Here is a 72,089-nt window from a genome sequence, read left to right as displayed (position 1 = left end):
AACAACAGGCTGCAATGCTTGATAAGAAATGTACTCATTATCTTGCCCATGTAATTGTAACCCCTCTGTACAGTATGTTCACAAAAAATTAAAATTAAAATTAAAAAAAAGAACAACAACAAAGTGGACATATCATACATAAAACCTAAATCAGTATCAATAGGGATATAAATCCGTATCCGGAGGAGAGAGGTCAAACAACTTTATTTTACCTGCAGTATTCAATACTTGTCTAGACCTCTAAACATTTAAACCCAACTGACAAAAACACCTCAATTATTTTGGCAGAATTGGTAAATTAATAGGGAGAGTAACAAAGGAGTTATGATCATCAGCCTGAATATCATCTGGTGGTCATTTCAAGAAAAAATGAATGACTGATGTTTAACAAGCTTGAAAATAAATGCATAAGCCTTTAGGGCTTCAGTTGGGAATATACATGCATAAGGTAAACTGTTCTAAATTTGAAGTACTTTTTTCTTTTATAGGGATCTGAAACATTCATATGTGACTATGAAGACAAGACAGCAACCATTGTAGAATTTCTGACCAGATGGATTATCTTTTGTCAAGGCATCATCTCAACACTTACTTGATCATTTTGTGCCTCCCATTTAAAGTGTCCTATTTATTTAAATATTTAAAATTTATATTTATTTTGAATATATGGTTTACTACCTTTTGCAACTATTTTTCTTAGTCTTAAGTGATAAATATGGATCTTTTAAGATTCTTTTTGTAAGCCCTACGGGCTCTCAAATGGCTTATTTTAAATTATTTATCTGAAGTTATTTATTACATTGAATTGTTAATTATATCTATGTAAATTACTAAAAGTATTTAATAAAATTGGTGAATATACACGAGTTTTTTTTTTTTAAGAACAGCAGAGAGAGCAGCAAAACTTTCTGAATTACTCATGTGAACTCTGAGATGGCTCTTATGCTTACAAAAATCTTTCTACCCTCTGGAAAAGTAGCTAGAATTAAGACATGGGCTTGTCAGAACTACTGAATTCTCCTTTTTGGATCCTTAGTCTGGTCTTAGAAAAATCTAACTGGGATATATTCTTTCTCCTTAAGTTTAACCAGAATGACAAACACATTCTTGAAACTCTTCTCTTAGTTTGCACTGCTATAACAAAATATGTGTTCTGAGTAGTTTATACATATAAGTTCATTTAACTCACAGTTACTGATGTTCAAGTTCATGCTGTTATGTGTTAGGCTCTGTGATGGCCTTGTAGTAGTGTCACAATGGTGTGTGCAGTGGGTGCAGAAGAGGGATTCGGTGGAGGTGCCAGGCTCAGTGACAATTCTTATGAGACACTAAATCCAGTCCCACAATATCTGACCCACTTATCCACTTTTTCTTTAAAGTCAGGTTCTTACTATATGCCTCAAGCTGGTTTAAACTCATGTTACACAGTGTGTCTTTAAACTCATGACCCTCCCTCCTTTCTTAGTCTTCCATGTGTTGGGTAACAGATGGTCACCACCACATCAAGCTTTTCTGATTCATTCTTTTGATACAGCTCATAAGGATGAGCCTCCATAACCTAACAAATATTTCACCTTGTAATAACTACTACTGGGGATGAAACTTCTAGTACATGAACCTTTGGATGGCAAACACTTTTCATAGATCCACCTTTGGATGGCAACACTTTTCATAGATCGAGTGTTCCTCCTTTCCACTCTCAAACATCTTAATACTATGGCTTCTCTCTGAGGCCCACTTGTATGGCCAAGATCAAAAGCCTCCTCTGTCTTTGGGCTTTCCATTGGATCTTACCCATGGGACATCTATGGGACAGAATAGGTTCCCTGACTCTCTCCCTATGGAGTAGCCTGTCTCTTGACCAAACAGCACACTCTGGGTTTTTTTTTTTTCAAGTAAGGGTAGGTTTATTCATTGTTCTGGCTGGCACCAGGTCACGTTGGCCCTCATGTGACTGGGAAAGGCCTGGGAAAGACCTGGGAAAGAGCTGGAAAAGAGAGCATCTAGACCTGGGCTAGACCTTATCTAGGGTACAGGTGGAGGAAGGTGTGGCCACATCAAATTCAGATGTGACCTCAGCAGGTGTAGATGTGACCTCTTCCAGGTGTGCAAGTTGCCTAGGTAACACAGGTACTGGGTGGAGACTTTGCTGCGAGGAGGGTAGAGTCTGCTCATAATCCAGGAGTGGACCTTACATTCCAGCCTTTCAATAATCATGAAATAAAGGGGTGTTGGATCTTGTCAAATGCTTTTTCTGCATCTATTGAGATAACCATGTTGTTCTTATCCTTGCTCCTGTTGATGAATTGATTTGCATATATTGAACTAGCTTTGCATCCCTGAAATGAATCCTGTTTGATCGTGGTGTATGATTTTTTGGATGAATTGTTGAAGTCGATTGGCCAAAATTTTGTTGAGAACTTTTGCATCAATGTTCACCAAAGAAATGGGTCTATAGTTCTCTTTCTTTTATGAGTCCCTGCCTGGTTTTGGGATGAGGGTTATGATGGCTTCATAGAATGTGTTCGGTAGTGAGCTTTCTCTTTCAATTTCATTGAAGAGTTAGAGGAGTATTGGTGGGAGCTCTGCTTGGAAGGCCTTGTAGAATTCCACTGTAAAACCATCTGGCCCTGGGCTTTTCTTGGATGGGAAGTCTCTTATTGCTGTTTCTATTTCAATGCTTGATATGGGCTTGTTAAGATGGTTTAACTCATGTTGGTTAGTTTTGGCATGTCAATATTTGCTAGGAAAAGGTCCATTTCTGCCAAGTTCTAAAACTTATTAGCAAAAAGTTTTGAGAAGTATTCCCTTATAATGTTCTGAATCTTGGTTGTTTCTGTGGTGATGTTTCCATTCTCATCTCTGAGTTTATTTATTTGGGTGTGTTCTCTTCTTTTTCTGATAAGATTTGCTAAGGGTCTGTCAATTTTGTTAATTTTTTTGAAGAACCAACTTCAAAAAAAAACTGCCCAATAAATAAGTGGGCTAAAGACTTAGAGAAACTTCTCTGAAGAGGAAAGGAGGATGGCCAATAGACACATGAAGAAATGCTCAACCTCTCTAGCCATAAAAGAAATGCAAAACAAAACAACATTGAGATACCACCTCACCCCAGTTAGAATGGACATAATCAAGAACAACAGATGCTGGAGGGGATGTGGACAGAAGGGAACCTTACTTCATTGTTGGTGGGAGTGTAAACTTGTTCAACCACTTTGGAAAGTAGTATGGAGGTTCCTCAAAAGACTCCACATAGAGCTCCCCTATGCCCCAACAATCCCACTTTTGGGCATTTACCAAATGTTTACAAACAAGACCACACTAAAGCTACCAGTATGACTATGTTTATTTCAGCTCTATGTCTATAGCTAAGATATGGAACCAACCCAGATGCCCCTCAGTAGATGAATGGATCAAGAAAATGTGGTATATATACACAATGGAATTCTATGCCTCCATCAGAAAGAATGACATTGCCCCATTTGTTAGGAAATGGAAAGACTTGGAAAAAATTATATTAAGTGAAGTAAGCCAGGCCCAAAGAAACATAGGTCCCATGGTTTCCCTTATTTGCAATAACTAGTATATGTCTGAGTCAAGCAGAAAAGGTTCAGATAAGTTGATGTTAGGGAAATGAACCCTATGATATGTATTCAAATGTTTTTTTCTTTCATGCGATTGATTCTAACACATTTATAAGATTATTTCTTTGTTGCTTTGTATGTCCTTCTTCCACGGTATAACCCCTGCTTTCACTGTATTTGATGTTGATATAATTTGTGGAGGGGAAGGGAAAAAACAAATCCTTTTAATTGGGATACAGGTGGATCCATTGCAACAATGAGACGTACAAGTCGTTATGTCTAAAATGAACTTTACAACTTTGGTGGGGTGAGGAGGAGGATTGGGTGGGGGAGCGGGGGGAGGATGGGATGGGAAGGGGAAAGAAACAAAGGAGGAGGCTACAATGCTTGGTAAGAAATGAACTCATTGGGGCTGGGAAGGTGGCTCAGAGGTGGAGTGCTTGCCTTGCATGCTCAAGGCCCTGGGTTCGATACCTCAGCACCACATAAGCAAAAAGAAAAAAGCCGGAAGTGGCGCTGTGGCTCAAGTGGTAGAGCACTAGCCTTGAGCTGAAGAGCTGAGGGACAGTGCCCAGGCCCAGAGTTCAGGCCCCATGACCGGACCCTCCCCCCCCCCCCCAAAAAAAGAAATGAATTCATTATCTTGCCCATGTTATTGTAACCCCTCTGTACAATTTTCACACACACACAATAATCATGAAATAGGGCCTGGATTCTCTCTGGCTACTTCGTGCTGACAAGGGGCATCGACAATAGGGGTAAAAGGCTGGAATTTGGTCCCCTCCCAGAGAAGGCAGTGAGCAGCAGCTGTCCCTTGGTGGCGTGAGTCCTTAGATGAAGTCTGGAGAAAGTCTCATGAGGAACTGAGGGGCTGGAAAAAAATACTAGAGAGCAAATAAATGGCAAGAGGAAGGACTTGGGGCTGAAAAATGTTGGTAGAAATGTCCCTATCTGTTGACAAGGTAGAGGAGAAGTCAGCTAACTAAGGCAAGAATGTAAATTCCTGTCCAGTTAAAGGTAGACAGGTATGGACATTAGATGGGAGGCTTCTTACTTCTATCGTCCTCCCGGCTCTGGTTAATTTTGAAAGAGTAGACACAAAGTGGCTGATGTGACATCATATCTTACTCCTCTCCATGGTCCCTTGTTCCCCAGACTGGCTGAGTCTAGGTGGTCATTGCTGGGATGGCTTGTCCCAGTTGGTATTCATGGAGGTTTTAATTCAAGGCCTGAGCACTATCCCTGAGTACTTCTGCTCAAGGCTAGCACTGAACCACTTTGAGTTATAGTACCACTTGCAGTGTTTGCTGGTTAGAGTCATGAGCCATGCTTCCAGCCTGGCTCTTTGCAGGTGAGTTGGGAGATGGAGTCTTAGGAAATTTTCAGCCCTGGCTGGCTTTGAACTACAATCTTTGCCATGAAAACCCTTTATTATTTCCAATTAATAAAGCAACAAGGAGATCAAATAGAATAGAGCTTACCTGGTCCTTATCAAGAATTGACCAAGAAATATTCTGCAATGACAAAACTCGTTAGATGTGAGAATCTTAGCACAGATATGCCCAGTATTTTAGAATCGTATTTTAGAGTCAGTACAAGAATACACAATACAAAACAAAAAAGGCAAAACTCAAAACCTAAAATTTTTGACAAGAATGTGTAGACATCTTTGCTAACAAAGCACATCAGTTGGTTGGGCATCAGTTACCCAGGCCTGTGAAAATAGCAACTTGTTAGCAAGGCACCTTAGAACAGATGGATAGAGTAGTAAGCTTAGCGGAAGGTTAAGAGTCAGATGAGACCCAATCCTTAACCCACCATGTGGCGCCAAGATGGCGAACTCAAGATGGCGAATTTCTGAAAAAATGCAAAGAAAACCTAAACAAATGGCAACTCTGACAATTTTCAAACCTAGAATGGCTAGCCTTTGAGAGGGAACCTAGAGGGAGGTCGCATCACACTCTTCAGTGCATAATCCAAAATGTTGTAGAAAAGAGAAAGGGAGAGATAGGGAAAGTTGGACATGATTGGAAGAGAGAGCACAAAGAGAGCCTGAAAGTAAACAGACTTCTGACCAGTTACCATTGCAATAGCAAAAACTGTCTACATCTGAGAATGGCATAAAAATAAGGCGCTCTGGCTTTCCAGGGAGTGCAGGAGGCATTTCAAAGGGGTTTCACCACTCCGGCGAGATTCACAGCACCCCATTAAATGTGTAGGAGAGTCAGTCTGGTGAGTGAAGGAGAGCTGACCATGCAGAAGTGGCGTCCCGGGGCTGGGAAGTTGGCTCAGTGGTAGAGCGCTTGCCTTGCATGCATGAGGCCCTGGGTTTGATTCCTCAGTACCACATAAGCAAAAAGAAAAAAGCCAGAAGTGGCGCTGTGGCTCAAGTGGTAGAGTGCTAGCCTTGAGCTGAAGAGCTGAGGGACAGCGCCCAGGCCCAGAGTTCAGGCCCCACAACCAGATCCCAAAACAAAACAAAAAGCTCAGGGACAGACCCTGAGTTCAAACCCCAGGACCAACAAAACAAAACTCCCAAAAGCAAATTAAAAAAAAAAAATGGTGTTCCCACTTCCCACAGAGCCCTCTAGAGAGAAATGGCCAAGCCCCCAAAACCAAGCATCATCGGCTTCAGAGGTGACCGGCCTTTCAGCTAAAGGCCGTAGGAGCTCTCTGGCATGGTGCCACGACTGGACAGAGACTGAGCAACAGAGAACCGTAGAGAGTAGTTTCACTCACCAGAGTAGAGAAGTGCTGTGGATTTGGATGTGAAGGGCACCAATGATATTGGTGAAAAGTCTCACGTGGTGTCTTCAAGGCAGTTCGGTTCACAGAAAAGGGGTGGTTAGGAAATTCTAACATTTCCAACTCAAAAAACCCCATCTGAGTCATGGCACTATTTATGTTAGGTTTTTAAAAAGTGATAGCCAAGTAAGAGCCACACCACACACATGGTATTCAGGTAAGGGTTAGGTTTATTCATCGTTCTGGCTGGCACCAGGCCATGTTGGCCCTCCATGTGACTGGGAAAGGCCTGGGAAAGAGACCTGGGAAAGAGCTGGGAAGGAAAGAGCTGGGAAAAAGCACACTCTGGGTTTTCATAAATCTGTTTAATCTTGTCCTTTCAAGCTTAGTGCAAGCTCATGCTTGCATGGATACCAGTTCTGTGAGATAATTTTTATGCCATCATTTGCAGATTTCTTGTACCAGAGCCAAAGTTTTGTAAATGTTCTCCTTTATTAAATCTTCCTTCTACCTCAGCATGTTTTCTGCTGATACTAAGATTCATTATTTGTGCTAGAAATAACCCCAGTAAATAGATACTTAAAACAGAATTCTAGATCTGGGCTTTTCAGATATTGAAAAGAATACAGTGATATAGAACATGAAAAATGGATGGGAACTCTATGTAGAGTAGCATCCTAAGTGAGTACCAATGGTAGCAATGTATGAAATGCAGCTGGAAGGAAAAGTATTAAGGTCAAATGGATTGTAATATTGAACTGTAACAACAGTTACAAGAATTGTGATTATCATCTAGATTCTTCTGAGACTCCAGATAGAGAACAAAGGGAAAAAATTAAGTTTTAAGCATAACAATTAAAAAACATACCTTGAAACAAAGGATTCTGGCACTTTAATTTCAGAGTCACAGAGCAGATATGGCAGAGAAAAAAGCTGAAACCTGATGACACTCTATAAAAGTTTAGTATGGAGTAAATATTTGTGCCTTTCAGATCTCTTATTCTGGGAAAGAATAGATTTCTGAGATATGATATATATATAGTACTAATATGCATATTAAATATACATTTAAAACATCTAGAATGGGTAAGTAGGAATGCACAAGGATGTAAAGGCACATGTGGGTATTATATATGCTCATAATTTTGTGCTAACAATTTCATGGGTGTGCATATATAAGCTAACACAAAGGAATACTTTCAGCCTATGCAATGTGTTGTACAGCAACTGTATCTCAATATATCTATTAAAACAATGATTCCATTTGCAAAGATTTCAGAGGTATTTGGATTCTCAGATGAAAGCAAGGATTTATGGAAAGGGAGTATTTAGAGAAAATTTTGAGGAAACAAGACTAAATTTCACAAAAGTTCCCTGGAAAGATGGGAGGTGACACGCTGAAAGGAGTGGGTCACCACCAGTGTACACAGAGCAAAATGGGACAAGAGTCTGCCTGGAGATGATGCAAAAAGCCTTGGACTTGCAACAGAAACTAAGATAACAAGGTTATTTTATGGTGAACTGACCAAACCTGATGGGCTCGGATTGTCACTTGTCTGCTTCTCTGGGTCAAATATCCCAGAATAGCCTGTCCATCTGCTTCTTGGAGATGCAGGATGATGAGAGGGGTTGCCAGGATGCTTTCCAGAGGATTCCAGCTGGTAAGCCACATCTGGCTTACTACTTCCCAGCTCTTCCTGGGCTTTGTGGATGCTTAGGGGAATCAGGATAAAAAAGATCTCCTGACTCTTGTCCTGGTGTCTCTGTAGATAAACACACTTTAGAGAGGGCTGCCATGGAAGCTGAGCAGGGTTCGTTTGCAGGACTGGGTTAAAAGGGAAAGGTGGCACTGCCAGGCTGCTCCACAGGGCCCCATGTGGAGAGTATCAAGGAGGTCTTGTGTAACCCATGTCAGCTGTTTCTTTCTCTAGGGCTCAAGGCCTATGGGGAACTGCAAGTTCTTCTACCAGCAACCAGCACCAGCAAATGTTTCAGGTTGTTCAAAATGTGCGAGGAGATACTAGAGGTTGCTTATTATCTATTTTTGCCAAGCAAGTCCCATCTTGGTTCAGGCTTACTCTGGAGACAGAATAGTGAATACTGTGCTTAATTCTGTTGTTTATATAGCTACTGTGTTTCTCTGTGCTTTGCCACATCTCTGCCACGTTGCATACTAGTGGTCTTGCCTCAAATGCTCCAGTCTTTGTTTTGGTCTTTGGCTGTGGACATGCCATGCACCTCTAGTTATCCATCTTGCTGATGTCATTTCTAGATATTATTTTATTTTTGGAATCTGGAGACCCCCACAATAAAAAATGAAAATTCATGAAGTATCAGCAATATAATAGTTGTCTCTTGCTATATTGTGGTTTATCTATTGCTACTGCAATGATTTTCACCAAGTGTGGGGTCTCTGGAGCATAACTCCCATGATAGGTGAAGGATCACTATGTTTTGTTTTTCTTAAAAAAAAAACCCTGTGATACAGTGAAGCTACAATAAAATTAACCATGATATAGCAAGGGACAATTATATAATCAAACAGTTTTTTAAGTTGCCTTAAAATAACTTTAAAATGGAACTAGGAAATGTGAGGGGATGTTGGGGTTTGGAGAGATGGAAATATCAGAAGTAACTATAAAGAAAATACTGAAGACTGTTCACAAAAGGCTCCAATTAACCAAGGACAGGTCAATTGAGTACTAACTGTAATGGACTGAAACACAAGTACATTTAAATTCATAATAACTAGAGTCCATAATAACCAGATGACAGAAAACCAACTATTTCAAAAAGGCAAGGCAAGGCAAACAATCCAGCTTTTTCCCTACCAACTATACTCTAGGTAATCAAATAGTAAGGACACATTTCTTTACATTTCAGCAGATGAGAATCTGAGTATCATCTGCAGTCCCTAATGATATAATGAAGCAAAGGTAATCAATGATTGTAAATGTCACAAAATGACAATCCACAGTGTCTTCTCTTGAAAGTATAATAATACTGTACATGACATATTCTTGCTAAAACTTTAATACTGATTTTGAAAGCCTTTATATTTAACACATGTCAGGAAAAAGAACAACTTACTAAAGTGACACCATGTAACAAAACTAAGTTTGCAGGAAACTCAACATGTGGTTACTTGGGGATACATTTTCTATTCTCTTACCTTTTATTACAAAATTAAAGAAAATGCTGCTGAATGGAATTTTAAGATATGAAATTTATCTATATAAATTCCTCCAAGGTTCCCTTTTGCCCAACAAACTGGTGGATTTAACTATTAATTTTTCCATCACTGTTCCACATGCTGATCTCCAACTGCAATCTCCTTTAATTTTTGCTTCATTATTTCCAAATGGAATGTAGTCTTCTCTCTCATTTCAGCCTAGAAAATTTAACCCAACCTTCAGTCCTTGCTTCAGGCAAAAGATGACTCAACTTTTTAAAATAATTTTAAAAGTGAAAGGAGTCTGAATTTGGAAGTTTTTCTTAAGTAAATCATCTTTTAGAAACCTCAATGTATAATTCATGAAAGAAGCAAAAAGTCCAGTTACTTTTGATGAGGTGCAGCCAGGTGTCTTTCCAGAAAGTATCCCTGACTAAAGAAAGAAAACCACTAATATATACTTTATCTTTGAAAGATAAAAGACCTGAGCTTAGTTTACGATATTCACAGTCAGAAAGGCCAATGTTTGGTTCCATATCCATCTCCTGACATAGGAGGCTCTTACACTGCTTTCTCCCTGCCCATCTCCTTTATCCCTTTCAAAGTCCTTCTTAATATTTCTGCTTAGGTGTGTTTCCTTGATCTATACCAAAACACCAAATATAACTGAGTGTCCCTACTACCTAGACAGACTCGCTAACTACATGTTGAAGAATAGTAGTATTTACAACATTGTGTCTACAAAGTAACTGGTATATTTATCTTCTCAAAGTATACCTTTCTTGAGGAAAGAAATTGTCTTTTATTGCTTTTCCTTGCAGGGCCTTTTCCTAATTAGATAGACTTGCAGAAACAAATATGGTCATGTACACTAAGTATAATGTAAGATAATGGCAAAATATCCATTAATGAGAAGGACCAAGAAAAGGTGAAAGCTTTGCTTTTTCAAAGTCAATTTTACTATCAAGGATAAGTAAAACAACAGAAATATAGACTGAAAAATTGTGATAAAAGGAAACTGCCTAGAGTAAAATGATTTTTAAAAATAGATAAGGAAATTTTAGTTGGAGCACAAAACAATAGATCATGTAATTGACTGAAATGGAATTTAATATATTTATCAATCCATATGAAACTGCCTGTATTTGTCCTTTACAATCTATATAAAAAAAGCAACTTTTCAAAGGAGGAGGTAACAATGCTCATTAGGAAATGTACTCATTATCTTACTCATATAACTGTAACCTTTCTGTACAATATCTTTACAATAAAAATATATACTAAAAACAAAAGCAACCTCACAGAGTTCATGCTGATAATAGTAAGTAGAATCCAGACCACAGAATGAAATCAGTATGTCTTTCCAGAATGGATTCACTGTTCATCGACTAAATCCTATCGTACTTTAAAAATAGAGTACAAAAGCACCTACATCAATGTCATCTGAGATTACTATAGTTCAGATAGGGCAGGGTGTGAGATAAATTTAGTAAAACTCCAAGGAAAGAAGACCAACTCTGAGCATCAATAAGTTATAGAAAGGCAAAGAATAGGGTAAAGAAACTAAACTATGGGGTAATTTACAATTTCACTAAAGATACGTATTTTAACTCAAGCAATTATACTTTTCCTTTCCATCTAATTGCTGTATAAATATAGACACAAAGCTAATAATTTTTGCTATAATTTAAAGCATTTGTGAAGATCCTGTTAAACATGATAATTACCACACAATTTCCTAGCTTAAGATTTTTCTGATTTTTATATGTGCAATTTACCTTTAAAAAGTTTTTTTAGATCATAATTTTTACCGTCATCTAGCATTGTGACTGGCAAATATGAGACACTCAATGGCCTGCTGAATAAATCAAGAAATAGAATTATTATTTTTATTCTTGGCTTTCATTTTTAATTTGAAAAAATTTGAGCAAGACAGCAGAACACAACGTAAAGTAGTGTAACTGTGGAGAGATTTCAAACAAAACTGGAAATTCTCTTTTAAACTACAAAAATTAGAAAAATACAAAATGTCTACATAGTGAATGAATCAAGTTATTCTTTTTACCAAAAAGTAAAAAAAAAAAATCCCGTGTTTAAATATAAGTTGACATAAATATCCATAAGTTTTTGTCAATATCTAAATGTTTCTATTGCAAGACTCTCTAATTGCAAAATATGAAAACCTCAGTATTTTAAAAACATTTTAACCAGCCAAAACACACCAAAAAATAAAAGATTTTTAATATGACAACGGATTGTCTATTTCACATACTAAATTTCTCTATACAGGAAGATTTCACAATCCAGGAGCCATAGCCATGTTGTTGTAAGTAGGATTTCAATAAAATTTTAGCTTCTTGATAGGATGCAGACATACACTAGAGAGAGAAAAAATCAAATTATATCATATTGGTAGAATTTGACCTACATAAACTTAATTGCTTTATTTTACATTAATAAAATGAAATTGAATTCCTACTTTCTCAACTTTTTTTTCAGTGCTGTGATCTGTCTCAGGGTCTATGCTTGCAAGGCATTCCCCCAATTCAGCCATGTCCCAACCCTTTATGTTTCTGGTTACTTTTCATATAGGTCTATGTTTCAGACTATGATCCTCTTATGCCTCCCATCATCACCAAGATACTGGTTGAGAACGAGGTGTTGTTAACATTTTTCCTGGGCTAGGCTCAAACCATAAACTTCTCAATTTCCTCCTCAATAGCTGGGATTACAGGCATGCCCCTTACCATTCCAACCTCTCAATGTTATTACCATTTGGGATTGGAATTTAGGGCTTCATTCTTGCTATGGAGATACTCTAGTCACTTAAGCTATGCTCCAGATCTAACGAACATTTAGAAAGCTACCTTTTATGGTAGCTTTCATAAAAGTTACCAATTTTAACGGTATAGTTTGGTGATTTGTGCTATTGAGGTATGCAGATATCACCACAATTTAGTTATAAAACAAATCCACTGGGTGATATTAATCAAGATGTATTTGTACTTACGTATTTGTTTCAGCTTTCTTTTAGTTAGCATAATGTTTTCTAATTTACTCATGTAGTTTCATTTATCAGTTGTTTCTTTTTACTACTAATATTCCATGGATTAATGGATTAATATTCCATGTGGAATATTAATCAGTAGTAAAAAGAAACAAACTACTGATAAATATGGAATATTAATTATACATTCATCAGCTCATTAACATATATATATAGTTAGCAGTTGTCAACTATTATAATGCTGTTATGAACATTCACATTAAGATCTTTTTTTTTTTGTCGGTCATGGGGCTTGAACTCTAGGCCTGGGCGCTGTCCCTCAGCTCTTCAGCTCAAGGCGAGTGCTCTACCACTTGAGCTACAGCGCCACTTCCGATTTTCTAGTGGTTTATTGGAGATAGGAGTCTCACGGTCTTTCCTGCCCGGGCTGGCTTTGAACCGCGATTCTCATATCTCAGCCTCCTGAGTAGCTAGGATTACAGGCGTGAGCCACCGGCGCCCGGCTCACATTAAGATCTTTATGTGAACATAAATTCAGATGCTGGTAACAGTGCTGGTCATATGTTAAATATTTATCTCTTTAGAAAGGCAAAACAGCAACTGCTTTCTTAAGTGGTTTGTAGTGTTTTTCATTCACACTGAAAATGCAGAAACAGCACCCAGTTTAACCTCCCTAGTGATTAACAAGCCTCAATACTTTTATATGTTCATTAATCACTTACAAATATGCTTTGGCTTTTTAAAAACAACTGTACTATTTGCCCTAGTACTAAATTTTAAGAGTTTAAATATTATAGTTTATAAATATTATAAACATATATATTTAAATAGTGTTTAAATAGTGTATTAAGTATACTGTTAGATGCTTTGCTGATGTTTTCTCAGTCTCTGGCATGTCTTTTCTCTCAATAACTTTTAAAGTTTTTTTCTTTAGGGGTCATGTTGTTTGGGTTATAAGAATCATTATTTGAGAATGTAAATATTTCCCCACATTTAGAAATTATACAGTGTAACTCTTATGGTTTGAGTTTAGATGTTGTCTTTTGATAAACTGAAGATTTGTGGCAGTCTGCACTGAGCAAGTCTGTCACCCACCATCTTCTCCAAGCAGGTGCAAACTCCATGTTCTCTGTGTTTCAATAGGTCAACACTTGAAAAATTTCACTTTTTGTCTATTGTGATATTTGGTGTTACAAATGTAATTTTCTGAAGTGCTATAAATTACACCCATTTAAGACAATACATATGCTGGCTGTGTTCTGACTGTTCCACTGAGTATTTCCCCATGTCTCTTCACTCCCTCAGGCCTCCTTATTTATTCTCTGAGACACAGCAATTCTAAAATTAGGCCAATTTTGGGGGGTGGAGGAGGATTGAGTGAGGATCGAGTATGGAAAGGGATGGGAAGGGGAAACAAAGAGGAGGCAACAATGCTTGATAAGAAATGTACTCGTTATCTTGCCCATGTAATTATAACTCCTCTGTACGGTATTCTCACAATAAAAATAAATAAAATAAAATTAGGCCAATTTGCCGGGCGCTGGTGGCTCACGCCTGTAATCCTAGCTACTCAGGAGGCTGAGATCTGAGGATCGCGGTTCAAAGCCAGCTCGGGCAGGAGAGACCCTGAGACTCCTATCTCCAATAAACCAACAGAAAACCGAAAGTGGCGCTGTAGCTCAAGTGGTAGAGCACTCGCCTTGAGCTGAAGAGCTGAGGGACAGCACCCAGGCCCAGAGTTCAAGCCCCATGACCAACAAAAAAAAAACAAAAACAAAATTAGGCCAATTAAATCCTAAGCAGCCTGTAAGTCTTCAAGTGAAAGAGTCATATGTCTCTCATTCAATGGCCAGAAATAAATAATCATAGTGAGGAAAGTATGTGAAAAAACCGATGCAGGCCAAAGTTGTGAATGCAAAGATGTTCTTTAAGGAGCACTCCAATGAAATCATGAGTGGTAGGGAACCAAGCCAATGCTGATGTGGAAAAGGTTTTGGTGTCTGAACAGAACAGAACACATTTTCTTAAGCCAAAACCTAATCCAAAGCAAGGCCCCAACTCATTAAGGCTTAGAGAAGAGCTACTAGCAAAGTGGATTACAAACTCAAAGAAAGAAGCCAACTCTATAACATACAAGTGCAAGGTAAAACAGCAAGTACTCCTGCAGAAACTTCAGTAAACACCCTAGAATATCCAGTTATGGTGATTCATGAATATGACTAAACACTTTTAAATTAGATGATGTCATCTGGAACTTTAAGAAGTCAATGCTTAAAGTTGCAAAACACAGGCTGAATCTTTTGTTGGGGTATTATTATAGCTATTAACTTTAAGTTGAAGCAAATATTCATTTACCACTCTGAAAAACCAAAGATATCTTTAAGAATTTAAGCTGGGTGTAGTGACCCACATCTCTAATCCAAGATATTCAGGAGACTAGAAAGATCTTAGTGTGAGGTCAGCCCAGGCAGAAAGTCAGTAAGCTGTCCACCTCAGCAAAAAAGCTAGGATTGGGGCTCCTCCCCAGGTAGGAGGATTTTGAGTTAAGGCCAATACTGGGCAAATATTAAGAGCAACTAAAGAAAAGGACTGGAGGTGTGTCTCAAGTGGCAGAGTGCTTGCCTAGAAAACTCAAGATCCTGAGTTCATATCTCAGTACAACCAAATACCACCAGAAACCAAGTTATACCAAATCTCTTCTTATGATTTATAAAGGGAACAATAAGCTATATAACATATGTTTACAATACAGTTTAATGAGTACTTTAAGCTCACAGTTGCCACCAATTAGAAAAAAAGATTAATTAAAAAATATTACTGTTCATTGTCAGTTCATCTGATCAGAGTTTATGACAGAGATGCAATAACATTTATTTTCATGTGCATCTCATGGAGAAGAAGTTACTCTGACTTTAAGGAACAAGGTCTTACTATGTAGCTGATGCTGGCCTTGAACTCATGATCCTTCTGCCTCCACCTCCTGAATGAAGAGATTGGAGGCATTCATCACATGGATTATTCTTGAATAGTTCAAGACTTAAAGGGTACAAGAAGAGTAGCTGAAGATATGGTAGAAACTGCAAGAGTACTAGAGAGGTAACTTGCTACAATCTCATCATAATGCTAATAATAAATAAAGAGCTGTGCTGATGTAGGAGCAAAGACATTTCTATTGATGAATCCTTTCCTAATGAAGAATCTATAAACACTCCTGAAATGGCAACAATGGACTTAGATTACTTAAACTTAGTTGATAAAGCAGAAACAGGGTTTGAGAAGATTAACTCCAATTTTGAAAGTTTACTTAGAATAAAATGCTACAAATCAGTACTATATTGTACAGAGAAATCTTTCATAAAGCAAGAGACAGTTAATGTGACAAACTTCATTGTTTAAAAAAACTGCCACAGCCAACCACTAGTAAGTTTCAAATTGGGCTAGCACTTGCCTCCAATCACAACTACAACCTTATATCTGCAAAATTATCAGTTTTCTCTATTCATTTTCTATGAAATTTGTCACTTAAAGCTTTAAAACTTTAAGCAAGGGATTGTTGCGGCTTATACCTGCAATCTGGACACCTGGGTAAAGAAATCAGGAAGACTGTGGTTTGAGGACAGCCCAGGAAAAAAAGTTACTGAGATTTCATCTCAACAAAGTAGTTGGTTGCTATAGTATGTCCCATGGTCCTAGTTATACAAAAAGATAGGAAGATCATGGTTCAAGGCCAAATTCAAGACCTTATCTAGAAGGTAGATTAAGTAAAGGGAGGCATGGCTCAAAGGGTAAACTGCCTTTCTAGCAAACACTAAGATTTGAGTTCAAACCCCAGAACCCCACAGAAAACAGTGCCCTTCATTAATTTTATGTCCTTCATTTTCAGAGTTGCAAAACGATGCTTCCACATTATTTTCAAGTTCTAAACTTGACTTTATAGAAAAATCTGTATGTTACCAACTCAGAAAAAAATTGGATAAACTTTTACACAATAAATATGTGGGTGGATATATACATATATGTGTAGTTAATATAATTGCTTTACCAGTTGGAATAAAAAGTACTGGTGAAATTAAGAAACTGCCACACAATATTAGATTATTAAAAATTAGTTATCAGTCAGTGGCTCCCACCTGTAAGTCTAGCTACTCAAGAGGCTGACATCTGAGGATCTTGGTTCCAAGCCAGTGGAAGGGAAAGTCCATGAGATTGTTATCGTCAATAAACTACTAAAAAAGCTAGAAGTGGAGCAGTGGCTCAAGTGATAGAGCACTAGCCTTGAGCAAAAACAGCTCAGGGGCAGCATCAAGTCCTTCAGTTCAAGCCCCAGGACTGGCACAAAAAAAAAGTATGTCAAAAACAATTTGCAGCTGGACACTGGTGGCTCATGCTTGTAATCCTAGCTACTCAGGAGGCTGAGATCTGAGGATTGCGGTTCAAAGCCAGCCCAGGCAGGAAAGACTGTGAAACTCCTATCTCCAATAAACCACCAGAAAACCGGAAGTAGCGCTGTAGCTTAGCCTTGAGCTGAAGAGCTGAGGGACAGCGCACAGGCCCAGAGTTCAAGCCCCATGACTGACAAAAAAAAAAAATTCTGTGTAATATTTGAGAATGATAACATGGAAGTATAGATATGTCATAGTGAATAAAAAAGTACTCTAAATTTTTACAGTATAAACTTACATTATACATATATACACAAGAGGAAGCTGAAGTATATTTACAAGATTAAATAAGCACATAATCTTTGAATAGTACACAAGGGATTAAAGTAATACATATATGAATACATCTATAACTCATATAAACATATGCATAAGTATATATACATGCATATGTACAGAAATATACATACTTCTGTGTGTGATGGACATTAAACCCAGTGGAGGGCTTTATGCCTATCCTCTGTATTTTAAAAGCATTTCCAAAATTTCTGCTTTAAGCATATCATTATTTGTATGAAAAACCCAAATATTTTATATAGAGAAAAAGTTAGCTCTAAACAACCTGCCAAGTCAGGTCTGAGTGAGATAATGGGATTAAATCCTTTTCACAACTTAATAAGAAAATCAATTTACCCAGAAATCCCACTTTTGGGCATTTGCCCAAATGATCACAAACAAGGCTATACTAAAGGTACCAGCACAACTATGTTTATTGCAGCATTATTTACCATAGCTAAGATATGGAACCAACTCAGATGCCCCTCAGTAGATGAATGGACCAAGAAAATGTGGTATATTTATACAATGGAATTCTATGCCTCCATCAGAAAGAATGACATCACGCCATTTGTTTAGGAAATGGAAAGATTTGGAAAAAATTATATTAAGTGAAGTAAGCCAGGCCAGTAAGAAACATAGGTCCCATGGTTTCCCTTATTTGCAATAACTAGTATAAGTCTAGGACAAGCAAAACAGTCCAAAAGCTATGTACATATGACCATATAAGATATTAATGAAGTGAACCCCAAGATAGACACACAACTTGTTTTTTCTTTCTTGCTATTTTAAATGTATTTAAAATGTACTATGTGATTTTTTTTGTTTCTCTTGTATGTTCTTCCCCCATGGTATAATCCCTGTTTTCACTGTATTTGATGTCAGTGCCCTGCATCTTGTATATACATTTTTCTAATTTGGGAAGGGGAAGGGAAATAACAAAATGCTGAAATAAGGATACAGGTTGACCAGTTGTAACAATGAGATATTTAAGACACTATGTTGAAAATGAACTTTACAACTTGGGGGGGGGGGGGGCTGGAGGGGAGAGCTGGGAAGGTGGGGTGGGAAAGTATGGTAGGGGTAAAACAAAGGAGGAGATAACTATACTCAATAAAAATGTACTCATTACCTTAGTCATGTAATTGTACCCCTCTGTATACTAATTTTACAATAAAAAGCATAACAAAGAAAAATCAACTTATATGAATCTCAAATTATTAATAAATTATCTTAGATACCATTCTATAGTGAGCACAATGTATATCCAGAAAAAATGTGGTATTATTTTGTTTCTCTGGTTATGACATAAAAAGTTCTAGTCAATAATGTGTGAATAAGTGTATACTACACTGAACTGGTAAGTGATAAACATCTATGTATCTAATTTCTGGCACATTCACTTAACAATGATTCTACTGTTGTATGGTAATACAACTACTCAACAAATTTTTGATATGTTAAATCATCACTAAATTACATTACTGGTTTTAATTTTATGTCTATGACCAACTTTACCTTTTTAACAATATTACCTTAGCTTCGTGGTATGTACTAGCTTCAAGTAAACCATCCTTTTTAGCTTCCTTGGCTAGTAGATTGAATCGACTTAACATTGCAGCCTTACAAAGCCGGCTTGCCATTGACACACCACTTTTAAATGGGGAACTAAGGTAGAAAAAATGAAACAGGAACCATTTTTGATTGATGCTGATAACTGAAAGAATTAAAATAACAGTCTACAAATATTGAATCATGTGCAATGAATTTAGTGAAACTTTTTACATATAAAACATTCTAAATATTTACATTCTAAATATTCTGGGTTTAACTTGTTATAGTATTGTGTCAAAAATTAATACAGATGATGTGATAGTTTAGACACAGCTGTTCTTTGAAGCAAAGTTATGTACGGTGATATAAAGTATTTTTAAGTGATTCTGCTAGGACTGACGGGAAAGGAACATGGAAATATTCCCTGAATTAATGAAAGTATTTGGCTTGGGTATTGGGTTACATGGGTAAATATATCCAATCACAGAATTGCACAGTGTATTTCTCTACAAATGTTAATTTAACAAAAAAGAACAGCTGGGTATTGTGGCTCATGCCTGCAATCATACTTGAGAGGTTGAGATCTGCGGATTGTGGTTTGAAGCCAGTCTGGGCAGGAAAGCCTGTGAGATTCCTATCTCTAACTACCAAAAAGAGAAGTAGAGCTGTGGTTCGAGTCATAGAGCACTAGCCTTGAGCAAAAATTCTCAAGGATGGTGCCAAGGTCCAGAGTTCAAGGCTTGGGATCACCACAAAATAAAAAACCAAACATATGTACACTTATTTCATGACCCTCTTTATATGTGTACATATATGCATTTATATTTATGCATAATATTTTATTTCCAGCAAAAGTGGGACCACTGATCTTAAGTCTTTTGGTATTATTATGATTATAAAACCTGCAAAAACCCTTCCTCTTCTCCAGACTCTTTAAAAATGTAACATCTAAGATTCACCCATCAATAGGTATTCGTTTCCCTTTCCTTGAATTTGTGCTAGCTACGTGATTTGCTTTGGTGAACATATGATGTGTAAGTTCTGAATGTAGCCTCAAGGGACCTTGTGCTCTTTCTTGACTCCTCCAAGTTTCATATAAGCTTGCTGGGACTAGTCTTTTGGAGGGTAAGAGAATAGTGCCAGATCAGGTTCTCTAAAATCTTTTTTTTTTTTTTTTGGTTGGTCATGGGGCTTGAACTATGGGCCTGGGTGCTGTCCCTGAGCTCTTCCGCTCAAGGTGAGTACTCTCCACTTGAGCCACAGTGCCACTTCTGGATTTTTCTGTTTATGTGGTACTGAGGAATCAAACCCAGGACTTCATGTATGCCAGGCAAGCACTCTAATGCTAAGCTACATTCTCAGCCTTAAAATCTTTATTTGATGTAAAGTTGATGCCAGATGCATGGAGGAGTCCAAACAAATCCTGAAGGAACAACTCAGCTAACTCAAGAACTTGTGAGTTGTAAGTTAACTAATTGATAAGTAGTTGCTGCTTTAAGCCATAAAGTTTTGAGATTGTTTATATGCAGAAAAAGTTAATATACATTCATGTATATGAAATCCATCACTCGTTTTGAGAGATTTTCAGGGAGATTTATTGTACTTTTTGGATGTAAGTGATACCATCTTGAAAGACTTGTAAGGCCCTGGGTTCAAGTTCAGGACTGAAAAAATGTGGTAGTCTTGTTTCCTTTTTTCCCCAACATTTTAATCTCGTTTCCACTGTATAAAATGTTATGTAATTAGCAAAAACAGTAAACAATCAAATTTTTCCCTAGTTATTAATGGTAATGCCTCTGACATTTTATCAACCATCATGACAGTATTTTTTGACTAACAATGCTATACTTTATCCTGTAACAAAAGCAGCTAACTATTCCTTTTTTACTACCTTTATCTAAGAAGAGATACAAAACTTTATTAATATTTTTGGACTACTAATGAATATATAGCATTTTCTCTGGACCAAGTAATGTGATAATTTATATAGTTTCCAATCTCATATTTCTATTATTTACTATTCTTGTATTTCTATAAAAATGCCAATTGACTTTATCATATCAATATATTATTAATGCACTGCTAAGTACAGTTTTCTAATTTTTTACTTAATGATTTTGCATAGATACAAGTAAGCTTTATCTGTAACTTTCATGTGCATATTAGCGGGGGGCAGCTATCTTTTATTAGGTTCATAAAACTATTTGGATATTTTCTGGATATTTACTGACATATGTTTAAAGAAGAACCCTCACAAAGCAGAAGCAGGAAGATTAAAGTTCAAGGCTAACGTAGGCTACATAGCAAGATCCCATATCTCAAAAGACCAATATAATTTCAAAAATTAAAAAAAAATACAGAAAACAACTAAGACCTTTAGGTTCTGTTTTCTATATTTTTGTTTTTAACTTTTAAATTTCTTCTTATTGTGCCATCATTTTGTTTTCACTAAAGTCTTTAAATGTACTGCATAGAAAACCTGTTTTGCTTACGCATAGCTGAAGTCTGTCATATGATCCAAAACAGAAATAATGAAATTCATTTTAAAGTAATTAATATTATGCTTGACTGAGTTAGTACCAAAAACACTTCCATGTGGCCTTAACAGAACTCTCACCTTCAGAAATGACATTACTCCTTGCCTCATTATAAATTCATATTTACAACAAAGGAAAGGTTTTAGTTTTATTGATAAGAACTGACAGGGAAATTATCTAGAAATGTCTAGAAGGCATAGAGCAATATGGTTATGAGCAAGGACTTTGGAAATATTCAGATCAAAATCCTAGCCTGTGCCTGTTACTACTTAGGTGACCCCTAGGGAAAATATGTGACCTAACTTGAGCCTTGTTTCTTTATATGCAAAAGAAGAATAAGACCACTTAAATGGCATGGCTATTTTAAGGAGGCACAACAGTTCTTACCTTGAAGTGTACATAATATTTGGGAGTATGTGTAAAAAAGTGTAGAGTCTTAGGCTCCACATCCAGAAATTCATTTGGGTAAGAGAAACAATTTTTAGAAAACATTGTGTGATTCCAATGCTAATGGTCACAAAATTACACCAGAATATATGCAAGTTCTGGAGTCAGAACTTAGATTCCTCAAGTCTGAACGCTGACTTCACAACTCACTGTGTATATTCAGTAAATGATGTAATTTTTGTAGGCCTGTTTCTCACCAGAAAAAAAGATTTTAATTACAACTTTGCTTGCAAAACATTATACTCTATTATTCAGATTCTTTCTTCTCATTACTATATGATTTTGTAGAAATTAACAATTCTAACCTTTCAGTGATCTTCCCACTCAAGCCATCCACGATTTCCAGAGAAATGTCTCCTTGCGCCCAATTCATGCTCAGGGATTTATAGTCCAGGTTCATTTGAAGTGGATATGCAGAGGGTACTAAGCTGATATGAGGTCTGTTAACCAAGTAAAACATTGGAAGTTTTGAAGTAAGTGCATCATCGACACGCTGGTTAATTGCAATTTCTAAACCGCGAGTATCACTGCAATTCCCGTCACCTATGAAACAAAGACAAAAACAAAAACTTAAGAAAATCAGTATCAAAGGAAAATAATCCATCATCAAAAAAAGAAAAAAAGATAGAAATAAATATTTGGAAATTATCTGAAGTCCACTTCTCTATTGTTTATCTTTCAACCTTTTCTTTCCTACTTCAATGTTCGTAGCAGCCCTTTATTACACTTTACCAAAACCAGAACAATGACAGTTTGCATTTTTAAAGACTCTTATAAAGAAAAAATACTATTTGGTAAATAAGCAAGTGCTGACTCTGAAAGAAAATGGTACTCTTATAGGGTTTCTGCCAGAGAATTGGCACATTCTGTCCTGATTTCTTCTGATTACAGCGTGGTATCAAAAAAAGAATGCAGCATATAAACCTGGCATTGAGGGAAAGCATAATTTTCTCTCTTTGGGCCATAAATTACAACTATTCTAGTACCACCATGCTCCAATTTTACAACACTAATTGGAAGAATGAGCATTTCTGGCTAAAATGGAGGCTAAAACTAAAAACTTTTTTGGTGAGAGGGAAGTTTACATTCAGGCCCTCACTTTTGATAGGAAGTACTCTACTACTGAGCCAACCTTAAAGACCCCTCTCCCTTTTTGTGTCAACCTTAGAGCTTGACTGGACCTGGGTAATATCCCTGAGCTTTTCTTGCTCAAGACTAGGGCTCAATCACTTGAGGCACAACCCCACTTTGGACTTTTTTTTAGTGATTATCTGGAGAGTCTCAAGGACTTTCCTTCTGGATCTGGCTTCAAACCACAATATTCAGAGTAGATAGGACTACAGGCATGAAACACCAACAGCCTGGCTCCAAAGCCCAGTTTTTCTCTTGTTTATCAGATAGTATCTTCCACCTTTTCCTCTGATCTAGCTTGGTCCATGATTCTCCTTTGTATGTAATAACTGAGATCTCAAAAAGATGCAATGCCATTTATATAAAATAATAACTGGCATCAAAATAAGAGTTAGGAAGTCCTTATCTCTATTTAGAAAACAGTTTTAAAGAAGTTTCTTTTTTCTTATATATCATTAAACATGCTTTACAAATAGTCTTGTTTCAGCATTGGAATTACTGTGATATTTAGTAGGACTTGCACACTAATTATGACTATCTGGAGGCATTAGAAAATGATCCAAAACCTCCTTTTGAGGGTTCAACCAAGAGGAAATAACAAATAAAGGCTAGCCATATTTTATTGGAAATCTTACTCTTTTCCTTTACATATGAATGTTTCAATGATTTGTTCATTGTAGTATTTTTTATTATATTTCAAGCTTGAACCTCAGACCTAGAAAAACATATTTTTAAAGTTATGTCATGCATGTAATTGGGAAATTTTGAGTCATCAATAAGATCTTAAATAATATGAAATTCAAAAGACTAAAGTCAAAGGTTAAACCTGATGTAAACATCTGTTTATTAAAAACAGATCCACCAACAATGTAAGAAGTTATGAACTAGGATTGAGGTCAAACGCTGCCAATAAATAAGTTGAACCTTTGAATAGAATAATATCCTGAAACTTGATTTACTGATCAGAACAATGAAGAAAAAGGACTGAATAACAGAATCACTAAAGTTACCCATTAACTCTTCCTAGTTCATAAACGTGTTTGTCTTAGATTTCTTTGTTAGGAAGAATCAGTATAATTCTAAAAAATCAATATTTGAAAAGGACTTCTGGATGGAGTCCTTTTACTTCTAAAACATTCTTAAAATATTTAGACCAATGAACTAATTTTAGTAGTGTCTAAATCTAATTTGTAAAATTTACCCTTTAAATGCCTGAAAACAAACATAAATCCTGCAATTTTCAATATCCATGCAAAGTCAAATTTTCAAAAATTATTCTGGCTCAATTTTCTATCCAGATAATAGTAAATGCCTTTTTGAGTTTCGGGTAAGATGATGTTGTATCACATGAGTTGTAATGACAAGTTACAATAAAGCAAAGACCTCAGCAAAACGATGTGTTTCAATCAACCTTAAAGTTTCATAATGCAAAAGCTGATTTTATACTGTTGAGAGAGAGAATATATTTGGTGAAAGAAGCTTAGAGATTGACATCCCACTCACCAACAAGTATACTGCTGATATAAACTGGCTGTATAAAATGGCTCAGCAATGCTCCCTGTACCCCAAGCACTTCCCATCTTGTCAACTTGTCACTTGAGGACATACTGTTTACTCTATTAACAACATCTGCAGAACAGTAAACAGTCAAAAAAATTTTGCCTTCAACAGCCACATGGAGACTCAATTCTTCATTGGCTTCAAATGCAGAAACAGAATGTGGATTAAGACGTCTAGAGAGAAAGAAAAAAAATTCTTTGTTCAACAGAGTTTCAAGGTAAGCATGTATGTACCAATATGCCAGCATACATTTAATTCAGGTAACACAAACAAATGCAAACAAAAAGTAGGACTGACCATTCCAAAGACTACTGGAGCTTCAGCATGGTTAATTTTTTTGTTATGATTTTTATGTCCTTTACAATCAAATAAAAAAATCCCTATCAGGGGCTGGGAAGGTGGCTCAGTGGTAGAGCGCTTGCCTTGCATGCCTGAGGCTCTGAGTTCGATTCCTCAGCACTACATAAGCAAAAAGAAAAAAGCCAGAAGTGGCACTGTGGCTCAAGTGGTAGAGTGCTAGCCTTGAGCTGAAGAGTTGAGGGACAGCACCCAGGCCCAGAGTTCAGGCCCACGACCGGACCGCCCCCCCCCCCGCAAAAAAAAATCCCTATCATAATTTGTTAGCTATTCTTGCCTCAGTAATGAAAAAAATTAGACTACAAGATGACCAAACAACAACAAAAAGAAAATCTTTTTAATAAAGACTAACAAAGCTAAAGTAAAATGCTTCAATAAAGTGTAAAATTATTTTTTCTTTTTTAAAATTTTTATTTTATTGTCAAGGTGATATACAGAGGGGGTTGCAGTTACACACCCTAGTGAACACTGCCTTTATTTTCAAAGCTGCTAGTATATTTTTTATCAGAATATCATCGTAAGGTTATCTCTAGATGGTCCATCTTGAAATAAATTTCACTTTCTTCTTTGTGTTTGTACTTAAAAAAATAACTGGCAATATGGGGGTTTCAACTCAGAGCCTTACCCTTATTTAGCTTTACTTGCTAAGCTGGTGGTTCTTGTACTTTAAACCATATCTCCATACTGGCTTTTTTATTGTCACTTTTGAAGTAAGAGTTTTTGTTGTCTTTTCTGCCTGCAATGACTTCAAGCCATATTCTTTCAATGTTAGTTACCTGAGTAGCCAGGATTACAGACATAAGCCACTAACATCCAGCTCCACTGTTTACATTTTACAGTATCTGACACTACTCATCATCAGCTACACTTTTCTAAACTCCTGTATTGTATATGAATATTGCATAAAACCATACTCTAATGATATGTTAAAAATAGAAAAATCAGCATTATATAAAACAAAGTAGCAAATTATATGAAAATTTTAGGTATCTATCATAGAGTAAGACTTAATAATGTAAATATAGACAAATTTACTTTTTCTATTTGCTACAGGGATTCAGAACATACATAATAGCCAACCTCTGGTTTTTCAAAAACAACTTCCATCATGCTTACAATTGAGACTTAATCTGGGCTGATCCTTTAGGCAACTGGTTCATATAGAGATAAATGTTGATGTTCTGTTTCAAAGTAAGTAGACTAGAAGCTGGTTCTGTACAAAATATTGACTTTTCCATCATAGCAGGATTTTTGCTATAGAAGAGTAGAAGCTGTCTATAAAAGTACCTAAAAGAAATATCATAATTTTGTTAATATTTATTAAAGGTATATTTTAATAAATATCATATCAATATGTCATGGGCAATGCTCCTGTGTGTCTAAGGAAAACCTAACTCTCCCAAGAAAATCTCAACTAGAATCCAATCCCAATATAATCTCCTTTAAAACACCATTCCTTGACTACTACTACCTTCACATTCTGCAGAAGATTCATTTCTCTGCTGATTCTCCATTCTTCCTAAGATAATCCTCTCCCAGACTTCCATGTGAATACTCATCACTTTTTTTTGCCTTATTTCTATTTCCCTTCCCCCCCCAAAATCACTCCTACTATTTCAGTAACTTTATAACCAGCAGAAAGCAGCAGTGGTTCCTGGTTAATGTTGTATGTAAATATGTGTGTATGAAGATGGCACATGGCACCTATCAAATCATATATGGGAAGAGGGAAGGAGGGAATATAAATATGGCAGAAGGGATGAAGTTGTTCAAAGTGCACTGTGTGCATGATGTATAGAAATATCACAATAAAATCCCCCATGCAACAAATGTATGCTAAATCCAAAGAAAGAAAGAAAATAGAAAACAAAAAAAGAAAAATACAGAGCTTAGAGTAGTATAAGTACTCCAAGTCATTTTAACATAGGAAGACAATCTGTTAGAAGACTGCAACTAAGCAAATGAATGGTAAATATTACTTTTATTAAAAAAAAAGAACATGATTACTAAGATTATTCTACTTTCTCCCTTTAAAAATATCTAATAAGGGGGAGGGGGGAGGATTGGGTGGGGGGGGGAGGGGGGAGGTAGGGAAGGGATGTGAAGGGTAAACAAAGGAGGAGTCTGCAATGCTTGATAAGAAATGTATGCATTATCTTGCCCATGTAATTGTAACCCCTCTGTACAGTATGTTCACAAAAAAATAAAATTAAATTAAAAAATATCTAATAAAAATAAATGCCAGTATTTAATAATACCAAATATAGTAAAAATAAAAAATAAAACAGGTAATTTTACAGAGGTCAGGTGCTGGGCTCCAGGAGCTCACGCCTGTAATCCTAGTTACTAAGGAGGCTGAGATCCAAGGATCAAAGCCAGCCTCGGCAGGAAAGTCCATAAGATCCTTATCTCCAATAAACCACCAAAAGGCCAGAAGTAGAGCTATGGATCAAGTGGTAGAGCTTTAGCTTTGAGCAAAAGAGCTCAAGGGCAGTGTCTAGGCACTGAGTTCAAGCATCAGGACTGGCCCCAAAAAAAGGATCAGAGGGATCTGAAAAACTATGAATTTCTTCAATAACTTTTAAGATTATAAGGTTTATTTCCTATATAGAGTTAACATTCTGACATTTTTCCATTAAAATGTTTAACTCTGTTTTAAAAACCCTACAGTAATGACAACACTATTAACAAAATGAGGATGCAGAGGTTAAGGGAAAACAGAAGGTGTTAACTGTTCAAGGCAGATGATGGAATTTATTATCTTCTTCACGTTTTTATTTGAAAGCTTCCATAAGGAAAAGGTGGATGAAAGGAAAGCTTCATGGTTTAAGGGACCCAAAAGCTGACAATATTATTGTCCCATTGTTTTTATGTTTATATTTTATATGAAGAAACTTCTAAAGAATAACATTCCTGGCCCCTCTCTCTACTATTCTTTTTTTTCTGTGAGGAGTAAAACGTCTGCAAGTAAATAGGCATGCCTCTGTCCAGGCCTTTTCTCTTTCTCTTTCATACTGTCAACCTTATGTGTTTTCCTTTATGTAAACAATACACAAACCTCATAAATGAAAGCAATACATGGATCTCACGAATGCTTTCTTTGGAGAAGCATGGCTAATTTAGATACAAATGAGATCAAGCTTACTTGGGACAAATCTAAAACTTCACTTTTTAATAACTTTAGTCAGTAAGAAAATATGGCATTTTTATTTTTTGAAAGACGAGTATTCTTACATTTTACTTTATAAGACTTAATGGAAGCCATTAAAATCCATACACTGGACATCACAATTACCATGACAGTGACTCCAAAGGTAATATGAAAATAATGTCTCATATGCCCTTCTAAGAGACTTTTATGTGTCATTTTACTTATGTTAAACAGTCCACATATAAACAGTCCATTTTTTTCTTTCATTTCCCTGGCTCACTAGTCAGGAATATACCATTTTAACTAAAGGCCTTTGCATATGACAACTGTGAGCTAAAAGCATCAAGAGTTAAAGGCATTAAATATATCTGTCACTTTACCTAAGGAGAGACCTTCTTGCTGTAACAATTGCATGTGTGTCATGCAACACTCTTCCATTTGGCTTAATGCTCTGGCTATAATTGTATTCACCCGTGCCAATAGCTACAACCTCATGATGTCCAGCTGTGAAAGAAAAAGGTAAACAGTAACAAGTTATTCTAAACTCCTATGTTCCATCTCCACCTCTAAGTCTTCATTTCCAGTTGGGTAAAATTTATTGGCACAAAAATGGAAATAAAATTCCAGTTTCTGCAGAGACACAGAAAAGAAAAAGACTAAGCAAAACTCAAGTTGTAGTAACTGCTTTGAAAGAAACACAAATGGAACTACTAAGGGAAAAGATTGCTTCATGCCAAAACAAGTGCTGAATCCTTTTCCAAATAGCTAAAATTTGAAGATGAGATAAGAAGAGTTCCAATCAAAAGAAAGAGCACAGGGCTGGGAAGGTGGCTCAGTGGTAGAGCGCTTGTCTTGCATGCCTGAAGCCCTGGGTTTGATTCCTCAGCACCACATAAGCAAAAAGAAAAAAGCCGGAAGTGGCGCTGTGGCTCAAGTGGTAGAGTGCTAGCCTTGAGCTGAAGAGCTGAAGGACAGTGCCCAGGCCCAGAGTTCAGGCCCCACAACCGGACCCAAAAAAAAAAAAGAAAGAGCACAATATTACCATGTAGAACAAAGACTAATATAGCTGCTCCCATCAGTAGGATGCAGGGAGTGGTTTAGATGAGGCTAAAGAAAGGTGTGTGTGTGTGTGTGTGTGTGTGTGTGTGTGTGTGTGTGTGTGTGTGTGTGTGTGTGTGTGTGTGTGTGTGTGTGTGTGTGTGTGTGTGTGTGTGTGTGTGTGTGTGTGTGTGTGTGTGTGTGTGTGTGTGTGTGTGTGTGTGTGTGTGTGTGTGTGTGTGTGTGTGTCCATGCTATGAAGAGTTTGTTGATTTTAACTAAGAGCTACAAGGAAGCTATGGAAGATAATGAAGTTAAAACCCACTTGAGGTTACATTTCAAGATCTCATTCCTTTCCTCAAAGTACACAATCATATAAATGAAAAATATCCTCAAAATTGCCAATATATGTTCAATATCCAATAATGCAATAGCAAAAAAAATTGAAATATGGGCAATGGACCTGAAGAGACACTGTCCAAATCAGACGCAGAAACACCTCTATGAGATGTCCTCCAAATCTATGATTAGGATGCCAATTGTCAAAAACATTTTGCCGGGCACTGATGGCTCACACCTGTAATCCTAGCTACTAAGGCGGCTGAGATCTGAGCATCATGGTTCAAAGCCAGCCCAGGCAGGAAAATTCCCGAGACTCTTATCTCCAATTTCCCACCAGAAAACCATAAGTGGCACGCTTGGTCAAGTGGTAGAGTGCTCACCTTTAGCTGAAGAGGGCAGGGACAGCCCCCAGGCCCAGAGTTCAAGCCCCACAACAGACAAAAAAAAAAAAAAAAATCGAAACACATTTTACCAAGGATGTGGATAAAGGGAAGTATTAGACAGTACTGAGGAAAATATATATTATATTGGTGCCATTATAGAAAACTGTGGAGAATGCTCAAAAAGTAAAAACAGAACCACTACATGATCTAGTAATTCCACTCTGGGTACATAAAAGACATGAAAAGATCCTGAAGAATTACCTAAACTCCCATGCTCATTGCTACATTATTCACAATAGCCAAGGTACCTAAACAGTCAACAATAAAGAAATCCTTCATTTGCAAGAACATGGATGAACCCAGAAGTAAATCATCTTGCTTCTGTATGCAATCTAGAAAGATTAAGAATAGAAGACAGGTAGAAATGGCCACAAGTGGGTGAAATAGGGATATAGTGGTAAAAGGGCATATTTACAATTATAAAATGAGTAAGGTTTGAAGACCTGATATACAGCATTGATTACTAAACGTATTTAATAATATACTGTATTTGTTAAACTCCAGCCTAATGTTGAGTAGAGAAATAGGAAGATCATAGATCAATGGGAAGAGGACTATGCTAGAAAAGGAGAGGTAAAGTACAATTGCAGTTAATGTTTCTGGAAAGCTGTGTGACTAGATGCCAAACTGAATTTCACATTTTAGCAACAGGCAGTTTGACAAAAGCAATCTCCAAGAAGCAGAGAAAAAAAGCTAAACTGGAGTTAGGAATAAACGTAATGGCCTTAACTCCCTGATTAAGTCTGGTTCTAAAATTAAGGAAACAATGACTAGGATTGAATGAAGTAGAAAGGTGCAAAGTTTAAAGGAGAGCTTAATTATTAGGACAGTAGTTTGGGCAGGTAGGTTTCCTGTGCTACTGAAAAGATAAAAGCAAATATATATTATTTGGAATACCTAATCACAAATTCTTCTTTCATTTCTGATCAGATATGACCCTGAGACTAGAATACTGCATATACATCAGTAATATAGCCTATTAGCCTTTCCTTAAATTGAATCATATATAGTGACAATGGAAGTTCTGGAATAAAAGTGATGTAAGCTTTAAGAGAAACAGTGTAGCCAGGAACTCAACTAATTTGATCTGTAATGCTCCAAGAAGAAACTATTGTTTAATAATGAAGGGAAAAGTGTAGGGGGTAGAATAATCAAAAAATTGAACTCTTCAAGATGTGAGAATAAAATTCAACTTAAATGGGGGCATCAGCCCATAGGAAGATAATCTTTCATTATCACAGCAAAGATGAGGGATACAATGTGGGAAATACACAGAATTAGTGGCATGGCAGAAAAGAGCATTCAAGTTTGAAAAGTTCTTATGGATGCAATTAAAATTTTAGAATACATTTAAAATATGTAGATTGTGTGAGCTGCTCTTGGAATGTTCATTTGATTTCACTCAGGTTTTCCAATCCATATTACAAATTTGATCATGCTTTTAAAAGATTATTCCCATTATGTTTTCCACACAGCTTTCAAAATCGCTGTTAATACAGAACCTCTACCTCTCTTCTCCTAGATAAACTTGAAATAATGCTATTTTTATTCATCTCACTTTATCTTCCATTGTTACCTTTATGTTACTGTACTTATTATTTTTTGTACTTAAGTTTGAACATAGGCTCTTCATGCTTGTTAAGCAGGCACTCTACCCATTGGGCTAAGCCCCCATCCCTTGTTTTAGTTTTTGAATAAAGGCTCAAGTTTTTTTCCCCCCAACTGTTCTAGACCACATTCCTCCTATTTACATATCCTACGATAGGGCAAACCACTACATCCAGCTTATTGGTTGAGAAAAATATTTACTAATATTTTGCATGGGCTGGCTGTGGCCTGCAGACTCTCCAAATCTGCACTTTTCAAGGAGCTGGAATTACAAACAAGCTATCACATCCAGCATATCACACAAATTTGTAAAAATATTTTCTCCTTTCAGCTCATGTACATCTAAACTCTAACACAGATAACTCCATCACAGCCACTAAAATTATGATTCCCCAGAACAGTTAATTCCTATAATCTTTTCTAAAATTGTTGGGTATCAATTACTGCTTAAACACATCAACTTATCAACTTAAGACTTTCTCTTCCCATCTACATGAAAAAAAGCTAGAGGAATCAAATATAAAATTATTTTAGTATAGTCTATAACTTGTAATTAAGAGATTAATATGAAGTACAATTATCAACCCAGAACATAAAGGATGAAAAGAGATTAAAACAGAATCACAAAAAAATAATGTACAGAAGAACATTTACTGGAACATTTTGATTGTTTCTTTGAAAATGCAAAAAAGGGTGATTTTTATAGCTATCTTGTCAGTGTTATAAGGATTAGCTTTGGGGACAGTAATAGATCCTACACAGAGTTTAAAATATTACAGTGTTAATTCCGCAATTGTTTGCTAGTTTCTGGTCAGCATTCTTTAGTGTCTAATGTCATGTCTACATGAAAAGATTACTTAGAATCAACATTACTGACTATAGAAGAAAAGACAAAATTAAATATTAATCATTCCATTAAGATCATTTTTACAAACATATCCCAAATATCTGGACTTACCTCTTTCAATTACAAAAGCAGCCAATGAACTGCAACATTTCAGATACTGTGACTGGCTAGAAATTAACTGATTAAATGTTTCTTTAACAATATGTGAAATCTTTGCATACTGGACATGCCTCCCTTCTAGAAAAGAGAATCAAAAGCAGTATGAAATTGAAGAACATTGTGCTTTTTCTTAAGATTTCTTAGATTTATAAAAAGCTAAGTCAGTATTGCATGCTCACTAGAGGGATAATGATTTATATTTTATAGAGTTTAACTTAAAAAGATATTCAAATCTCATGAGACAAGGTAATTTTTTTTGTATGTCACAGGGCTTGAACTTTGGGCCTGGGCACTGTCTCTCAGCTCTTCAGCTCAAGGCTAGTACCCTATCACTTGAGCCACAGTATCACTTCCAGTTTTCTGGTGGTTTATTGGAGATAAGAATCTCATGGATGCCAGGCTGGCTTTAAACTGTGATCCTCAGATCTCAGCATTCTAAGTAGCTAGGACACAGGCACGAGCCACCAGCGCCCAGCCAGTAATTCTTTATTAATAGAACTGTCCCACACATTGCAAAATTGACCTATATCTTATTGATGTAGGAACAGTTGTGCTCCTCAGTTCCTACTCCTCAATAATTACGAAAACCGAAATACGCTAGCATCTACTCCAAATAGAACCAATGCAAAAATTAGGCATTTAAATTCAGTATAGTTCCATATTTCAATTAAAAAATTCCCTAACCTCGATGGTTAAAAGTAATTCTAAGCAACTAGGATTACTATGCAATAGTTTGTAAGGAAGAATACACAACAAGCCACCCAAGTTGTAGTGTTATTTTGACTTGAAATATGACAGAGCTTGAGATTTTAGGATAGGGCTCTGGAGTATATATACAATGGTGTGTTTGTAGTGAAAGATTACTGCTCAAGAGAACAAGAAGACACAGAATCATATAGTGTTTCTCAAAGTGTGGCTATACATCAGTGGATGATCGTTGACACTTCACAGCAGATACTAGTAGTCTATTAATTTAGTTCACAGTCCAAGAGATAATTTTCTAAGATAAAAAGCAATAGCATTTGCTGTGTAATTTCAATTACACATTTTGTTTTTTGGAGACAGGGTTTTTCTATGTAGCCCAGACTGGCTGAAACTTGTTCTGTACCTAAGGTTTCTTTCAACTCCTGTATGTACGTTCTGAATGCTGGGATTACAAGTACATATTCCATGCCTATTCATTTTAATTTTCACTTGCTTAGTAATTGTTACCCTCTAAAGGCACACAAATACTGAAAGTACAACATTAGCAGCCTTGAGCAAAATTCTGTTAACTAAACATTACAGTCATTTACATGTCTTGTTTAAATATGGATTTTTCTTTATTACTATTAGCACTCTGTGGTAAAAAAGTGAAAATTAAAAAAAGTTGACAAAGAGTCACAAAAATTAGTCACAAAGTGAAGCTGTGATACAAGTAGAATGAATTGATTGGCTGTTTATCACAAAAACTCATAGTACAGAAAATCAACTTCCATTTTTTTCATTTTTTTTTCAATAAAGGTTTTGAATTCAAGGCCTCACGCTTGCTAGGCAGGCACTTGACTCATGCCCCCAGTCAATTTTATAAACTATATTCCTTTAAAAAAAACTGAAATACACTCACAAATTTTTCTCTTTAGGCACAAAATCACTATTGATTAGTTTCACGTAAGTATTTTGATAATAACCTATAAATATATACATACATCAACAAAAAAATAAAATCTGATATCATGCTAAAGCCCACTGTTTGCATTTACTTGGTGGGAGATAGTAAAGGCAGATGTAGATAGAACAAAGGCAATAGTAGATGGCACACAGCTGGGTGGTGAAGTACTTCCCAGCATGTGCAAGGCCTTTTGTTTAATCCTCAAAAGACAGAACAAAACCCTCCAAATGTACCAACAAATCTCTTAATCTTAGAACAAACAATAAATACTGAGGATACATCAAACAAAATGTTCACTAAATGTATCTCCTCTCAACATCTGAGTGAGAAAATGCTTAGCAAGTATGTTTCCTCTATACGTGTCTACTAGTTGTTGAGCCCATTAAGGTTTCACAAATTATTATGAATGAAGGATAAAATAAACAAAAGTCACATTCAAAATTATTTCACTTCATTTCTTCGACCGCAAATTTCAAGTGGAATTCAGTTTCATAAGCAACTTAACCCTATCACTGTTACTTTATTTTTGTACCAATCATGGGGCTTGAACTCAGGAGCCTATGCACTGCCCTTGAGCTTTTTTGCTCAAGGGGAGCTGGCTTTGAACCACAATCCTCCAATCACAACCTCCTGAGTAGCTAGGATTACAGGCATTAGCCACCAGTGCCTGGGTAATATCACTATTTTTAAATGAAGATATTGTTTAACTGGAAATACACAGTCAAGTAGTTAGGCTGTTAAGTAACAATCACCTTGATAACTAGGTCAACATGAGGTATTCAACTGTTTTTCCTTCAAAAGAGTAACATTCAAATTCTTGTTTTACCAATAAAGTCTGATATTTTCTTCACTTGATTCCTGACCTGGACCTTCCAAACTGGTCTTGACTTTTATTTTTTTAAAGTACACGTTATCTCTTCCTCAAAAACCTGTTTTCCCCAAGATAATAGGAAGCTATATTATTTATCAGTTCTTGAGATTCTGCTCCTTTAGTCATTAAAAATGTCCACAGAACTTGAAAGACAAGAGCCGCTCCATAATAAGAGATGACTACTGTCATCCCTGATTGCTCTTTTGTTCATCCATTCTTTTGTCAAGTGATGCTACCTGACTATTGGATTTTGACTTCTGAATGTGTTTGTTTTCCTTGGTCAGATGCTTTCATTCCATTCAAATACACAAATGTGCACACATTTTCTTTGTCTCAGACAAACCCATAAGACTAAGCTTGAATAAACATCCCCCAAACTTCCAAATCCTACATTCCAGGCCTGGAAAATGAAAGAAGCTCTTTTCCATTTTACAAAGACTCTAAGCTTAAGTTCAAAATATGACATGTTTTTAACATGTCACAATGTAGAAATTAAAAACAAATGCCCTGTTTTTCAGGAAATAATAGTCTATCAGGTAAAAAACGGAACTATTATTCAATATTGCATGTGATAAGGTGTTACAATATAACAATGCAAGTATGATTTAGTGAGAAGCTACTGAGAGCCAGGAAGGGAGTACAAGTATTTCACATGTTTGGATTATTTTACCCTCAGATTAAGTCTACAGGGTAATCACCATGATGGCAATTTTACAAAGTAAAATTAAGGGAACTGAAGCAACTGCCTATATATCACACAACTAGTAACTTAAAGCTGTAGTCTCTTGAGTTTAAGCAACTAATAACTGCCATTAAAAGAAAGTGAATAGATTATGCAAAGTTTGAGTGCTAGATGACCATCAAGCATTTGCTTTTGTTGTTTTAAGACAAGGTTTCTCTATGTATCCCAGGCTGATCTTGAACCTGAAATCCTCCTGCCTCAGCCGTCCCAGTGCTGGGTTAACAGGTGTGTGCCACTGTAATGAAACCATTGGTTTTCATTAATGATAAAACCACTACAGCAAAGAATTCCCAAAATAGCATTTATATGAACTTCACAAACTACCTCCTTGTAAGATAAAAAACTCCTTAACCCATGCTCTCCATTTCTTATTCCCTACTTCTCTCAATTCTATAAAACTATAGAATGGAATTTTTGTCTTTGTAGAAGTACAAAAGATTTCAATAAAAATTCATTTGCATTTTCATAAATATACCTATTTAATTATAATTTTAGTTGAAATAATCTATAAAAAAACACAAAGAATTTTCCTACCATAATGTACTTTTGAAACATATGCTGGTTCAGGCGCAACAACAGGTTCTGCAGGGATAGGAGGAGGACCTAATAAATAAGACAAAAACATAACAAAACATGAAACTTCAATGTTCCAAACAGATGGTACTTTATTATTGTGTAATAATAGTAATCCAAAGCGATTTTTTTAATGTATCTGTTATTGCTGGGTCATCAGCTCAGTTTTGATAAACTCATTGCTTTTTGTTATTAATTATGCAAATTTCTGAATTTCAGTATAATACAATGTGGAACACAGAATGAGAAAAATCTAAAAGCTGGTAAAGATAGGTACATTATTAGATGTTAATGCTTGGACTCCAAATTGTCAAAATTGACTTCAAATTAAAAAGTTAACTTTTTATAGTTACAATCATTACCTTCTAAATATGTTGAAGAGAAAACTAAAAGAAAATCCCTGTATGACAAAAAATTAAGAAAAGTAATCATGTAATCTGACATACATTATATGATTATAATACAAACTTTTAATTAAAATATTCTTAATATCAAAAATGCAATCTAATCCTACACCTAATAGAAAATTATTTTTGAAAATAAAAATAGAATATACACAAAAAGTAGCTAGAAGTAACACTATCAAGTATTAAAAATAAAGATAGAAAATACATACATAGACATGGATACAATAGGATAAAAGTAATTTTATATTAACATGTTATTTTTTAGTTAAAAAGGTATATACCAATGCACTCTGCAGCTAAGCAAAGTGGAGAAAATGAATCAACCTATTGTAAGGAAAAATATATTCCTGGTGTTAACACTTAAATCATTATATGTGGACTAAGCATATTAATAAATCAGAAATATAGTGAACAAGAATTATAAAAATCAAGAAAATACTCCAAGTACTTATCAAAATATGACACATTGAAAAAATAAGACTGCATATATATCAAAATTTAACAGAGGGCTGGGAAGGTGGCTCAGTGGTAGAGTGCTTGCCTTGCATGCATGAGGCCCTGGGTTCGATTCCTCAGCACCACATAAGCAAAAAGAAAAAAGCCAGAAGTGGCGCTGTGGCTCAAAGTTGGGAGAGCGCTAGCCTTGAGCCGAAGACCTGAGGGATAGCGCCCAGGCCCAGAGTTCAGGCCCCACAACTGGACCTAAAAAAAAACCAAAAACTAAAACAAAAAACAAACCAGAATTCTAAATTGCTTTAAGTAGAATTCAACTTAGCCAAAAAAACAGACCTTAAATAATAAGAAATAGAAAGCAGCTACTAGCCTAAAAAAGCCAAAAATTCGTAGGAATGTAATCTTAAAAAGAATAAGTTTATTGTTACCATGTAACATCAAATGTATACATTTTTCTTTTTAATTGTCTCATTTAAGGGCAAACCAAAATGTAATCTAACATGTGTAGTGGCAAAACATGTTAACACAATCTTCAAATTAATTGACATTTAATACTCATTCAGTTGCATATAAGTCTTAACATTGCTCATTCATTTATTTATAAACCTAATGAAAACCATAGAATGTAATTACTAGTACTGTTGTGACCTTGCAAATGAAAGAGGTCTAAAGGGCAAAAAAATGTCTTCCAAGGTTGACCAATGTTACTATCAGCAAACTAAGATTTTATCCTTAATCTATTTACTATTCAACCTCTTTTTGACCATTTTCTCAAGCAACTACTATTTACTAAACTCAGCTCGGATAAACTGCACCAACATAACATTAAATTCTATTATTAGATGTACAAGGTTACATGCACAATATGAATCCAATAAATGACAGGAAAAAAAACCACTTTTCAGTACCTGGGCCCATTAATAAAATAGGCAGTCAGTGTAGCAGTATGATTGTATCTTTTGGTGCTGAAATATGTACCGCACCGGCATTTTAACTAGTATTAAGTATGCCTAAAAGGTATTTATTCAAATTCTGTAACTTATTTTGTAGCTGCTAAGTAACTTGATTAACATAAATCTATCATTCCTTCTGGAAGATGACCATTTTTTCAGATACTTTATAATCAAGAACAATTTACCTGATGATTCTATAACTCGTGGTTCAGGTTCATCCAATTGTAGAAGCTCATCAAGAGCTAATTTTGCTGCATTGGATCTCGACTCCTTCTTATTTTGTCCCAGTCCAGTCTTGTATTGAATACCATCCACCACAGCACAAAAAGCAAAATACGGTCCCATAACATTACCTTGAAAAAGAACTTACAATGACTGCTACAATAATTCACTCTGGGTGTGTATATATTATTTTGAAAAATTTTTGGTGCCTATCCTGGGGATTGAACTCAAGGCCTGGTTGCTGTCCCTGAGCTCTTTTGCTCAAGATTAGTGCTATTCTACCATTTAAGTCACAGCTCTACTTCAGTTTTTTTGGTAGTTAACTGGAGATGAGAGTCTCACAGACTCTGATGCCCAGGTTGGTTCTAAATTGCTCTTCCTGAGTTCTCAGTCCCCAGAGTAGCTAGTATTTCAGGTGTAAGCCACAAAGTATATTGCTAAAAAACATTTCTGCATCTGGGGAATCAATTCAGTATAAAAATCCTGGAAAACTATTTAGTCTAAAATCCCAACTAAAAAGAAGCTATTTTGGATAGCATCTTTCAAATAAAAGTATAAAGTAATTATAAGAAAAAACTAAAATATCCGTCTTTTTGTAGGGCTAATAAGGATTAAAACTATAGCCAGATGAGCCCTTGAACTAGTTCTGAGCATAAAGAACCAACTTCAATAAACAAGTCATACATGGGGAAGTTATGTTTACCAATAGCACCAAATATCTATTAAACAATCAGAGTAAAATGTAGACTTCTTGGAACACCCTTCTCCTCTTTAAAAACTTCATTACAACAGAGTGCTATAGCTGTAATTCTAGCTACTCGGGAGGCTGAGACCTATTAGATCAAAGTTCCAGGCCAGACCAGGGCAAAAAGTCTTTGAGCCTCTGCCTCCATGTAACCAGCAAAAATGTTGGGCTGAAGGCATGTCTCAAGTGAACTAGCTATGGAGCAAGAAAGCCAAGTAAGAGAATCTCACTACAAGTGGAACATCTCGTGTCTTTTGATTGTCATAATACTTTTATCAGCTACAGAACATAAACAGCACCAAGGTAAGCAACTTAATCTACTACAGCTCAGTTGTACAAGAAAGCCCACAAGAAAAACTGAAATAGAAAAGTAGATCTTAAAGAATTAAAAAGAATGTTTGGTCCAAAATGCCCAGATTTGCTTTCACACAGTTACTTTTTATTTATCAGATGAAAAACGAAATCATCTCCTAAATTCATAGGTCACAGATTTTTTCAGGCTTTACTTGCTGCAATTAGGAGCCTAATCTCTATATTGTTTGGTTATGGATGGTTAGTTTCAACATCTCTGCAATTAAGCCCCATTATTTTAGTTCCTCAGATTAACAATCACGTTATACCAATTACCAGGAATTCCTGACAGCATCCTCCCATCATCTCATACCTCAGTTTCCCCAATTCCTTCCTTTATAATCACCTGTGTTTCAATACAAATTTATTGATCCAGAGAATAATTAGTATACTTAACAAGTAGCCCACATGATTCTCATGCATAGAATACTACACATAAGTTAGTAATTGTTCTGTTCAGCTGAGCTTTGAGCTTCATTCTGCTTATAACCCAAATTAATATGGTTCTAAATCACAGGTAGTATTTTTCTAAAATACTGACAACACACTGCTCTCAATAATAAACAATACTTTGAATATAGAATGAACGCCATTAACAATGAATGGGATCATGTTTTTGAGTAGTTTTCTTCAGACAGTTAAGATTTTTTTCGGTCATTTTTCCCTTTCTCCCTCCCTCCCTCCTCCTTTCTGTGACTAAGAACCTATATTTTTCAATGGTGATCTGAATATAATGGAAGAAAACTATTGACTTAAATAGAGATTAAGCCATTGTTGCCATTACAAAAATGCATTTTCGTAATACTTTCTACATTTAAAATTTTTTGTCACGTTAAATTTACTAGTAATTTATTCAAATAATAGATTAAAATTTTACATCATTGTGACAATCTTCACTAAAATTTCAATAACTTTAAATTCTTTCACAAAGATACAGATTTGAGATTCATAACGTCTAGTAACATGAAAATTTAAAAAGCTAATTTACCTTTGTGTGTTTTAGGAAAGTAACTACATGATAGGATATTCTTCAGGTAGGGGGTTTAAAGAATAACAAATAGTCCGCACATAAAGCAAATGCTGTTTACCAATAAAATGTTTGAGTTTCAGTGGCTAAATTTGGCCACAGTTTTTTCCTTTTCATAGACTCAATTTCATTAATACAAATATGTACCATTACCAGGAATATATATATTTTTTGACAGTCCTGGGGCTTAAACTCAAGGCCTGGGTGCTGTTCCTGAGCATCTTTGTGCTCAAGGTTAGTGTTCTACCACTTGTGCTACAGCACCACTTCCAGCTTTTTGAATAGTTTACTACAGGTAAGAGTGTCACTTTTCTGCCTGGGCTGGCCTCAAAACACGATCCTCAGCTTACTACAGCTAGGATTACAGGTATGAGCTACCCACACCTGACAAGGAAAGCATTTTTATTGCAAAGAAGTATATACACCACAAAATAATCCTTGTGTCTGACTTAAGTTCATCTAGTCACACACACAAAAATTATAACTATTTTTGTATATTTGAGTTATGTATATTTATGCTTTAGCATAAAATATTAAAGCAAAAAGCACAAGGTTTCTTATATATATCTGTCAAAGTGTACAGTAGTTATTTTTAGCACTAATACTGAATGCAGTGAGCACGTGTACTACCAAATGTTCCATTTGTAATGGAAAAATGTTTTCCCATATCGACATGACCAAAACAACTTAAGACTTGCCTGTGGTTACAGTTTCCTTAAGGTCAAGCTGAACTCGCTGCATTTGGGCAAACTGGTGCAAGGCTGACACAGGATTTATCTCTCCACGTTTGTATTTCACTATAAATTCTTTAGGTATTTTTTTTGGAGGAAGGACAGGATTTGAAACAGATGAAAGACCTTTGGAAAGCAATGGTTCTGGAAAATTGCCTAAAACAAATGTTCACATTGGTCAATTAAGTTAAAAAAATGAGCTAAAAAACTAAATCCTCTTTAAAAATCAAAGATATGTTTAGTGATACATTTTTTCATTAGATTGGTTTCTACTAAACAACTTTGGTACCATGTGACAAGTGCACTATGTTACCTTCATTATATTATTTGGCATGTTTCTACTAAATAATTCTAGAACATGTGACATGCACAATCTGATATTTCATTGTATCCTTCGGAATACTAATTTTACAAAGAAGTGATATTACTATGGTATCCTAAATGGTATCCAAGAAGCATGGAATCTTAGCAATGTCAAGGTCATCAGAAGGTGTGCCCTTTTTAACAAATGATGTCACTAAGGCCTAAAATGGAGAGAGCTAAGACATACATCTAGATCTGTTAGACCCATATCTCAGTTTCTTCTTTCAAAAACCACTGTTTTATACTGCCTACCCTTCCCATATAATTATTTTCATTCCAATTCACTCAAATTTTCTCAAAGTATATATTTGTCCTCACTTTCTAATGCTTAAATAATATGTAGAATCCAAATCAGCCTCTAAGTCCCCTCCTTTCCCCTGCAACCTCAATCTCACAAAAGGCAAAGCCACATTTCACAGTGGAGGGTGTGACAATTTAAAATTGTGACATGAGCATCAAAGGAGCGGGGAAAGAAAAACTTCACAGGTTTCCTACATAATCTGGGAGACAGACGCCAGCTTTAGGTGGGAGCAGAGGTCACAATGAAGTAAAGATCCATCTTTTCCTCTCTAATGAATGGGGAGAACTTTCAGAGGATTCTTAAAAGGAAATGGAGGCACTTCAAAGGAAAAAGAAGTCGTACCCGTCACTTGTGTAACCTTAGACGCCATGCTTGACAGGCTGCCACTTTCTGAGGGAAATCCCGCGGGCGGTGTGGCCATCTGGGCTGCTGGTTGAACTGGTAAATTCTTTTTCAGCATCTGAGCAAAGCTAGGGACCCTGGAACTCTGAAACCAGTCACTGTCGCCAGGCATTTTATCATCTACAAATCACGTTCAAGTCGGCAGGAAACGGAAACAAAAGACTAGATGAAAAGTGGGTGGGGGCCCACCACGCTTACGTTCCGCACATTCACGCCAATGCGAGCAGGCCCCTCTTTGTTGTTGTTATCCTAACCCACTGAGACGGTCCAGCCTAAATCCCTGCCGTCGAACGTAGCTCAAAGCTGGGGAGGAGGCCGGAAGCCTCTTCATCCTCTCAGGCGCCGAAGCAAAGTCCAGAAGATTCGAGAAAACGCCACAGCCACGTCCATCCCCGCTGCTCCCACACCCCCGCCTCCCCCGGCCTTTAGCCGCAACTCACCCCCGAGGTTGTGCTCCTCGTCGTCCTCTCGACTGGACACCACTGCCGACAAGTGGGTGGTCAAAGGGAGGCCGAGCCGCAGGCCTGGGGCGGGAGCTCGCCGGCTGCCGCCTGCCGCCGCCATGGCTTCCTCCTCCAGGCGTCAACCTCTCACCTCAGGCTGCTCGGCGCCCAGCATGCCGCGCGGCAGCACCAATTGCGTCTTTCGAAAGCCGCTTTGACAACGACGTGGGCCTGCGGGACCCGCCCAGTACGTGACCGCGTGGGCCGGCCTCGGCCAATCACCAACGGTTTCCTACCGCGCATGCGCCTGTCACCTCCTCCCCCCCCCCCCTCCGCACTTACGTCGCTTCTTTCTACCCCACGCCCTGTATCTTAGGCCTGCTGAGGCTGTGAAGCGAACGTGTTTCCCTGTCGTCCTCGAGAGATGTCGACGCCTTTCTCTGACCACTCTGAACTGGCGTACCGCCACTTTCCCTTCTGTCAAAGTCTTGTAAGTCACTCTGTTTGTCCTCCTCACCTTCCGCCTCGTGCCTCCAGCGGTGCTCACGGAACTCCGCAGGGATGGTTACCTATATATCTGTTGTCTCTACCAAGGGCGTCCGCATCCGGGTGCTGGCGGCCTCCAGGCGCCATGTCCCTGGGACCTGGGTGCTGCCCCTGTGCCTTTTCACTCAAGGCTGGTGCGCTGCACTTGAGCTAGGCCTCCACTTCTAGCTATTGGGTGATTAGGGATAAAAGCCACCAGCACCTGGCTTCGGGGGACTTTAATGGAAAGGCTTCTCCATGAAGTAGATTTGGCCTTCACAGAAGTCTTTCTGAGTGCAGGGGTAAACAATCACCACTTTCTGGGCTCATGCCTATAATGCTAGCTACTCAGGAGGCTGAGATTTGAGGATCACAGTGTGAAGCCAGCCTAGGCAGGGAAGTCCTTGAGACCCTTATCTTCTACTAACTACCAAAAGGACTTTCTCTCCTACTGTGGGTTTGTTCCCTGTGCTGTTTTTGTTACTACGTCTCTGTAGTATAATTGGAAGTTCATTATTATAATATCTCCAGTGTTGTTCTTTTTTTTTTTTTGGTTACTTTTGATACTCAGTGTCTTCTATAATTCCAGATGAGATTTTTAGATTGACTATTATATTTCATTAGTATTGTGATGGGTGTTGCATTGAATCTGTAGATTTCTTAGGATAATCATTATTATATTGAGGTACAGTCCTAGATTCTACAGTTCTTTTATCGTGATAAGATAAAAATCATATGATCATATGATTTGTGTCTGTGATTCTGTTTATGTACTGCATTACATTTATTTCTGTATGTTGAACCATCCTTGTATCCTCAAAATGAAACCAACTTGTAGTCTTTTTTTTTAATTTAAATTTTATTGTAAAGGTTATGTACAGAGGGTTTACACTTACCTAAGTCAGGTAATGAGCACATTTCTTTCTAAACAGTGTTACCCCTCCCTCATTTTGTCCCACTTTTTCCTCTCCCAACTTCCTTCCCTATAGTAAGTCTTTTTTCATACGTTGTTAGTTCAGCTTACCTGAATTTTATTTATAAATCGTACAATGGTGCTTTTTTTTTTTTTTAACAAAGCTCGTTTATATTTCTCTTCCCCCACCCCCCATGTTTTCTTTTAGGATGAGTGAAATACTTCGTACAATGAGTTTGGAAGTATTCCATTTCTTTTTTGTGTGTGTGAAAGTACTGTACAGAGGGGTTACAATTACATAGGCCAGATAATGAGTAAATTTCTTATCAAGCATTGTACCCTCCTCCTTTGTTTATTCCTTCTATTTCTGTGTCATGCAAAAAATTGAGGAATGTTGTTAAAGGTATGATTGAATTTAGCAGATTTGGGCTTGGGTTTTTATCCTCCTGGTTCAATGTTAGTTAACTGTTTATGGAATTTTAAACATTTCTGCTTGATTTTCTAGTTTATTTGAATGTTGGGTTTTAAAGCATTCTCTCATGATCCTTTGAATTTCATTGGTCATTTTTTTATACTCTCATTTTTGTCTCTAATTTTATTAATTTGGCTTTTTTTCCTTCTTAGGTAGATTTATAAATTGTATTTATCTTTTCAAAGAATCAACCATTTTCTTCATTCATTCTGCCCTTTTATTTCTTTCTATCTGTTAATTTTGAGTTTGATTTGTTCTTTATTACCCTCCTCCCTAGGAACTGGAAGTACACTAAGTTTTTATTTGAGAGATCTCTGTTTTTGTTTTTGTTTTTATAGGCATTCATAGCTTTATGTTTTCCTCTTAGCACTTCCCTTTTCTGTCTCACAAAGGTTCTGGTAGACTGTACCTTCGTTTTTATTAGATTCCAGTAATTTATTTACCCTCTTTATTTCTTTAACAACTCGTTGTCATTCAACAATTTGTTTGTTCAATATCCATGTGTTGCAATCCTTTCTGTAGGTTCATTTTTGTTGGGTTCTAGTTTAGTTCCAGTATAATCTGATAGAATATAAGGGAGTATTTCAATTTTCTTATGTTGTCAAGACTTACTTTACTTCTTGAAATACCTGTTTGGAGAAAGTTCCATAGGCTGTTTAGAAAAATTTGTATTATGTAGCTGCTTGATGATATGCTCTGCAGATATTAAATCCATTTGGTCTGTGGTGTCATTTAGTTCTACTGATGAGTGTAGAACTGAAGTTTCTCACTTACTATACTGATGTTTTTCAACACTTTGTAAATCTAGAAGCATTTGTTTGACTTGGTGTACACTGGTATTTGGTGCCTGTGCTAACAACTGTTACTTCTTGATAGTTGTTTCCTTTTATTAATATGAAGTGACATTCTTCATGTCTTCTGATTAATTTTAAAGTTTGTTTTACGTGATATAAATATAGTTAATACTACATTCTTTAGTTGTACCCTTTGCTCAGAAAACCTTTTTCCATCCTTTTGCCTTTATCCTGTATTTGTCTGTGTGACTGAGATGTGTTTCTTATAGGCAACAAATGGTTGGTCTTGCTTATTAATCATGCTTGCTATTTTATGTCTTTTGATTAGAGACTTGAGATAGCAACTGCAATAGATGGCTTGATATGCTCATAACTGTGGTTAAAATCTAGTAACCCATTACTGATGAGCATTATTAGCATAAATTGTTTTGCAAATTTTGAAAACTTTTTCTTGTTGTCTTTCTAACCCATTTCCTGTTGTGAAGGAACTCAAGAATGTGTTTACAGCCCCTAGCAAGGTCATCACATTCTTCTCCTTATCTCACTATCTGAGTATAGGAACAATCACCACTGAACACAGGGAGAACAAATAGATTCAAGGTCATCATTTGATCAAAAGTCATCCCTAGCACATACCTCTGGAAGCCCAAGTGCCTTAGCTTTTCTTTTTAAACAACAACAATAATGATGGTCTTCCCAGAACCTTGGAGTAGGACTTTTTTTTCTTGAAATACCATTATGTACAGCACTGATTTTGAATAGCAAACTTTTCTTTACCACCCAGTTCTTAGTATTTGTGAGTTGGAATTGAGTTTAGGGGACCAGATTTCTGGTATCAAGACTAAAATTCAGTATGAGTATTGAGAGATATGCTATATTTGTTTTTGTTGTTTTTATGATGCTTCTTTCCTATTCTTTTTCTGCTAATCAATTTTTTTTTTTTTTTTTTGTCGGTTGTGGGGCCTGAACTCGGCATGGGGACTGTCCCTCAGCTCTTCAGCTCAAAGCTAGTGCTCTACCACTTAAGCCACAGCATCATTTCTGGCTTTTTCTGCTTCTGTGATGCTGAGGAATTGAACCCAGGGCCTCATGCATGCAAGGCAAGTACTCTACCACTGAGCCATCTTCCCAGCCCCCTGCTAATCCATTCTTTAGTGACATCTATTTCTAGATTTTTCTGTTTCTTTTTTTTCTTCCTCTACTGTGTATAGAATACTTTATATATCTTTTACAGTGCTGGCTTAGTGGTTATGAATTTCTTTAGCTTTTCTTTTTATTTCTTCCTTGATTATGAAGGATAATAGCTTTAGTGACTATTCTAATACAAATTAATAATTACTCCTTTAGAACTTGAATTATGTCCTGTGTTTTCTTTCATGTAGTTTGTGTTTAGAAATATACTGTTATTTTAATTAGTTTGCATTTGCATGTGACTTCTCTCTTTCCAGCTTTCAAAATTTTTTCTTTGTCCAATATATTTAGGATTTTAACTATAATACGTTTAGGGATCTTTGAATTGCCTTTCATATTCTATAAGCCTGCAGTATCTGAATGACCTCTCAAAGTTGGAGAACTTTTCTATTATTTTATTGAATATGTTATAATGATCTTAGTTTGGATCTGTTCTATTTTTTAAAATATGGTTTTTTATTGTAAAAATACTGTACAGAAGGGTTACAGTTACATGAGCAAGGTAATGAGTATACTTCCTATCAAGCATTGTTGCCTCCTCCTTTGCTTTTCCCCTATCCTCCCTTCCCTCCCACCACCACAACTATAATCTCACTCTCTCCCTCCCCTCTTCACTCCTCCCCACCTAAATTGTAAAATTCGTTTTTCAACATAGTATCTTGTACATCTCATTGTTACAGTGGGTGAACCTGTATCCCTATTTAAGCATTTTGTTTTTTCCCTTCCTTCCCAAGCTAGAGAAGTATATATACAAGATGCAGGGCACTGATATCAAATACAGTGAAAACAGGGGTTATACCATGGGGGAGGAACATACAAAGAACAAAAAAATCACATGGTACATGATAAATATATTAGGAACAATAGCAAGAAAGAGAAAACCACTTGTGTCCCTATCTTGGGGTTCATTTTGCTTAACTTCATCTTAATATGTACATAGCATTTGACCTTTTCTGCTTGTCCCAGACATATACTAGTTGTTGCAAATAAGGGAAACCATGGGACCTATGTTTCTTTGGGCCTGGCTTACTTCACTTAATATAATTTTTTCCAAGTCTTTCCATTTCCTAATAAATGGGGTGATGTCATTCTTTCTGTTGGAGGCATAGAATTCCATTGTGTGTGTGTGTGTGTGTGTGTGTGTGTGTGTGTGTGTGTGTGTGTGTATCACATTTTCTTGATCCATTCATCTACTGAGGGGCATCTGGGTTGCTTCCATATCTTAGCTATCATAAATAATGCTGCCATAAACATACTTGTTCTGGTAGCTTTAGTATGGTCTTGTTCTATTCAGTGATTCTTAGATTTATGTCTCGATGGTATCCCACCAGTCTTGCATATTTTACTCTTGTTAACTCAGTAATTTTACATTGCCTTATCCTCTAATACTGTAATAGTGCTATTCACAAAACTCTCTATTGAGCTTTTTATTTAGTTTAATGAGATTTAAATTTGTATAATTTGTATATTTTTCATAATTTTCATGTCTATTAACTTCCTCTTTTGTGGTGGAATGAGTGAGAATCTTGAAGGAGGTGACATTATATGCATAAACTGCTTTGGGTAAATGGCAACTCCTTTGTACACTACTTAAAGATAATTTTTTAAAAAAGAAACAGTTTTGTCACGTCTTTTTTTGTTGTTGTTGGTTGTGGAGCTTGACCTCTGTGCTTGGGTGCTGTCCCTGTGCGCTTCAGTTCAAGGCAAGCACTCTACTGCTTGAGCCACAACGCCACTTCCTTTCTGTCACATCTTGAACCTTACTTTATTCATACCTTAGATTGCTCTTTGAGTTCAATCAGTAGTTCATTTGCATCTTCTTTGATTTCAATCAGGTCTAATAGATCTATTGACATTTTTCATCACCTTTATCATTGATCTTTTGAGCCCATTGTTAGAGATCTCACTTTTTTCTCTGTCTGTGGAATTTTTGACATTTGGGAAGGCATAGTTCCTTGTGATTGCATTTTACTAATATTTTTTTGTTGACCTTATGCATTCCAGTGCGAGTTTTTGGTTAGAGGATTTGATCTTCTGTGGCCTTTCAGTTGGCAATTTCTCAGTGTTTTGCTATGACTGTGTCATGGCAGGAATATGCTGATATTTTTTGTCTCTAACCTGTACAGAATAGTTCAGCCATAAAATATGTAACTTTCCAGCTATAAGAGGCTCACCCCTGTAATCCTCCATACTAAGATCTAAGGGTCACAGTTCGATGACAACTCAGGCAGGCAATTAGCCAATAAAAAACTGGAAGTAGAGCTGAACTAAAGCGGTTGAACACTGCCTTGGAGCACAAAAGCTCAGGGACAGCATCTAGGTTCTGAGTTCAAGCCTCAGGACTAATACACATATATAAAGAAGTAACCACAGTACTCAAGATAAAGGAATATAGGAAAGGAAAGGAACAGGAGGAAGAAAACTAGGACCTAAATTCAGAAAAAAAGTTCTTAAATGTATAAAATAATTCTAAAATTAAAAATATTAAGATTGAGGGGGGGGAAGGATTAGGTTGAGGGGAGGGCGGAGGCTGGGAAGGGAGGTGAAGGGTAAACAAAGGAGGAGGCTGCAATGCTTGGTAAGAAATGTATGCATTATCCTGCCCATGTAATTGTAACCCCTCTGTACAGTATGTTCTCAAATAAAATAAAATAAAATTTAAAAAAAAATATTAAGATTGATTGTGAAATAGAAAATTGAGTAATCAAAATTTTAGTCTGAATTAAGTATGCACACAATTAAGAAGGAAGCCTAGTAATTACTGGAAGATGTATATCTAGGACTAAACAGAAGGAGGGGATTGGGGGGAAACCATGGAGTAACACTCTGGAAGGAAATATACTCATTACTTAAAGTAACTGTAACCCCTCTGTACATCACCTTTACAATAAAAAAGCATCTCATAAAAAAGAAACAAACATCCAAATAAAACATGTAAAAACAACAAAACGTTTATTTAAAATTAAGTTATATAAAAATACTACCCAGAAAAGAAACTAATAAATCAGCAAAATCAAACAATGAGAGAAGGAAAAAAAATTCAGTTCTTAGCAGTTATACTGTTCTGTCCAGCAGGTGGCAGCATAATGACAGGTTCCACTCACAGTATTTGGTTCCTCAGTGCAGGAGAGGAGCTTAGAGATCTATTAAAGGTCTCCAGTGAAGACTGTTAACTTCTAGGTTCTAATAGCCCTCCTTTCCTCACTCTCCTAATATGTAGATTCCTGGTTTTTCACCTTCTGCAATCTCAGGCTGACTCAGTCTGCTGTGATCAGCCTCCTTCCTGCACTCAGTTCTTCACTCTGCTGCTTCTATCTGGGTTGCCTCTGCACCATCCTACATTGAGCTGAGACTGAGAGCCATGTCTAGCTGCACTCCATTGTTCCATGTTTGTTTCTTGGGGACAATCTGGGATGTAGTGGGTATGGGCAGAGCCTGAGGCTTATGGCATTTCAGTATCATCCTCAAGACAATTGGGTTGGTGCTGTGCTGGCAGTAGAGGTGCTGTTGTGTCCTGGGGGATGTGTTCACTTCCTGCTACTTGTGAGGTGGTGGAATTCAGACCACAATGTCACCAGCTCTGCATTCCTTGATAGCTCTTGCTCAGAAGCAGTTTTACAATTTATTCAAGTCTAGTTCTGCAAGCTTCATCTTCATCTTCTGTTATTTTTATGTTCATTTCCCTAATTATAAATTATGCTGACCATCAATTCATGTATCTTTTCCCATACATAACTTTGGTGTTAGATGAATGTTCTTAGTCATTTTCTGTTGGTTACTTTCTTATGTTGACGTTCAAGAGTAAATTATTTCTACAAATCCTTTATTAGACATATAATTTGCTAACTTCCAGTCTGGGGATTTATTATTTATTTGTTGTGGTACTGAGGTTTGCGGTTAGAACTTGAGCCATGTCTCCATTCGTTTTTGCTTTAGTTATTTTTCAGGTAGTCTTGTGTTTTTGTCCAAGACAGGCCTCAGACTTTGATTTTCCTTTCTGTGGCCTCCCTATTGTTGGATCACAGGCACATATCATCACATGATTGATTGAGTCTTGCTAACTTTTTGCCTGGCTTGGAACTATGATACTCCTGAGAATTATTGCCCGAGTAGCTGAGATTACTACCATGGTCTACCATGCCCACTCAGCCTGTATTTATTTATTTTCTATGTTTTTTAATTGTGAATATTGTATAGAGGGGTAACAGTTATATGAGGAAGCTAATGAGTACATTTCTTGTCAAGCATTGCTGCCTCCTCCTTTGTTTTTCCCCTACCATCTCTTCCCTCCAACCTCCACAACTACACTCCTCCTCTCCTCCCTCCTAAATTGTAAAGTTGGTTTTTCAATATAGTGTCTTGTACATCTCATTGTTACAATGGGTCAATCTGTATACCTATTTAAACATTGTTTTTTCCCTACCCCTCCCCAAATTATACCTACATCAAATACAGTGAAAACAGGGGTTATACAATGGGGGAGAAACATACAAAGAAACAAAAAAAAAATCACATGGTACCTTATAAATACATTAGAAATAATAGCAAGCAAGAAAAAAATAAGTTGTGTCTCTATCTTGGGGTTCATTTCACTTAACTTCATCTTATCTGGTCATATGTACATAGCTTTTGACCTTTTCTGCTTGTCCTAGACATATACTAGTTATTGCAAATAAGGGAAACCATGGGACCTATGTTTCTTTGGGCCTGGCTTACTTCACTTAATATTTTTTCCAAGTCTTTCCATTTTCTAACAAATGGGGCAATGTCATTCTTTCTGATGGAGACAAAGAATTCCATTATATATAATATATATATTTTATATATTATATAATTATTATATATATTATTATTAAATATATAATACAATATATTATTAAATATATTATTATATTTTATATATATAGAGAGAATTCCATTATATATAATACATTATATATAATAATATAATTCCACTATATATATCACATATATAGCATATTATATGTAATACATATATTATATATACTATATAATATATATATAATATGTATAATGGAATTCTATGTCTCCATCAGAAAGAATAACATTTATATATACATATATATTTATATATGTATATATATACATATATATATATATATACAATATATATGTATATATATACATATATATATATATACACACATTTTCTTGATCCATTCATTTACTGAGGGGCATCTGGGTTGGTTCCATATCCTAGCTATGGTAAATAATGCTGCAATAACCATAGTTGTGCTGGTAGCTTTAGTATGGTCTTGTTTGTGATCATTTGGGTAAATGCCCAAAAGTGGGATTGTTGGGGCATAGGGGATCTCTATGTGAAGTCTTTTGAGGAACCTCCATACTGCTTTCCAAAGTGGTTGAACAAGTTTACACTCCCACCAACAACGCAGTAGGGTTCCCTTCTACCACATCCCCTCCAGCATCTGTTGTTATTATAGTTCTTGATTATGGCCATTCTAACTGGGGTAAGGTGGTATCTCAATGTTGTTTTGATTTGCATTTCTTTTATGGCTAGGGAGGTTGAGCATTTCTTCATGTGTCTATTAGCCATTCTTATTTCCCCTTCAGAGAAGTTTCTCCTTAAGTAATTAGCTCACTTATTTATCGCGCAGTTGTTTATTTAAGGATTTATTGTTGGGGAATGTAATTTTTTGAGTTCCAATATCTTTTAGATATGAGACCCTTGTCTGTTGTATGGCTAGTGAAGATCTTCTCCCAATCCGTGGGCTTTCTATTGATCTTGCTAGCTATGTCCTTTGCCATGTAGAAGCTCTGCAGCTTCATGCAATCCCATTTGTCCAATCTTTCTTTGATTTGTTGTGTTTCTGGGTCTCTATTAAGAAAATTTCGGCCTGTGCCAACAAGACCTAGGGTTTCTCCTATTCCATCCTGTAATGTTTTCAGAGTGTCTGCTTTGACTCCAAGGTCTCTGATCCATTTGGAGTTGATTCTGGTGCAGGGTGATATATAAGGGTCTAGCTTTAATTTTCTGCAAGTGATTAACCAATTTTGCCAGCACCATTTACTGAAGAGGCTGTCTTTCTTCTATTTTTTTAGCTCCCTTATTGAAGATTAGGTGGCTATAGGTCTTTAGGTTCATTTCTGGGTTTTCAATTCTATTCCATTGGTCCTCAATGTCTCTTCTTGTGCCAGTACCAAGTCGTTTTGATTACTATGGCTTTGTAGTAGAGTTGAAGTTTGGTATTGATATTCCTCCAGCTGTTCTTTCTGTTAAGGATCATTTTTGCTATTCGGGGTCTTTTATTGTTCCATATGAATTTTTGGATTGCCCCTTCTATTTCCTTGGAAGAATGAGGTTGGAATATTGTAGGTATTGCATTGAATTTGTGTATATCCTTGGGAAGTATTGACATTTTTACGATGTTGATCCTTCCAATCCAGGAGCATGGGAGGTTTTTCCACTTTCTAAGTTCTGCTTTGATTTCCTTTTTCAGGTTTTTAAAGTTTTCATCATATAGGTCCTTCACTTTTTTAGTTCCTAGGTATTTTATTTTTTGTGGGGCTATTACAAAAGGAGTTGCTTACCTGATTTCAGCCACACTCTTCTCATTGTTGGCATACAGAAAAGCCATTGATTTTTGAGGGTTCATTTTATACCCTGCTACTGTGCCAAAGTTTCAAATCAGCTTGAGTAATTTGGGAGTAGAGTCCGTGGGATTCTTTAAATACAAGATCATGCCATCTGCAAAGAGGGAGGGTTTTACTTCATCTTTCCCTATTTGGATCCCCTTTATATTTTCATCTTGTCTTACTGCTATAGGTAGGAATTCTAATACTAAATTGAAGAGAAGTGGAGAGAGAGGACATCCTTGTCTCATTCCTGAGTTTAGAGGAAATGGCTTTAGTTTTATACCATTAAGTATAATGCTGGATGTAGGTTTGTCATAGCCTTTTGTATTTTGTATATTATATTGAGGAATGTTCCATGGATTCCTAGTTTTTGCAGAGCCATCATCATAAAAGGGGTGTTGGATCTTGTCAAATGCTTTTTCTGCATCTATTGAGATAACCATGTGGTTCTTACGCTTGCTCTTGTTGATGTGATGAATTATATTAATTGATTTGTGTATATTGAACCAGCTTTGCATCCCTGAAATGAATCCTGTTTGATCGTGGTGTATGATTTTTTTAGATGAATTGTTGAAGTTGACTGGCCAAAATTTTGTTGACAAGTTTTGCATCCATGTTCATCAAAGAAATGGGTCTATAGTTCTCTTTCTTTGATGAGTCCCTGCCTGGTTTTGTGATGAGGATTACGATGGCTTCATAGAAAGAGTTTGGTAGTGAACTTTCTTTCAATTTCATTGAAGAGTTGGAGGAGTATTTGTGTGAGTTCTGCTTTGAAAGCCTTGTAGAATTCCACTGTAAATCCATCCGGTCCTGGGCTTTTCTTAGATGGGAGGTCTCTTATTGCTGTTTCTATTTCGATGCTTGATATGGGACTGTTACGTTGGTTTAATTCATTTTTGGCATGTCGATATTTGCTAGGAAATCACCCATTTCTTTCATTTTCTCAAACTTATTAGTAAAGGTTTGAGAAGTATTCCCTTACAATGTTCAGAATCTTGGTTGTTTCTGTGGTGATGTTTCCATTTTCATCTCTGAGTTTGTTTATTTGGGTATGTTCTCTTTTTCTGATAAGATTTGCTAAAGGTCTGTTAATTTTTTCGAAGAACCAACTCTGTTTTGTTGATTCTGTGTTTATTTTGGATTCTAATTCGTTTAATTGTTTCAATTCTAATTATTTCTTTGCATCTACTGGATTGGGGTTTAGCTTTTTCAAGAAGGTTCAGATGTCTCATTAAATTGTTAGTTTCAGATCTCTCCACTTTGTTGATGTAGGAACTCAGATCTATAAACTTGCCTTTGAGTACTGCCTTGGCTGTGTCCCAGAGGAGCTGGTAATTTGTGTGTTCATTTTTGTTGAATATCATGAATATTTGAATTTCCTTTCTATCTCTTCCATGACCCACTGGTGGCTCAAAGTGTGTTGTTCAGCCTTCATGTGATCCAGAACTTTCTTTGGTGGCTTTTGGTGTTGAGTTCTAATTTTATTCCCTTGTGGTGTGCGAGAATGCAGGACATAACTTCAATAACTTCTGAATCTGGACAATTTGCTTTGTGACCTAAAATGTGCTCTCTTTTGGAAAATGTTCTGTGTGCTGCTGAGAATAACGAGTATTCTGATGCTGCTGGGTGAAATATTCGGTAGATGTCTGTTAAATCCAGTTGATCTATGCAGTTGTTTAGATCTGCGGTTTCTCTGTTGAGTTTTTGCCAAGTTGATCTATCTAGTGGGGATAGTGGTGTGTTAAAGTTCCCAACTATTAATGTCTTTGGATATATGTGAGATTTGAGGGAAAGTAGTGTTTCTTAGATAAACTTGGGTGCTCCGTTGTTTGGTAAATAGAAAGTTAGAATTGTACTATCCTCCTGAAGGAGAGATCCTTTAATTAGTATGTAGCGACCTTTCTTTATCTCCTCACTAATTTTAATTTGAAGTCTATTTTATCTGATATTAGGTTTGCAACTCCCGCCTGTTTATGGGGGCCGTTTGCTTGGTAGATTTTTTTCCAGCCTTTCACTTTCAGAATGTTTGGTTTTATGGGCAAGGTGTGGCTCTTGAAGGCAGCAGATAGAAGGATCTTTCTTTTTAATCCAACTAGACAGTCTATGTTGCTCAGCCTGTATTTATTTAAAATACCTTTGTAGAACTTTTATATTTTGGTAAAGTCCAATTTATTATTTGCCTTTATGAATCAAATATTTGCTTTTGTACCTAAAAATCATCACTAAACACGGGGTCAAATTTTATAAATTATATGATTTTATAAATTTTATAATTATGTTTTTCACATTCAAATATTTATAATCATTTTTGAATGAGATGTGAGAGATGTATCAAAGTGCATTTATATTTTTTTGTTTTTTCCCCTTATGAAGATCTCATTGAAGATCTCATTGAATTTCCTTTGTACCTTTGTGAAAAATCAATGGGCAGTTTTTATGTGCAGTATATTTTGCCTTGGTACAATAGTGAAAGCTTACAATATGATGTCATAAAGAAGTGATAAGACAGAACATCCTTATTCCAAAATTCATAAAGCATTCATTATATCCCTACTATTTATTAAGATGTAAGAAAATAGTAGGTTTCTTATATATACCCCTCACTAAGCTAAGGAAGTTCTCTTTTGTTCCTGATTTGGAGAAGATTTTTGATAATGAGGATACCACTAGCATAGAACAAACAATGCTTAATGTTTGTGAAGCCTCATGTTTTCATCTTTCCTCTTCCTGCTGCTTCTCTCCTATAGTCTCAACTAGTCTTCAAGCTATTATGAGTACTATAAATGTTTTTATATATTGAAATTTTAGTAAGTATTAATTATCAATGATAATCGACAATTGTGAAACAGGATGAAGACTACCAAAGGGAAAGAAAACCCCAAAACAGCTTTAACTGAAACCATTACTGTGACTTTATTACAATAGTACAAACAATATCTTAGTGTATACAATCATATCACAATTGCTCAACTATATACAAATAAGTATTTATACAAGTCTACATTAACAAAAAGCAACTAATGACCCCTCCAAATCACATTATTAACAGTTTCTTTCCTAAAAGTCATGGCCAATAACAAAAAAATTCACAGTTACTCTGCAAATATTTTAAAGATGCAGGATTCATATTGCACATAATATAAACCTTCACAAGCAGATTTACATATTTTAATCTAGTTTACACAAAATTTACATTATCATGCAATACTTCACTTGTACACAGGTTGGTAGAAATAAAATAAACAGGCTAACTTTTAATGTAATGGCCACAATATTAGAATTATTTTAAAGTCGTATTTAAAATTTTACTTAAAAATAGCACTCCCATGTAATAAGAGTTAACTGATACAGTTTGCTCACAGATCAAGTTACTTTCTAATGTTCTTCTTTGTCCTTTCCTTTCTTTTCTTTTTCATCCTGTAGTGCAGTACCAAGCTTTTTGATTAGGACGGACAAAACCTTGTCCAGTGGGTCCATGACACCTCTCTGAAGCCATTTAGGAATAGTAGTCCTAGCATGATGAAAGCCCAACTTTTGAAGAATATAATCAACACCTACTGGATCAATCTTTCTTCCAGTCCAAGAAATCAATCTAAAAAATAATTATATAGATAGTTACTAAGGATTATAAGGTTCTAGCATGCTCTTGAGGGTGAGTTAAGAACATCCTTGAGCTCCTCAAGGCATTTGGTAATAATATTTCAGTGCATTTGAACAATTGGGCCTATAGTTCCTGTGTTTATTAAGTAGCAACAATAATGTATGTGTGACAGTAAGTATCCATGAGGTCCTTCACGTAGCAGAAGTATGGATGAACTTTCAGTTTGATCCATTTATTTTAGGCATGTTACATGGACAGCTAAACATTTACAACTATGTCTTGTTAAAAGATTTTACAAGCATGCAGCATAATAGGGGGGTTAAAGGACTAAAACTCAGTGTTATATACTATTTGAAGGCAGGACCATTCATTTTCTCCCTTTTGCTTATATTTCCTTCCACATGGAGGTATGTTAGTAAAACAACCCCTGGTCTCTCTCTGTTCCTGTATTAGGGATTTCTCTTAGGAGTCTCTCATTTGTGTCTATTCCTCCCCTAAACAAGTTATCTAGAGGCATTGAGTGCTATTTTTGGGTAGTTGAGTACCCAAAGATATTGATTGTACACTCTAGTGAACCCTGCCCCTTGAGTTCTGTATTGCTATGGCCCTATAGCTGAGTCCAAATCCAGACTTTGTAGTAGCAAGCTACCACTGCCACACATCCAAGTGACAGCAGTACTAAATAATGGCCCTTTTTCATTGCCCACTGCTGCTTTCACACTAAGTTGGTACTGAATTCAAGGAGGAGGTTTTAAGCACAGATTATATATAAGGATTATAATTCAATTAATTCATTTAACCAGTTTAACCTCTTAAGGAAAGTTAAATTGAATTTTCAAAGTTTTTCATGAGGCATGTGAGGCAGAGGGGATAGGGAGTCTCTTGGCCTAGATCTTTTAACCTATTATACAATAAAGCTGAGGTTAGCACCAGAGCTATGAATCACTACCATTATACAATATTCCTTACCTGTTCATGTTTGCTAAAAAAATAATATGCTAACAAAGGTAACTTGTAGCCAAGTTAAACATGCATTCAAAGATAGTTAATTTCATAATTATTTTATTTATTTCCAAACATAAAAATGTACTTCCCAAGCCGGGTGCTGGTGGCTCACACCTGTAATCCTAGCAACTCAGGTGGCTGAGATCTGAGGATCATGGTTCAAAGCCAGCCAAGGCAGGAAAGTCTGTGAGAGTGCCCCCCCCCCCCCCGGGGTCATGGGGCTTGAACTCTGGGCCTGGGCGCTGTCCCTCAGTTCTTCAGCTCATGGCTAGGGCACTACCACCTGAGCCACAGCACCACTTCCAGCCTTTTCTGCTTATGTGGTGCTGAGGAATCGAACCCAGGGCCTGATGCATGCAAGGCAAGCATTCTACCACTGAGCCACCTTCCCAGCCCATCTGTGAGACTCTTATCTCCAATAAACCATTAGAAAACTGGAAGTGGTGCTGTGGATTAAGTGGAAGAGCACTCACCTAGAGCTGAAGAGCGCAGAGACCCAGAGTTCAAGCCCCATAACCAACAACAACAACAACAACAAAAAAAACAAAAAAAACAAATGTACTTCCCAAATAGTTTTCTGTGTTAGGACTTTGTTCCAAACTTCAGTGCTGAAGTAATAACTCTTAATAAACTCTTTGGTAAGTGACAGAATGTCATATTGTAGACTCTACTTAATTGTTGATTTAGTTAACATAAATTTTTAAAAATTACTAACACAGAAAGTCCTCTCTGCTTTATAGTAGTCCTTTGTATAAGGGATTTTTATTTTTACATTTTGTAGTACAAATATCTGAATAATAATAAAATCTGTAACATTTTGTACAATTTTATGTTTAGGTATCATGGATTTTTCTGGATAATAGTCTAGGATCCATACAGTCATAATTTGATTAACAAAGCAAATGAGGGAGAGAAAAGGGAAAAAGAGAGGAAGGCCAAGAGTACTAATCACAAGTGTGAACACACAAAGCAAGTACCACTAAGCGTGGCACCCATTCTAATTAAAGTTACAAAATACTTTTGAAATTTTGATAAGAAAAATGTAATTGGGATTGTGACTATAGAAAAACATGCCTCAGTAAAGGAACCTGTACCCAAAAGCATTAAATACAATATTTTAGTATGGTTTAATATTGTGTAGTATGCACACAAGAAGGACACAGTGATGTTGTGGATTCTGTCACATTGTCAAATGTTAATGGTTTCTTAAGGATGATGTATGACTTTCACTTCATTTTTCTTTACTATAGTTACCAGTAACATCTAAATTAATAACCTGCTAAAATAAAAAACAATAGCAATAGTGGAAGGAGAATTACATTTTGGTGACTAAGGGACAGAATGTCATGTAGTAGAAAGGTAATCAGTGATGAGGTATTCTGTTATTTGTACTTTTTTTTCCACCGAATTTATCAAAACAGATGTAGAAATAGCATTCGGGCTAAAGAGGTTACAAGTGACTACATTCTAAATATAGCCAAATATAGCCAAATTTAACCTGCATTATTTGTTTTTTTCTGAGTATTCCTTTTGGATATGGGTACAATATGTCTACCTGTCACTTACCGAAGAGTAGGTTCTAGATGCCATGTGTTGCACATAAAATCTCTCCAATCCACAGTGGTATAGGTGATGCTATCTTCTCTGTCTCTGTCAGAGGAGTTATCATCATGTAGAATAATTGGACTTTTCTGTCCTGGTCGAGTAGATAGAATCCGAGGTGGAAAAATGGCTATAATAAAAAAGATATATTAGAAATCCATACCATAAGTCTGTTTTAAACCACTATAGGAACAGAATGATTGGCTATCTCTCTGATTCTGTTACTTCACTAAAGCCAAAAAAACTCTCAAAACCATTTTATGACAGTTTAAGAGATTTATGTTTTAGAAGTACACAGAGTCGTTAGTAGTGCTTGCTTAGTATCCATGAGGTCCCTGGGTTCAATTCCTCATTACCACAGTAAAAAAAAAAGTTTTACATATAATCTGAGAGACAGAGTTTCAAATATAGATAGAATAGAAAGGAAACTAGAATCTTCCCGTTTATACAGTAATTGTTTTTCTGTACTGTTATGGCAGTGGGAAAACAAAGGATTACAGGTGATTGGTATAGGTTGATGCTTAGGGATCGATCCATAATACGTGGGACTACCTATGACATGATTTCAGTTTTTTTACCGGAAGCCTCAACTACAGTCTGATATATCTTTTCAGCATCATCATTTTACTCTTTAGAAAGTGTAAAGTTTTGGCACTGCTCTCCTGAATCTTAACAAAAAAGCAATTCAGTCTATATTATATACCACCTCTTAATTCTTTCAAGGTTTTTGGTTAGTCTTTATTCTTTAAGTATTTGCAAGACAAATATTATGTTTTTCATCACAGAAAATGATATAGTATTACAGCATTGCTGAACAAATTACATTTTTCCAAACTACTTTGTGTATGTTATGTGTGTGCACATGTTCATGTGTGCATACACGTGTACTAGTTCTGAGGCTTGAACTCAGGGCCTGGGTGCTGTCCTTGAGCTTTTGTGCTTAAGGCTAGTGCTCTACCACTTGAGCCACAACTCCACTTCTGGCTTGTTTTAGTACTTAACTGGAAACTAATAAAGTCTCACTTCCTTGCCTAGGCTTGCTTTGAACCGCAATCTTCAGATCTCAGCCTCCTGAGTAGTTAGGATTGCAGGTGTGAGCCACCAGTGCCCAGCATCCCACCCAGTGGCTCTCACCTGTCATCCAAGCCATTCAGGAGGCTGAGCTCGGAGAATGGCCATTCAAATCAGCAGGGACAGGAAAATCCATGAGATCTTATTTCTAAATAACCACCAGAAAACTGGAAGTGGTATTGTGGCTCAAAGTGGTAGAGCACTACTACCCTTGAGCAAAAGATCTCAAGGACAGCGCCCAGGCCCTTGAGTTCAAGCCCCATGACTGGGGGTGGGAGATGAGGGAGAAGGAATCCCAGCTGTTGTTTTATTATTTATCTTCATATACATGTAACTAAATATATAAGTAACAATTATACAATAAGCGTTGAATAAATGACTATATATTTTGGAAAGCAGCCTATATAATTACATTCCATACTGCTTCATTCTTTTAAACAGCTACAGCATATTATATATGACCAGTTTCAAATAGATATTAGGGTTACTGTATGTTTCTTAGCTAGCTCATCAAAATACTACTGTGGTCTAAATAATTTTTTTTATAAAAACAGAATGTTCTCTATCTTCATTCCAAACAGATTTATCTCATTCATTTCAGTTTTTCCAATTATGTAACTTATGCAACTATTACATAGTTGCTTCTATTGTCATTTTACTGAAGTTTGCGGTATTTTCTAACAATTTCCTGGAACTTGACAAAAAGACATGTTCTAACTGAAGCTGTACAATAATGCATGTCATTATTCAGCAGCACATATGGTTAGAAAAAGAGTGCCGTGTATCTAGTGGATACTCAGAAGTCTAGTAACACTATTTACTGGCTGGTGTTTGCCACTACAGCTTAAGATTCATGGAAACAGCACTAACAACTGCCTTTTTTTGCAGCTTGAAACATTACTAAAATGCAACCCACCTTTTTCTTTTTCTTTAAGATAAGCCGACACTAAATCATGGAGGAACATAATGAGTTCAGCATCCATGGTCACACAGATGTGGTCAGTGAACTCTGTTACCACACTACATTCTACCTTTGGCTTCAAGTTGGCATCTGAAACAATTAATAAAAGACATAATTCCACATAAATGCTTTTACTTACAAAGACTAGGAAATACTTCCCATGTGCTATTTATAGAATGATTAAGCCATTAATCACTGGATGCCATTTGTTCCTCCTTTGCCCAGTAAATGAATTCTAATTCTAATTCTTCTTTTATTTGAGAGGAAAATGCACCAGAGGACATACACCTTGTAAGAAAATCTGCCAATATGACTTTCAAAGTTAACTTGATTAACTATGCCAAAATAACCTGTGGGGGAAAAACAGAAGTAGTCTAAAATTTCTGTAGAATTATCTACGTAACTTTAAGAAACTAAAGATTTGTTTTTCCACATACCTTGTAATGAAGGTTCTTGTGGTTCTTGAACATGAATGGACTTAAAATCCAGCTGCATCCTTGGTAAAGCAAAGATAGTCTCTGTTTCATGGTTATAGCTAGAGCCTCCTCGGAATCCACTCAATAAACTAGAATTCTTCACAGTTGTACTGTTCTCAGTGTTGTTGGCATCAACATTACGAAGTAAATTGAGCTCTACACAAACAAAGACAGAATCAACCCAGTAGTCATGGATACACTGTTGGCTTTCAGAGCAGTATTGTAAACTGAGCTTTCATCATTTCCAAAGGTGGAGAATCTGTGTGTGTGTGTGTGTGTGTGTGTGTGTGTGTGTGTGTGTGTGTGTGTGTGTGTGTGTGTGTGTGTGTGTGTGTGTGTGCGTGCGCACACGCATGTGCACATGACCCCAAGTGCCAGTCCCAAAACTTTAACCTCAAGGCCTGAGGTTCTCCTACTTAAGCCTAGTTCTACTTCTTGCTTTTTTTGTGGTTAACTGGTGATAAGATTGTCATGTACTTTTCCTTCCCAGGCTGGCTTTGAACTGTGATCCTCAGATCTCAATGTACTAAGAAGTAGCTAGGATTATAGGCATGAGCCAGTGCCCAGCTAGAATCACACTTTTAAAAATAAAGCTATACATACACAAGTGTGTATTGCTGTTATCAAGACTATAACTTTATAATGTGATTTTGGATAAACCCCAAAAGTACTGTTTTTTTCCTCCAATTTTAGAGTTGACACTATTCTCAACTAAAAGCATGTCTGAACTTGAGTTTCATTAAACCTGAAGGTCTCCATAGCCTAACACTTTCCTCTTGTAGAACTTGGGGTTAAATATGATAATGGCTCCTGAAACTAGATATAAGTCCTAATTTTTCCAGCATTTGTGCTATAACATTTTAGCTGTCTTCTAAAGATGGATGGTTTTCTAGATACACAAATAGCAATAGATTATGTAATAATTCTAGAATACCCCAGTTAAAAAGAATGCCTATCTCTAAAATCCCTATCTTAGTAGACTCTGGAAAATGAATGAAACCTTCCAATTTATCCTTTTTTTCCTTAAGTATTTTCCTAAGTCTCTGATCCCTTAGGATACAGGACTCCATGGTAGCTATTCTCCATGGGTTCAAATCATCTACATTTTTCATTTTGAAAAGAAGTAAAAAACTCATCAGCAATCTTTGATCTTATAACCTGATAGATTACTTAGTTTATGACTTGATAAATTAGTTTTTTATGGATGTACAGAACTTAAAAGTCTGTGGTAATGTTATTTAGTATATAATTTCCCAAACCTCCAATTATTTAAGTAAAAAAATCTTTCTAGTAAAAGCTTCCAAAATATTTCTAAAAATATTTTCTAACAAACTCATAATTATTTTAAAACAATTGTATGTTCAATTATATTTAAAATCATTTGAGTTTATGAAATGATATACTACCAGGATGATGAAATCATGTAGTCAGTAATCACTACTGTGTCAATATGGGATTAATAAACTAAAAAGAATGAGAAATAAAAGGAAAGCTATGTAAAGACCCAGGAAAACTATCTCCACTTAAATTATAAACACATCAAATAATTCAAAACGGAAAAATTCAACAGAGATCAAATTTTAACCTTCATTCCTGGTGGCAGTAACGTAATTGAACCATTCTTTCACGCTTGCTACTCCATGGGGTGGGTTTTCATGGCGACGCCGTGTTATCTTGGTTATCGTTGCCATAGGACTTTCCAGAGCACCGCATGGTTTGGTAACCATGGTATTATGACCCAGATGAAAATCCAGGGTTTGTACAATATACGTAGAATGATCACTGGAACCTAGAACAAAAGAAACATGGTTTTTAAAGTGGAAAACTATGTTTACATAGTTGTTGCCCCACAGAAACACCTTTAGCTAAGTTACACACAAGATAAAGAAGACTATTCAAGTGAAAAAGGAAAAACACAAAGAATTTTTTTAGTTGTTTGGCTTTTATCACCAGTAGGATGAAATGTGTCAACCATTTTTTTCTTCTACCTTTATTAAGAAACCACTGAGCCTGCCAAGCACAGTGGTTCATGCCTCTAATCCTAACACAGGAGGCTCAAGGCAGAGGAATTATAAATTTAAGACCAGGATAGATAGACTACATAGAGTTCCAGGCCAGGATGATCTAGCCCAGGGTCACAAAAAACAAAACAATGAAAGGAACCACTAAGTGGAAAAATAAAGTATAAAGTTTTTACTGTTGCCCATAAAGGAAAAAAAATACAGCCTTATCAACATGTTTTACTGGCAAAGAATTTCCTAACAATACCATTTCCTTCATGCTTTTATAAGAAGTGCTTATTAAACACCTATTACCATGATGGCATCAGCTATAGCAGCACAAGATTTAATTAAGAAATAGTCCATAAAATGTCAAGTTTAGAAATATATTTGACACTTTTTTTGTGTCATGTTCCAGACTTAATAGATACTGCCTCACTGAATGTGAATTCCTTGCTATCAAGGGACCTATGTCCAAAATTCTCTAGTAAAACATGAAAAAGATTTGGGAAAAGAAAATTATCATTTATAACCATATCAGAAGATAGGAAAATTAAAGCTGAAAATGTATCAATTTACCATCTTCCCAGATTTTCTGAGCTTCAGTCCAAAAGGCAATATTTGGTTCTTCTAAATGAAAAAGGGCCCAGGATTTTGAACGGAAATTTGGACCATGAAAACAAGCTAGTGTCATATGATTTCCATGTAAGCTCATTGATCCTCCAAACTGCATTCCATCCTCTGGTAGTGGAATCTGAAATAAGGATATGTGGCATCCTGACACCACTTTCAACACTCCAGGCCAGTGTCGGTGATGAGCTGCATCGAGCACTGCAAGAAAACCAGAAAACGTGTCCTCAATTGCCCCAGAACATCATGGGGGATGGCAGCAAGTGGATGCTTTCTACACTTGAAAGTGACTCAGGTAATGGATGAAAATAATATGTAGTGCATGCTAACATTAAACAACAGAGACAAGGTGGAGTTAAGAATCCTCATAACTTTCTAATATTTACAACTATCAATTTCTATTCTGATTTACAAAGTACTTGCATGAAATTTTATATTCCCATATAGCAATAACTATAAGCTAGGCATTTCATCTTGATTCTTTGCAAAAATAACCAGAAGTGATTTTTTTTTTTCATACACTTTTTACTTTTCTATACCCTTGATGCTCAAACTGAAGGGAGAGGACCAGCAACATTAGCAACCTGCAATCTTGGTAGAAATGCCCTTTTTAAAGTGTATCCCATACCTACTGTATCAGATCTGTATTTTAAAAAGATTTTCTAGTTGTGTCAAATGCACATTCATGTTTGAGATACACTAATTAAACAACTTAGCTGGGTGCAGAAGGCTCACACCCATTATCTTGGCTATGGAGGAGGATGAGAACTGGAGGATTGTTGTTTGAGGACATCCTAAGCAGAAATAGTCTCTGAGATTCCATCTCCAAAATAACCAGTAAAAAGGGGGCTGGTAGTGAGGCTTAAATGGAAGCGTGTCAACTAAGCAAGCAAGTCCAATGAGCTAATACTACAAAAGAAAAAAAATTGACACATTTTCTATTTATTCTAGAACATCTCTTTTGCATGTTTCCCACACTTCTCATCAGATATCCAACTAATCTGGCATGTTTAATATAAAACCACTTCCATTTTCCTAATACTTTAATTATTCATAAGACAAAAACATTTTTTAAGAAACTAAGCCAAGCATTTTACAAAATACCCTTCAATTTGTATAGGCCTGATATCAACACTGTTGATAGGAAATACAGGAACTAAAACAACAAAATTAATACCATAAGGAATCTATGGCAAGCTTCACCCAAAAAATTCTATGCAAATTAAGAGAAAGGAAAGGAAACTAAGATTTAAACTGATCTTGAATTTGATATACTGGGTTGAATAAGCCAGATGTAAAGGGTATTTTTTAGGATAGTTAGGAAAATTTGTACATGGAGAGCCAGAGAAGGTAATTGATAAAATGGGAAGTTAAGAGATTATTGTCAGTCGCCGGTGGCTCACGTCTGTAATCCTAGCTACTCAGGAGGCTGAGATCTGAGGATTGCGGTTCAAAGCCAGCCCCGGCAAGAAAGGCCATGAAACTCTTATCTCCAATAAACCACCAGAAAACCGGAAGTGGTGCTGTAGCTCAAGTGGTAGAGTGCTAGTCTTGAGCTGAAGAGCTGAGGGACAGCGCTCAGGCCCAGAGTTCAAGCCCCACGGCCGACAAAAAGAAAAAAAAAAAGATTATTGACTAGAATGTTACGGAGGAGTTAAAAGGATATTCTGATTTTAAAAGTAGATCAAGATACAGACAGATACTTGGAAAACTATCTGGAATTAAATGCTCTAAGGTGATTATAGTGATTTTTTAGTAGGATGGCACTTTTTCTCTTTCCTTTCTTTTCCCTTCCCTTCCTTGTCTCCTCTTCTCTTCTCCCCTCCCCAGCAGCCTATTTATTCATTTATTTTAAATTAAGGTGGCTTTTGCTATACAGCATATAGCCCAGGCTGCCTCAGCTTCCTGAGTGCTAAAATTTAGAGGCATGTCCACCACACTCAACTGGAATGTGGTGTTTTTATTTCTAGTTTGTCTTTTCTAGTTTTCAATGATTTCTGATAAAAAAAAATGAAAAAGATACCTTTATTCTGACTATTCCTCGCTACTTTTACTACGGTCATCTAGTGAAAAGTATTATGTTTTGCCTACACTCATGCAATGGACTCCTCACAGTGGCAACTGAAAATGTTGCAATGGAAAAGTACTGCAGTAGTTTCCTTCTCAAGAGCCTAGAGTCTGCCTCTCCATATAGTAGCTAGAGGGGTGCTTTAAAGACAGGTAAATAAAAATGATATCAAATCTGTTGAATACTCCAACAGTTTCTTGTGATATTAGCAATCTGGTCTTTGAATTCATAGCCTTTATTTTCCTCATCACTTATTTTGCTGTTGCCACAGTGGCTACTTTAATGGGTCTTAATTAAGCTAAATTGGTTCCTACATAGAAGCTCTAGACCCTCTATGGTTCCCTATTCCCAGTATCTTCTTTCCCTACATTTTATCTTGGTTCTTTCACTCATTCACATTTCTATGTCACTTCATACATGGTTTCCCTGATCACTCTTTCTAATATAGCTGTCCTTCCCCATTGTCACTATGCCCCTCCTTTGCTTTCTTCTTTAATTAGAACTTCATTCTACCCTGAATTATCTTATATATTGAATTACAAAATTATGGACTGTTACTTTTCCATTAGAATGTATACTTCCTGAGGGTAGGGACTGTTTACCACTAGACCTCTTATACCTACAACTGTATCTAAACATATTGTTATTACCAATACTGAATGAAAATGAAATCTGTCTAGTGTCATATTGCTAACAAACCATGCTCAATTGTTCTGGCTCTGTAGTCCATGCTCAAAGCAGTCATGGCGTGCCATAATAATCTGTACTGAAGAGCATGGAACAGATATGGCTGCAGATGGATTGTTGCAAGAGGAGGAAACATAAATGATCACGCTCCAGATGGCCTCTAACCGCAGGGGGGAAATCATCCTCCACTGAATAATGGAAAGAGCTGATATCTTATAAGAATATAACACATACAGTAAAAACTTCATTCTATTCTTACATTGCTCTTGTGAACTTTTCTCTAGGTTGTTAGTCATTGTCTTTGGTGGAAGATAAGGAACTGGTCCCCAGGTAGACAGAGCTCGTTTGCTTGTGTCAAACTGTTGGGTGAAGAATTCCTGGAGCTTCATTCCTATTTTTATTAGGTCAGGTGTAGTTGATCTTGATATCATTACTTGGAAAATATCCCACTTTAGATCTCCATGGACAAAAATCTCACTAAAACATAGAACAGAAGCTTTTATTATATTGAAGAAAAAGAAAACTTTCTTCCCCACCCAGCTTTTTCATTTGTATTTGCTATATAATATAAACTCTTCTTTTTTTCTCCCACTGAATGTTAAATGATGTGTGAATAGCAGTCATGAAGAATGTTCAGAAGGTTGTAGCTTTAAAATACCTTTTGTCAGTCATACTTGAATCCAGTGCATTATACAGGTTTACTTTCCACTCATCCTGAAGCTTCAGATCAGCATTACTAAAGATGCCCATGAGGATACTTGAGCCCATGTAATCAACACGTGCTTCAGTAGAACCCATGGTTATCTGAATTTTGTGGCTGGGTTGCTGATTTGGATGTTCAGAAATATGAGCTAAAGTAGAAACAATAATTACTTTCCATAGAAATGCCTATAGGAAGGACTCATCAAAATCAGTTTTCAAAAACATTTTAATGTAATATTTGAGGATCTGCTACATGAGTTGTAAACAAAAGTTCTACATACCGACCATCTCCAACGCATTGACATCTATGGTCCCTCCAACTACTCCTCCTTTGGAATCTAACTGTGATCTTCCCAAACCAACAGACATGCTGATCTCTCGATCGCGATTACTTCCTACTGACAGACGGCCTTGACTCTTCAATCCACTAGTTGTCCAACTAATAAAAAAGGAAAAGGAATTATCAGATATATTGTTTCCCATGTTGTGAATACATTCTTTCAATAAAAGGTCACATCTGATATTCTGTCACTTAAGCTCTTGAGCTCAAGTGGCCCTCTTCAGTATCGCAAGTGCTGGGACTGTACACATGCATGTGCCCAGCTCAACATTTCTTATATAATTTTTTAGGGGGGGTCCGGTCATGGGGCCTGAACTCTAGGCCTGGGCGCTGTCCCTCAGCTCTTCAGCTCAAGGCTAGCGCTCTACCACTTGAGCCACAGTGCCACTTCCGGTTTTTTCTTTTTGCTTATGTGGTGCTGAGGAATCGAACCCAGGGCCTCAGGCATGCAAGGCAAGCGCTCTACCACTGAGTCACCTTCCCAGCTCTTATATTAATATGAATGGAGCTTTCTTCTGAGGTAGAAAATTATCTCTCTTATTTATGATTTTTCTCTTTTTAGAACACATTTTATGCTCTTTGTATTAGAGTATTGTCCTTACAATTAAGCCCTTTTCAGAATTAAAAACAATCTATTATCTTTTACCAATATTTTTGACTGTCTCAAATATTTTTATCCTTAGAAAGTATTTTGAGCTGCTCTGCTATAATGTAAGAAAAATTACAAATATTAAAAGCATAGTTTCATTTTGTTGGAATAGCTTACGTTGTATTTCCCATTACATTACTCATATTCATTTGAACATTTAGTTGCTTCAAGTTGATAGCAAACACTACAAGTGTTTCCCAGGGAGTTCCTTGTTGGCTTGCTGCTTTGTTTGACTTGTTGACAGGAGTTGATGTTTTTGAAATTGAATCTAAAAACAGGAAAATCAAATAAACATTTATTCACATAGATGCCAAGCTTACTACAAAGCAAAAACAACCCTCTTTCTCTAATCTGAAAGGTAAAAATAAAGAAGAACCTAATGTTGTGTAAGAACCCAATGTTTAATATAATTGTCATACAGCCTCTAAAATAATAACTATTGAATAAAAGGCCTAGTAAGAAGCCTTACTTCTTGAGACACTTGGAAAATTCTGTGTGGCCTCATTTTCTGTGAGGAAATTTTGTTGTGCATGGGTGGGATAACAGTAACACAAGTAATTCTTCACCTTAGGTCTTCTTTATTCACAGTGTCAAGTGAACAAGGCAAGGCCCAATTTTGCAATGCAATGTTACTAGGGTGTCTGTACTCCAGGGTACTCAGTATGCAAATGAACTCTATATTTACACATCATACTTAGAACTCTGTCTCCTGACAAAAACCATAGGATTCATTCTAATACATTTCAGACACAAGGTGAAACCTTTCACCTAAGTGTTCAAAAAGTATACTGATTAGATGAAGAAATTAAAATGAATGAATAAAAGTTAAACTTTTTCACTATCAAGATACCAAGTTCATAACACTGTAGGTTTATTTCTGAAAGTAACTGTGATTCATAGTCATACAGACAAATTATAATTCTTCTTTCCATCCCTTTGCAAAGCTACTAGCCATCTTTTAATTTCTTCTGCTGGCAGTACTTTGAAGTATTTATTGGTTATTGTTTCTGTTTTGCCCCTTAATTTATCATAGAGAAAACTTTGCCTGTGCATCTCCCTACAACTGAGGTATAGAACTCTTGGAGCAACTAAGGTTTATTATCTTGGGGACACTGGAGGGTTACTAGTAACCAAGAGTGCTTGTTACCTCTTCGAGGAACTGAAGAATCAGACACACTCCTTGATCTTACAGAGGCTGGGGACTTTAGGCTCTGGGCTGCTGTCCCTGGGGACATGGTGCTGTTTGTCCCATGCTCATTGAATACATTAGGTGATTGAGGCATGTGAGTGAAGGAGGCTGACTGACTTGGCTGCTCCCAGGTCCTGCAGTAAGCTTTCCTTGATGACTCAGGGGAAAGGTGCTGGCTAACCCCTTCAATGGAATCAGGTGTCCCTGGACCAGATGCTAGTACCAGAGTAAAAAGAAAAAAAAAGAATTAACAAGGTAAAATCATTGTATGATTAGACAGTTCATGTAGACAACATTTCTAATCATACTGCATAGTCCCTCTAGTTATCTACCTGGCAACTGTATGGTAGTTTACAGTTTGCAAACATTCCAGTATTTAATTTTCACAAACACTCCATGAGAAGGCAAATCCTAGACCCAGTCCAAAGGTGTGACCTCAGGGCCTTGTGCTCTTGTTCATGCTTGGCTGACTTGTTCAACCATTATTGGTGCTCTACCACTTGAGCCAGGCCTTCAGCTCATCCTTCTGATGGTTCATTAGAGATAGGAGTGTCAAAGACTTTTCTGCCTAGGCTGGCTTTCAACTATAATTCTAGGTCTTAGTCTCCTGGGTAACTAAAATTATAGGTGTGAGCCACTGGCACCCAGCTAGGATCTCTAATTTTTTGCTGTTATCAGGATGACTGTAGTCTTCCTTCCACAACTCTCCCGTGAGCACAACAATATATAAAAACAAGATACTTTTATCAAGTGAAGGCAACAATAGTATCATGTCAACATTTTTTTTCTGTGTTTAAATCATGGTTAAGTTGGATGGTTAAATTATATATTTGCACTTACAGTTTTTACAATGATTATGGAGTAATCATTATGGAATAAGATATCAGCTAGAATTTAATCTCCAAGAGGATGTTTGTCTACGTGTTTCTGTGATAGATGCCCAGTGGTTGGCATACTAGAGAAATTCTAGACATTTTTTGGAATGAGTAAATGAATTACACAGTATACTTGTAAGCCAATGTTTGTGTTCTCAATCATGGATCTGAAACTATTAGTGGCGCTGTGGCTAAGTGGTAGAGTGCTTGCCTTGAGCTCAAGAGCTGAGGGACAGTGCCCAGGCCCAGAGTTCAAGCCCCATGACTGACAAAAAAAAAAAAAAAAAAAAGAAACTATTACAATCAAAATTAGAAGCAACCTAATTATAATTAAGTAACAAGCTTACTTGGCAAATTTATAGTTTGATCTCCAAGAAACAGACGTCTTGCAATACTTCTCCTGTACCAAGCTCTTGGAAATGCCAGAATTTCACTCAGTCGGCGCATATCATACTTAAAGGAGGCAGACCCTATATCACAAACAGCTGATACAGAAATAAAATTTGTTAGAATTTAGAACAGATTTATTTATTTTTTTATTGTGAAAATACTGTACAGAGGGGTTACAATTACATGGGCAAGATAGTGAGTACATTTCTTACCAAGGATTGTAGCTTCCTCCTCTGTTTACCTTTCCCATCCCTTCCCAGCTTCCCCCCTCCCCTCCACCCAATCCTCTCCCCCCTCCCCCCACCAAAGTTGTAAAGTTCGTTTTCGACATGACAACTTATACTTCTCATTGTTGCAATGGGTCCACCTGTATCCTTATTTAAACGACTTGTTTTTCCCCTTCCCCTCCACAAATTATACCGACATCAAATACAGTGAAAGAAGGGGTTATACTGTGGGGAAGGGACATACAAAGCAACAAAGAAATAATCTTATAAATTCTTTAGAAACAAATGCATGAAAGAAAAAAAACATTTAAATACATATCTTAGGGTTCATTTTCCTAACATTACCTTATCTGACCTTTTCTGCTTGACTCATACATATACTAGATATTGCAAATAAGGGAAACCATGGGACCTATGTTTCTTTGGGCCTGGCTTCACTTAATATTTTTTCAAGTCTTTCCATTTCCTAAC

At 36.4% G+C, this 72,089-nt stretch overlaps 3 protein-coding genes across 10 annotated transcripts in view; 1 reads left to right on the top strand and 2 right to left on the bottom strand.

The window, feature by feature from the left end:
* Positions 1 to 689, top strand: part of Il2 (interleukin 2) — a 5,224-nt gene extending 4,535 nt beyond the window's left edge. The window contains exon 4 of the mRNA XM_042693015.1: positions 489 to 689. Within this exon, the coding sequence (XP_042548949.1) occupies positions 489 to 596 (108 nt within the window). The 3' untranslated portion in view covers positions 597 to 689. The remainder of the gene's footprint in view (positions 1 to 488) is intronic.
* Positions 690 to 11,719: 11,030 nt separating this feature from the next.
* On the bottom strand, positions 11,720 to 42,756 carry Adad1 (adenosine deaminase domain containing 1). 2 transcript variants are annotated; one of them, XM_042693003.1, is made up of 12 exons: positions 42,633 to 42,756; positions 42,133 to 42,312; positions 41,094 to 41,282; positions 38,236 to 38,403; positions 36,199 to 36,267; positions 32,353 to 32,478; positions 28,344 to 28,467; positions 25,929 to 26,099; positions 24,399 to 24,628; positions 22,070 to 22,307; positions 18,762 to 18,894; positions 11,720 to 11,879 (listed from the first exon to the last, which is right to left on the bottom strand). In XM_042693003.1, the coding sequence occupies exons 1-12, from the start codon at positions 42,754 to 42,756 to the stop codon at positions 11,766 to 11,768; spliced, it is 1,866 nt and encodes a 621-aa protein (XP_042548937.1). In that variant the 3' UTR covers positions 11,720 to 11,765. The 2 variants fall into 2 exon arrangements, with proteins under 2 accessions (XP_042548937.1, XP_042548938.1); XM_042693004.1 differs by lacking the exon at positions 42,633 to 42,756 and having other exon boundaries at positions 11,766 to 11,879; positions 25,929 to 26,066; positions 42,133 to 42,304.
* Positions 42,757 to 56,033: 13,277 nt separating this feature from the next.
* Positions 56,034 to 72,089, bottom strand: part of Kiaa1109 (KIAA1109 ortholog) — a 175,251-nt gene continuing 159,195 nt past the window's right edge. For all 7 annotated transcript variants that reach the window (XM_042692995.1, XM_042692996.1, XM_042692998.1 and 4 more), the window contains 12 exons: positions 71,349 to 71,486; positions 70,085 to 70,342; positions 69,055 to 69,205; positions 68,230 to 68,387; positions 67,905 to 68,097; positions 67,506 to 67,723; positions 64,441 to 64,692; positions 63,447 to 63,650; positions 61,823 to 62,017; positions 61,341 to 61,475; positions 59,318 to 59,483; positions 56,034 to 56,737 (listed from right to left, as the gene is read on the bottom strand). In XM_042692995.1, the coding sequence (XP_042548929.1) occupies positions 56,521 to 56,737; positions 59,318 to 59,483; positions 61,341 to 61,475; positions 61,823 to 62,017; positions 63,447 to 63,650; positions 64,441 to 64,692; positions 67,506 to 67,723; positions 67,905 to 68,097; positions 68,230 to 68,387; positions 69,055 to 69,205; positions 70,085 to 70,342; positions 71,349 to 71,486 (2,285 nt within the window). In that variant the 3' untranslated portion in view covers positions 56,034 to 56,520. The remainder of the gene's footprint in view (positions 56,738 to 59,317; positions 59,484 to 61,340; positions 61,476 to 61,822; positions 62,018 to 63,446; positions 63,651 to 64,440; positions 64,693 to 67,505; positions 67,724 to 67,904; positions 68,098 to 68,229; positions 68,388 to 69,054; positions 69,206 to 70,084; positions 70,343 to 71,348; positions 71,487 to 72,089) is intronic.

The sequence above is a fragment of the Dipodomys spectabilis genome, unplaced genomic scaffold (genome assembly GCF_019054845.1).
Source record: "Dipodomys spectabilis isolate Male_0828 unplaced genomic scaffold, ASM1905484v1 ptg000162l, whole genome shotgun sequence".
NCBI classification, from domain to species: Eukaryota; Metazoa; Chordata; class Mammalia; order Rodentia; family Heteromyidae; genus Dipodomys; species Dipodomys spectabilis.
Note: the sequence above shows the minus strand (reverse complement) of the source record. Positions and strands in the feature narration are given on the sequence as shown.

Bases quoted from the DNA above. Each gene is read 5' to 3' on its own strand.
- Adad1 (XM_042693003.1), bottom strand. From the start codon at position 42,756: ATGGCGGCGGCAGGCGGCAGCCGGCGAGCTCCCGCCCCAGGCCTGCGG. The intron at 42,313-42,632 runs GTGAGTTGCGGC...CGTGATTTGTAG, and splicing joins CGAGGAGCACAACCTCGGGG to ATGATAAAATGCCTGGCGAC. The intron at 36,268-38,235 runs GTAAATTGTTCT...CTTATTTATTAG, and splicing joins ACGAGTTATAGAATCATCAG to GTCCTCCTCCTATCCCTGCA.